General features: G+C 33.5%; 2 protein-coding genes and 4 long non-coding RNA genes across 7 annotated transcripts; all 6 read left to right on the plus strand.

Moving 5' to 3' along the window:
• Window positions 1-4,294: 4,294 nt before the first annotated feature.
• On the plus strand, window positions 4,295-6,642 carry LOC149076280 (uncharacterized). The gene is made up of 3 exons (XR_016194061.1): window positions 4,295-4,328; window positions 5,735-5,808; window positions 6,404-6,642. It is a non-coding gene; the product is annotated as an uncharacterized LOC149076280 (long non-coding RNA).
• A 4,703-nt stretch (window positions 6,643-11,345) lies between these two features.
• LOC149076281 (uncharacterized) lies at window positions 11,346-14,245 on the plus strand. The gene is made up of 3 exons (XR_016194060.1): window positions 11,346-11,383; window positions 12,523-12,596; window positions 13,884-14,245. It is a non-coding gene; the product is annotated as an uncharacterized LOC149076281 (long non-coding RNA).
• A 6,665-nt stretch (window positions 14,246-20,910) lies between these two features.
• On the plus strand, window positions 20,911-24,852 carry LOC149076282 (uncharacterized). The gene is made up of 4 exons (XR_016194062.1): window positions 20,911-21,046; window positions 22,218-22,279; window positions 23,003-23,146; window positions 24,641-24,852. It is a non-coding gene; the product is annotated as an uncharacterized LOC149076282 (long non-coding RNA).
• A 4,688-nt stretch (window positions 24,853-29,540) lies between these two features.
• Window positions 29,541-33,551, plus strand: LOC149076283 (uncharacterized). Of its 2 annotated transcripts, none has more exons than XR_016194063.1 (3): window positions 29,541-29,640; window positions 30,743-30,793; window positions 33,266-33,551. It is a non-coding gene; the product is annotated as an uncharacterized LOC149076283 (long non-coding RNA). The 2 variants fall into 2 exon arrangements; XR_016194064.1 differs by lacking the exon at window positions 29,541-29,640 and adding an exon at window positions 29,672-29,978.
• A 703-nt stretch (window positions 33,552-34,254) lies between these two features.
• On the plus strand, window positions 34,255-41,963 carry LOC149076284 (uncharacterized). The gene is made up of 5 exons (XM_089243840.1): window positions 34,255-34,301; window positions 35,694-35,773; window positions 37,209-37,258; window positions 39,737-39,788; window positions 41,564-41,963. The coding sequence occupies exons 1-5, from the start codon at window positions 34,270-34,272 to the stop codon at window positions 41,719-41,721; spliced, it is 372 nt and encodes a 123-aa protein (XP_089099966.1). The 5' UTR covers window positions 34,255-34,269; the 3' UTR covers window positions 41,722-41,963.
• A 6,239-nt stretch (window positions 41,964-48,202) lies between these two features.
• LOC149076285 (uncharacterized) lies at window positions 48,203-57,272 on the plus strand. The gene is made up of 7 exons (XM_089243842.1): window positions 48,203-48,674; window positions 48,958-49,100; window positions 51,293-51,457; window positions 51,784-51,903; window positions 52,375-52,524; window positions 56,782-56,835; window positions 57,048-57,272. Exons 2-5 carry the CDS (start codon window positions 49,055-49,057, stop codon window positions 52,515-52,517), a joined length of 474 nt encoding a protein of 157 aa, XP_089099968.1. The 5' UTR covers window positions 48,203-48,674; window positions 48,958-49,054; the 3' UTR covers window positions 52,518-52,524; window positions 56,782-56,835; window positions 57,048-57,272.
• Window positions 57,273-61,765: the final 4,493 nt, after the last annotated feature.

The following is a 61,765-nucleotide window of genomic DNA, read 5'->3' on the forward strand; positions in this document are numbered from 1 at the left end:
GAACAAACAGTTCAGTGTCATGGGTGTCCGTTAGCGAGAGCTTCTACTGTATAATGCGACTCTGATAGCGATTCTGAAAAAAAATGTCGCGTTTTGAAAAAAACACCAGTAGCTCCACCACTTTGTTATGTTCCCTTTTGAATTAAAAATACCAAATTGAATGAACAAGGTGGATATGTTCCCTTTTGGATATGAAACGACTTTATTCTTTAATTTTTGCCAAAACATTCCCGTTTGAATGAACCCTGTATAATCGAAGAGCCCACCCCCAAAGATTCAGAAACTACTAAAATAAAAAGTGAATTTCGAAGTGGACGTGTTCCGTTGTGAAGTCCGACTACCATAGAGATATAAACTGAACTAAAACCTAATTACTGTACTGTATTTCCCAAAATTTGACCCCCGGATTATACGTTTATAACATTGGAATTTCTCACTGATGGCCGCACGGTGTATGGAAGAAAATGAATATTTTCCAGAATACATTAATTTGTTTCATAAGTTATTAATGAAGTATAAAACAAGCATTCAATCTCGATGTGATTCGAACTCTCTTTATAAACCCTATATAAAGATCAACAAATATAGAGGAATGTGTAAAATTTCAAGTAAAATAGAAAAACTGTAATTGTGTTTTTGTCTTACGGTGTAGCGTCTCCAAGTTTTGAAGAACACTTCTGGTAGGATATGTGTTCATGCACATAACGGTCAAAGATATAGACATAAGCAAAACGTAAGCTATCGCAATAACAATTTGTTATGACTGTCAACATAACATTATATGATGGATGGCAGGTGATTCAACCAATTGCTTCTTATCATACGCTATCGTTCTATATTGTTTATCTCATTATTGTTCTTTGTTTGCTTATTGTTATTATTTTTATTCACATCGAGTACATAGAAACCGTTCAATATGATGATACGGCTTTTTCCGTGGAATAACGATGATGACGTTCAACTTCACGCCACCTTTAGGTTTTCAATATTTTGTGTGTGTGTGTGTGTGGCAGCATAAAAAAAAATCCTCATTATTAAGTAACCCGCTTGTGAATTAATTTTTTTTTAATATTATGAGTTCCCCTCCCCCCGTTATTCCCTACGATTCAGCCAAACAAATAACCGAGGATGACATCACTCTTCGCTATCCATGCAAACCTTTTTAACAGCTGGCTGATGCGAAGATATATTTTTGGAAAGAGAAAATTTTTTCAACTCCCCTGCGGGAAATCGAACTCGTGTCCTTTCACTTTCCGAGTAAACGCCCTAGAACAGTTTCTTAACCTTTTTCAGCTCATGGCCCCCTCATGGATAATTTTTTTCGTGCCTCCCCTCCCCTTCGCCCTACCCTAACCTCCTCTATCTTCATCCAAGAGTGAGATACTTTCTACTTACTGAATTTAGTCTAATCGAAACTAAATTTATTATGAATGGGATTTTAATAAATCAGATCATCTCCGGAATCTGTCTAGGCATGGATTCAAAAAGTGAATTATCGTATCTCCCAGGAGTCAAATTATATCATAAAAAACGGTCTGTGTAAAATACGGAACGAGCCAACGAACCTGCACGATAAATCGACCCGCCCAACACATCAACCGTTATTCTGGGGGTCCTTCATTCTTAGCTGGAAGTAACAGCTTGCATAAGTATGAAAATCTTAGGACCAAATCTCATATAGTGCAGTCCCCCTCCCTCCATTATAGACATGAAGACCTGGGTCATGACCACATAGACCAAGGGTTAACATGGCACTGATTCTATGGACGGATGTGATGGATTCTGAGAGTAGTAATATTTTTCAACGATCTTTCACTTTTAAAGTTATTTCTCTTCACAGCTCTCTATGACACCCTTCACCACCTGTCGCGGTTCACCTTCCTTCTGATTTTCTCTCGTGGCCCCCCCCCAGAATATCCCAGGACCGCAAGGGAGCCATATGGTCCCAGGTTGAGAACCACTGCACTAGACTACAGAGGTAACGAACATCTCAATCTTTCCTTGGAGCTGGTGTGCACTGAACGGGACCGTACATGGACGGTCAAACACAATTCAGCCCAAAGCTCACAATTGCTGATGATGCCACCAGATGGCGACTTATCCGAAGGTGACGTCACTCTCCGTTATCCATGCAAACGTTTTTAACAGCTGGCTGATGCGATGATATATTTTTGGAAATAAATAAAATTCAACTGCCCCTGCGGGGAATCGAGCCCACGTCCTCTAACTTTCCGGGTGAACGCCCTAGACCACTACACTACAGAGGCAACGAATATCTCATCTTTCCTTGGAGCTCGTGTGCCCTGAACTGAAAGGACGTGGGTTCGATTCCCCACGGGCAGTTGAATATTTTCTCTCTTTCCAAAAATATATCTTCGCATCAGCCCCAGCTGTTAAAAACTTTGCAAACAAATAAGCGCGTTAATATTCCGATGGGAGGTGATGTCATAATGATATACCACTGTAATACGCATTGAGATATCGAGATCTAAAATTCTTAACCTTGTCGTGTTCTTAAAAACCACTCTTCTTCTGGTTATAAATGTCAATCGGCTGTTATTGAAATCTATACATAAATTTAATTCACTTCCATTTTTCCCTTCTTCCGAATAATATATCAAAACAAGATCATTTTGATCACTCTTCTGACCTGTTTAGCTCTGAGCCTCCTACTTCACACATTATATACGCAATTCATATCATAGGCATAGACAAAATTTTAGATACTTAGATTTCACTTTCTGAACTAAACACAGCTCTAACAAATCTTAAAACTTACAAAGCGCTCGGAGTGGATCTCATAATAAATGAATTCCTGATCAATCTATTTCCCATTGGCAAAAACATTTTACTCAAAATTTTCAATTATTTTCTGGAAAAGTCACACCTTTCATATGCTTGAAGTCATAGTGCAGCCGAACTACAAAAAGAAAGGTGATCGCTCTGTACCATCCAATTACCACCCGATGTCATTGGTCAGTTTAAACTGTTCACGTCTATTTTGAATATTAGATTGAGAAAATTGTTAAAAATAAACAAGCTCATACCGATACAGGACAAACCAGTTTTAGGCAAAAATACAGCTCTGTCGACCAGATCTTTGCATTCAACAATAGAAGAGAAGCTATCTAGACCTCGCGGTAGATTCCATGTCCTGCACGTTGACTTCAAAAATGCATTTGACAGCATAGACCCTGGAATACTTTTTTACGTTATGAATAGATTTAGTTCTTAGACTGAGTTCTTCTTTCGTAAATTTGATCAAAAATATCTATCTTAAAGCTTCACTAACAGTAAGAACTGACTTAAGAACAGTAAGAACTGCGCTGAAGCAAAAATATACACATATACAACAAATTTTCAACAATTATTTAGTTGCAATAGTCATTCTGAGAAAATGCAGTCCAAACAACTCCCCTTTAACCCATTAATGACGACTTTGATTTTTTTTTTAAACAAAAAATAATGAGCGGAATCACTTCCACCATTTATTGGCAAAGAAAAAACTTAAAATTCAGAATGACGATTTTTTTATCAACCGACGTTAATGGGTTAACAATAACATTCTTCGTATTCTCAAATTATTTACTCATAAGTATATTTGGACTTTACGGAGCTTCTTTAACTTATATATATATATATATATTGTGTGTCATCTGAAGCTTTAAAGGGCATAAATTTAGGTATACGTGTAGTTTTTAATATTATAATGATAATTCCTTGCCTTCCATGCCGCAATTTGACGAACCCTATCATAAAATGTGGGAAACATCCGGTGGAGGAGAAGGAGTATTTGGATGAAATGCATGTTCATGAAGATATTATCCAAATAATTATTGTACAGGATCATTTTTTGATCACCGTAATTTCCGTAATAAAGCCATACCTTATGAAATTAATTGTTTTCAACTTTTCTTCTCGATTTTTTTTTGTTTTGGTTGGGATAACTAGAAAACATTTATGAAACATTTTTTTTTGTTTGTTTCATTTCCCCGTTTGGAAACATAAACATACACTCGAAATATAGAAATGTGGTATTTGCGAATCATTTTCCACTGTGTAACGAGCTTCTTTTATAAATTTTAAAAATTGAAAATATACAACAAACACAGACATTTGTTTTCCACAAATCCAATTTAAACAATATGTTTATAAGAACGCTGCTTCGTAACAGCTGCCCTAATTAATGTTTCAGAAGAAGATTTTTTACGTCTGACCTCTAATTTTACTTTTGTTTACGCCAATGAAAACATATTTAAGTCTTGGACTTTGCGATTTCAGCAACATTAGAAGTTCAGAGACACTTAGAAGAAATATTGAAGTCAGAGGTATGTGTGTTCTAAACTAACTTTTCACTGTTTTTATGCATATTATTTAGGCTTCACCCAATATCAGTCACTTTCAAAAACAATATTTGCATAGTGAATAATTGCAGAATTTTATGAGAATTAAGTTAATTTTTATGCCATTTTATCTCCATTAATTTGTCTGGAATGTGATTTATTTGTGATTACCGCGTTCTCATTCTCAAATCAGTTTATTTTAAAGGTTCAAACTAAGTTTTATCTTTGTAGGTAAAAATCATTTTCAAATAAGAAAAGTAATCCTCTGGCTGACAATCAATGACTCACTTTTCTAGAAAAGGATGTTATTTATTATGTCTGTGAGAATAAAACGCTAGTAACAGTCTTCTGGTAGTAATCATGGAATTAATGGTTTTGCTTCGAAAAGAAATTTGCACATTGTTTTTGGTGCAAACCAAACTTTCATCCAGTGTTATCCGAAAAAAAAACATTTTAAGAGTAGTTTTACCGATTAATATACCTTTACAAAATTTTTAGAGGTAGTTTTGTACAAACAGTGGTATTTTTTGATGAAAAACAGAGAAATAACTCCATTAAAAATAAATTTCTTAAAATTCGAAGTATTTTCACTTCTTTACGGAATTTTTTAGGATTAAAATTGGATTTTAATGCTTCAATCACTCATGTGGATATGCATTGGAGAGCAAAGCTCTCATCGCTCTCTACATTTATTTTTGATGTTTCAAAATTTTGGTGCCTCATTCAATGAAAACAGTTGAGGCTCTAAATTACCGATTTTAACCATTGCCTCCAGTGAAGGAGCAGGACTGAAGCAAGACATGATCCTTTTTTTTTTGTCATACATTATTATGAGTTAAGATTTAGATTTATGCTACCTTATTAATCATGAATTCTTCCCCTATCGGGATTTTAACTGGGATCCACGAATCTCTAAAGATGTAGTGTATTTCTTAGTCAAGTCTTAATTATATTATTCTCTGAAACATAATTTAGGTGATGTTGGTTCTGTTAAATGTATTACGCCAATCTAAACTTGTCTTAAACTGCAAAATTTAATCGATTGAGATCTAATCCATTGATTTAACTAAATGTTTTCATTACGCTCAAAAAGTAATTGATTTTTCCAGTCTAAGATAAGTTGAATTCTGAAAAAAACTGAATTAGATATTGGAATACATGATAAAAATGTTATTTTATTTCGCATTATTATAAAAAAAGAACAAAGTATAACTAGTGACACTATATGTAAGTATAATTATGTATGTATGATGAGTATAACTAGTTATAATTTATTCGTGATACGGTAAGTAATTAATGGATGAATGAAAGTTATTGTACACCTCTGTTCAAACACGAAAAGGAAAAAAAATAGTGTGACATTCTCTCGTTCTGTTATTTTGATATACCAGGTTGATTCTTTATTGGAGCACCATGAAGTTCACATATTTCTTCTTTCTCATCACAATGATCTTCGCAGTTCTGGGTAAGAAAATATCACAACTGTTTTATTTCCAATTAAGATCAGATTCATATGTGCTTAAAAATGTATCCATCATAATTAAATCACAAGTTATGAATGACCAATATTCATAATATAAAACAAACCGGAATTCTTCATATAAAATGAATTTTATAAATAACAAAGGTACTTTTATAATTTATAATACGATAGTTTTCCATCATATCTGCAGTTTAAAGATATTCCAGTTTTAACTCTTGAAACAAAAGTGAATTACCATCACTTTAACTCGTGTTTTAAATTCATTTCATTTTAATCAAATTATAACCGTTTATTCAAATTATGAATGATTTAATACAAAAAAGTAAAAACTAAAAATAACCCAAGTATGTGTGAAAATGATGGGAATTTATTATATCGACTTCATTTGCAAGTTAATGTGGACAGCGAATGCAATTTCGTTTTTTTCTATAAACTTTAACTTTATTATAATTTTTTTATGGTACAAGCTAATTTTTTTAGTGTATGATGGTTTTTAGGATAAGTTGCATATTAGTTAATTTTTTTTTAAATTTCATTCATAATTTTATGCAATTCAAGGTTTTTTTTTATCCAACAGGGAGTTCGTTTGTTCAATGTGATTGCGATGTAAATGATTGCGTTCAAAATTGCTACAAGAATGAAGGTAAGATGAGAGGAAAATGCAACACCGAAGATCAATGCGAATGCTTGGACTCATAAGAAGGATGAGATTCCAAGATTTCCAAGATGTTCAAGAAATATTACGTAAATCCGCGGATATTTCTCTCTCTGATATGAAAATCCTAATAAAGATCTCAAACTTCTATTGAAGTTCTATATTTTGTTTGATTAGTAATTTTTTTTGCACATTTTCTCACATTATTTCATACTGGAAGAAAATAACATTATTAATAACTAAATAGGAAGAAATTATTTTCGAATGTGAATCTCATTTCAAAAAATAAATAATTTTGTTTGTTATATAATCACTATGCATAAACAAATCATGAGTGTATTTCAACTTGCATCCACAATCTATAACAGAATTCCTTCAGTTTTTCCTTCAAGTGGTTATACGGATATTATTTAAAGGACACAATAAAAATTCTGGTACACTGGATAAAAATAGAAACCCATGTAATTAATGTTTGAAAGCTATTTCATTCTTCATCGATAAATTATGTTTTTTTAAATGCGTGTTATCTGCTTGCTCAACAGATCGTGTTCGACACAAATTTTCATTAGTATTGAATTATACTAATAGTATTTCCAGTAATCAAAATAAAAATTTTCAACCCCCCTCTCCAACATCTTGCCAATATCATGATAGAAATGTGAAAATTGAGGTTCTGTCTGATATATTATAATGAATATATATTTATTGATGAGATATTTTATCCCTTGTAAAACGTGTCAATCCATATATTAACGTTCTTTAACAGTTAGACAAATGATATATAATCGATAAAAAATAATTAATTTCAATGATTATATTGGTAATTAATTTTTGTCGAAACTCACCAATACCAGCGTTATAGGCAGCTGTTATATGCAGTGTAGTGTAAAAACATATTTTCATTATTTATGTATGTATGAAAAACTGAAAACAAAACAGATGATGGGAAAAATTGGTATTTGAAAGCAACACATGAAAACTGAAAGCAGTATATGAACTTGGAAAAATTTCAAAAAATGAAATTAATCGAAGAGTTCCAAACTGAAATTAACCGAAGAATTCCAAAAACTTTTAACATTAGAACCGCGGCACTTTCGGTATACCTAGAACCGCGGAATGGGTCAAATTGACCCAAACTTTGAAAAAACAGTGTTTCATAGCGAAAACAGGATATTTATTTTCAGTTTCTGGATTTCTCCCTACTCTTATTCAATGTTGTTTAATTGCGTATTCGTAATGGGAAATTATACTTGTTTATGAATATAAAATGGGCTTCAAAATTAGCTAAAAAAATCATGTAATTCAGTAAAAATAAGATTTAGTATACATTATTTACTCTATTCAGTCCAAAAACATTTTTCAGTAATCCCATACATAATATGACAAAGATGTAAAATAATCGTGTCCAATTGAGCATGAGAAAGTCTATAATATGATTCTGTCAAATAAGTATTGATTTCTTACTGATAAGTGGAATTGATGATGAGCAGTTGAGCAATTTTTTTTTTCAATATTCTTGCACATTCATCGCATGTTGAAGTTGCACAACCCATGTAAAAACTGACAGTTTTGTTTCCACATTTTTATGTTATCTGGCATATCAGACTCGTTTATTTTTATTTATTACTATTACTATTATTATTATTTTGATCGCTCACAAACAGATACATGATCAAAAGCTCACGAACGTTTCCTTTTGCGCAAGGGCAATGCGTATGATGAACACAAATGATGATCGCTTATGATGATCTCTTCAATAAGATTTTAGAAGAACTGCTTTGGAAAAATAGTTCTGGCCTTCTGTACTGCTCTATACAAAATCCATGAATATTTTTATTGTGAGATCCAGGATGTTGTAGAAAACGTGTGTGATGCCACCTTCCCCGAACATTTTCTGGGCATTTGATCGCTACAACTACGATCGTTACACTTTGTTGAATTGTAGTGTGAAACAGTTTCTGTGTGAGGAAGCTTTTTGGAACTAACTACTTCTCCAATATGCACTGCCAGATGAAGCGTGCTGAGTAATGAAAAACTAATATTGTTCTTTCCTTGATAAATTGTCATTGTGGCATCATTGTTCCATACAACTGTAGTTTCACTATCTTTATTGCGTGAGGTAATATTGCTCTTCGATTTCGTCTCATCGTCTCTACTAAGTTCGTGTATTTTTGGCTTTCAACATTTGCAACAACTTCAGTGTAGTGAAAAGAGGTGTCGGTTGAGGCATTTTTGCCCTTGTTCTCAAATGGCTTGATCAGTTGCATCACTATGTGCTCTGAAAGAGAGAGATTGGTTGGACGCTGATACTTCTCAAGATTTCGATATCCGTGCAAAACATATTTGGTGCAAGCCAGAAGTTTACTCTTTTTCTGTGACATCGTTTGCCTACAGACATTTCAACTACACGTTTTTTCTTGAGTTAAGCTTTTACTCTCCCAAAATCAGTATTGAGTCCGTCAGAATTCCAGGTATTCAAGTTTACAAAGGAAAAAAAAATATTTATAGTTCTACTTGCCATTACCCCATTGAGTAAAATATAATCTGCTCTGACAATGGATTGGCCTTGACCTTGAAAAACCTTTATCTTTCACTATCTTCATTTACAAAAAAATTTAGAAAGGGTAACCACTTTCAAGAAAATTCTACACCCCTTTTTTCCTATAGAATAGTACGTTGGGTCAAAATGACCCAAACCGCGGTTCTAGGTATAAGTGCTTATAACTCTGAAACACGAAATGCGAAGATGATAAAATTTTCGTGAATTAATATTCATATGATATCATGAAAAGTCACGAAATGTTTTTAACATCTGCGTGTAAGTTTTTGAGATAAATGAAAACGAAGTTTGATTTGGGTCAAATTGACCCACTCTGCGGTTCTAGTGTTAAAGTAGCCTATTGTTGAAGTCAGGTCCCGTTTGGTAAATATGCAAAATTCGTGTGTGGTGACGATAGATCTAAAATTATTAATCGAAGAATTCAAAAATTAAATTAATCGAAGAATTCAAAAATTGAATTAATCGAAGAATTCAAAAATTAAATTAATCTAAGAATTCAAAAATGAAATTAATCGAAGAATTCAAAAATGAAATTAATCGAAGAATTCAAAAATGAAATTAATCGAAGAATTCAAAAATTAAATTAATCTAAGAATTCAAAAATGAAATTAATCGAAGAATTCAAAAATGAAATTAATCGAAGAATTCAAAAATTAAATTAATCGTAGTCAATATCTAGGCATCTCATCGGGGTGAATACCCTGGCATTGGCTAAACACAGAACGTTTCTGAAAGCATCCCTGAGCCTAAGCCTAAATAGATGCTCGATCCCCCGACGTTCTGCTATTGTACCAATGAAGTCAATAATTATAAAAAAACAAAAAAATATATATTAAAGCCAAATAAAATGCTGTCCGGAAAATATCAATAGCAAGGATTGCAGTCAATCAAATAAAAATAATAAATATACAATTAAAAGTAGATACAGAAGTTGAAAGCACATACCATGTGACGAGAACCAGAGTTGGCTGTGAATTTGAAGTTAACAGTTATTGGTGTGAGGAAGAAGTAGGTCAAAGGTGTAAATTGTTGCCTATTAAGATTTTTTGAGATTAATTAATGCATTTTGAAAATCGTAATCATTATCACATACATGTTTGATGCGAAATAGTTGAGAAAATACTATATTCCCGAAAATCTTTATGCTGATATTAGAATAGTAATTGGTTAGAAAATTGACTTTGACAATAAAGTATTTTCTTTTGTCGTGCATACCAGTTAATCACCTATTTAGGCTTGGGCTAAGGGATGCTCTCAGAAAAATTCTGTTTAGACAATGTCAGGGTATTCCCTCCCGATGAGATATTAGCTGCGATTAATTTCATTTTTGAATTTTTCCAAGTTCCTATACTGCTTTCAAATTTCATGTATTGCATTTAAATTCCAATTCTTCCCATCATCAATTTTGTTTCCCGTTTTTCATACATAAATAATAAATGTTTACAATATACAGGGTGATTCAGAAAGATGGTGAAGAGATGGTAGTACGCACAGAAACGAAAAAAAATATATAAAATAAAAAAATAATAATATTATTATTATTTGTTTTTGTGTGCACTATTACCTCCTAAATGTTTTCCATTTTTTTCTGAATCACCCTGTATGATGTTTTTTTTATTTTTGTTATTATATTTTTAGTTGCTTTACAGTTTTTTTCGCTAATTTATATTTATTCGAGTCACTGTTTAAATTCTTGTCAAAAACTGAGATAATTTTTCAAAAAATGTTTTGAACCATTATCCTGGTGAGATCCCGTTTACATTGTCGCAACCCATTGCATGATTTTTGTATTATTTGTTATAAGCAATACAAATATTGTTTATTTTTCATATAATAATTACGCATTGTATCAAAGAGCACAAACCTGAAATAATATAATTTTACTCAGGTGAATCTTTAGAAAAATGTGATTTAACAATAAGTCAATATGTAATGGAATATATTTTAGCAACCCTGAAAATGCTAAACTTCAAATATATACGGCCTGGTTTAGGACCACTACTTTTGAATGTACGTATAAACATCGATATGTAAACTATAGAAACCTGCTGTTTGCGAACCATTTGCTTTAGTATTGGCTTATACATAATAAAGAATTCGAAGTATACAATAACTAGACAGCAATATTAGTTTTCTTTATTCACTTTCAAACAATTTCTTTGTATTCGAGGGGTCTGCTTCGTAGCAGCTGATATAGGCCAAACAATGTTGCGAAATCATTAAGGTCCACCTTTATTTTTATCGTTTTTTTAATGCCAATAGGGTATATATTCAAGTCTTCAATTACGTGAATGAAGCAGCATTAGAAGTAGAAAATTTATAAGGAATTTTTGAAGTCAGAGGTAAGCTTTCGAAATAGTATTTTTTTTTATGATATTATATAGATATATTTCTCTTTCAAAGGAATACTCGACCAGTTTTGAGATCTGGAAAAGGTGTGTAATTTTACACAATAAAATCATTGACTTAGTAATGATATTTTCGAATGAGAAAAATGTAATACTTACGAAAATTTTAGTGTCAATATCTGTTTAGAGGGGCGATTAAAGTTTAAAAAAAACTCACGGATACAGGCTAATCGCTGGGTATCAACATTTGGCTCCGGTTGTGTGAATGTAATTTTTTTTAACTAAGGTTTGACCGGTGATGTTGACATAAAAAAACATATTTTCGATGTATATGAACAGTAGAACTTTTCTCATAAAAAAGAGTTGGACGACTGAATCTATTTCGGGTGCGACTGAAAGATATATAATTGTTTATTCTTTTATTGAGAAACTTCAAGAGGGTGAAGGACTAAAAGAAATTGTAGTTTTTTTTTAATTCAAAGAATTTTACTAACAATTTTTGTTTGTGAATTATAACTCACAAATTATTTTAACCATTTCTTTGATTGCTCTCGAAACTGAGATCATCTGGACCTAAACCATATGCCCTCAGGAAGGAGTCGCCACATCACCTTTTATTTGGTCAATAACCTCGTTTTCATTCTCTCAGTACGCACATATCTTTAATATATTCACAATAAAAAATATATTTTATTTGGGAAATATATAGGAAGTGTTACTATGTATAAATTCTCTGATCTTATATTTTAAATAAAAGTATATGGTGATTTCACAGGCATATTCAAATTTCTCAGGTTGTTATGCATTCTTTTTATAATAGCTGTTGATCGGATTTACAGTGCAAGGGCATTGCATCGACGCATTGCATATGCCACTTTTTGAATGAAATTAGAAATATATCTTACTAAACATTGCGTAATCACGCCCACTGAAATATCATCTTATGATAAAAATTATATACAATATATTAGAATGTCTGTCGTTGTTTATGAATCAATATTTGTAACTCTAAAAGATTTGGTATCAATCATTATAGACATTGCTGTAGCATCCGATTTCATTCATAAATACTGTACTTCCATCACTCTTTTATTCGACTTTTTATCGAATTATTATTGTCTCAATTATACCAGGTTTATTCTTCACTGATATACCATGAAGTTCACTTATTTCTTCGTTTTCATCGCCTTGATCTTCACTGTTCTGGGTAAGTGGAACTAAAAAGTCATATTTCAATAACCTGTGACATAATAGATTTTATTAACGATTCCCTTTCCTTATCTATCAACCAATTGCTTCAAAATAACAATTCTGATAATCATTAATATCTTACAATGAAGTGATTATCTTTATATTTACATATATGTGGTGAAAAACTATTGCGATGCCCTCTATAATGGTGATCGCCTATATAATGGCACCTTTTATAACGGTGATCACCTATATAATGATGCTCCCTATAACTATAATCACCTGTATAACGATACCCGGTATAATTGTGATCACCGGCATAATCATATTTCTCTCCGGTCCATACACAAATCTCATAGAGCTGTTGCCTTTAACGATGAATCATGTATAACGATACTTTCTGGTCCTTCTATCATCGTTATTTGAGGGTTTGACTGTACTATGAATCCTTCTATCATCGTTATTTGAGGGTTTGACTGTACTATGAAACTGATCTAATCACGATTATTCAGAAGGTTCTGCAACAAGAAGGTAGTTTTACATAATTGACAAATAACATGGAAATTACTTATAATGCACTTTACCAGAGTAATTTTAATTAACACATACAACTTGAGAGTGAGCCGAGTTATAATTATTGTGATTAAATGAAATGATGAAAATCTGGGGTTTTGCACGGATTAACACTTTTTCACCCAGTGGGACGTATACCAACACTATTACTCTCATGAGGTCCGAATAGACAACCATGATGGGATCAATTTAAATGTAATTGTTGATTCCCTGTTTTCTTGTCATAATCTATGTATCTTTTTTTTTATATTTTTGCATTCATTTTGTATTTTTTTCTTCTTTTTTTGTATTTTGCATTTAGTATTCTTGTATTCTTTAGTATTCACCTTATTTTTTCTAGTAACATTTTGTACATATGCGTTCAAAATGTTATGTATATGCATTCTTTCTTATTGTATTCTCTTATAGTAATCCTTATGTATATATATGTATATATAATTGTTTAATAAAGTTTTCTCCAATCCGGTCCTACTTCGTGACAGGGCCGGCTACAATTGGCTAAAGTTGATAGTGTCTGGGCCGTATTCTGTTCAAAAGAAAGAAAGCGTCAGACTTTCGGAAAAAATGTAGTTGAAAAAATTGAAAATCAATGAACTGAGATTCGAGTAGTTTAGTTATTTCAAAGAAACGTTTGTGGTTGGATTCCTTGTTGTTTTTTACATGTTCATTTTCTGGGTGATTGCTACTATAGTCTATTTTACTTAATTCACGAAGATTATTATTTTTTCAGGGAGCTCATTTGTACAGGCCAGAGATTGTGATATGAATAGTTGCCTCAATGACTGCTACGAAAATAAAGGCAAGATGAAAGCAAGATGCACCACCGAAGACGAATGCGTATGCGAATAAGACTCCGGGATATCCGGGATGTTCGAAATGGAATTTGTAGATCAGTAAATGTTTCTCTGACATGAAGATCCTAATAAAGATTTCAAACTTCTACGAAAAGTTTGGGTTTTCTCGATAGAAATGTGCTTATACACATACACTTTCTATGTCAGTCTCCAATAAGAAAGAAACTGATTTCAAAGTAGTTTTGAAAAAAAAACATTTTCAGCGAAAAAGAAATAGATTTCATTTTTTATTATTGAATGAATAATTTCATTTCCTAGTTTTAAATCGTTTATATGTTTATTTATTCTTATCAGTAAAAAATATATTCCATACGGCATGACTATACTGAGATATACCTACGTTAGTAACCACAAATGTTGTATACCATTCTCATAAGAAGAAATGCGTGACAATAAGAAAAGTTTTTAACTGGTGAAAGATAGTTGTTCTTATTAATAGAAATACATAAATTATTAATGACTCGGAGAAATCTGTAATAACACTCTTAAGTGTAGCGTTTCTATACAGAAATTCCGTAAGTAATACACGGAGTGGTGATCAACAGCGGCAAATACAGAGTTTGAGGTGTTCCAAATTTTTTTTTATGTAGATACTCTTCGGATTTAGAAAATAGGTATTATACAAAAGATTTCGAAATGAGGAATTTCAAGGTGATAACTTTAGTATAAAATCTTGATCCTGTTAAGCGCAGAATACAAAGAGAAAAAAAAAGGGTGTGTGTGAGGCATCTTAGGGAATAGGTATTTCAATTACCTATAAGAATAAGCTTATAGGAATATCTACAGGGCCTGCGTATCCGGCAGGGCTGGACAAACCTATTGCCCGATTTGTCTGAAGCATGCAAAGTTGAATTTTTTAAAGTTTCATTTAAATTTTCTTCGACCAATTCGCCCGACAAAAGTGACCATCACTGATGAAACTCGGGGAAACAATTGTCCAAAATCTGTCCATGTGGGAAATTTCTTGGTGTTGCAGAAATTTTTGAGATTTCATCAACCAAAAGAATATTTTGTGTTTTTTTAATGTAGCTGTTAATAGATAGCAGCATATCCGTTTTGAATGAAAGAGAAAAAATTTCTCAAAAAGGGAAAATTTTGAGAAAAATTTTACTGACCGAGGTTACCATCATTGGAACTAGGTGGATAGGATTTGCGTCACTGAATGTGCTAATAAATATAATTGTAGGATAACTAATTTTTTCGTGTAATCGAAGTGCAACGAAAAATAGATACTAAACCGACAAGTGCAACCTCTCATATTTTTAATTGGCGCCCCCATAAGTTGACACCTCCCGTTAACGGATTTATTTTTTATTTTTAAATTATGCCGATGAGCCTCGATGTGTGTTTCACTATCTATTAACGGATACTCCTCGTCAGTGGAGATATTTTTCGGTTCCGTGGATGTCCGTTATCGAAAGGTCCCGCAGTATTATGATTAATATTCTAGTTTTGGCAACGTCGGAATCAGGAGACCAAAGCCAGAAGTTTCTATCATATCGTATCCTTCTGACTTTGGCAATTCTTACAAAATGGTAAGCCACTTTTAGGTATTTTCAGTTCTAATACTATTGTTCTTGAAAAAAGAAAAAAAAAATCACCCATTGTGTTTGTTTGTGGTGCATTTTCAGTCATTAACGTGCAGCAGACCCTATCAGTCACAAGTATCTAAACACGTGTGAGAAAACTTTACAGTTATTCTGGAGGTGGATATATTTACTGTAGTACCGTTCATCCAGAAATTCAACGCGTGTGAAACGCAAAATAATTTTATATATGTCATAGTCGATGCATAGGAACCTTGACATTTGCTCAATACGTTTTACAGATCTCATAGTTTCCTGATTTGTACTGTACTCAAAGTCAAAGTGAAACATGAAAACATAAATAGGGTTAAGATTTCTATGACTTTGCATATTTTTCCTCACGTATTTCACTATTTTTATGCGGTAGAGCCCATTTTGCATATTTCTACATTTTCAATGAGAAATAATTGTTTTTCCTTCCCATCCCATCTACTAAAATACGTTTGCAAGGCAGGAACAAAAAAAAAAGAGCTTAGTGCTCAAAACATGCCGTTCTGATGGTCGAGTGTCCATAGTGACGGATTCGCATCGCGATGAGCCGAAACCGACCATGACCCCAGCTGTGTCGTCATACGGGATATAAGCTGGTTACCTAGAGGGTTTGGCACATGGTGGAAGAGAGATACGACACTCGAATATGAAACTGATATTGCATTGGGTCATCGCGAGGACCCGGTTTCACCGTCACCACAGTGGCGGTCGGCTAAAGTTGGTTTTCTGTTTTTCGCACTTCGAAAAGCGAACTCGCTTTTGTATTAACCAACAAAACAGTAAATTGATTATGCTCAATGTGATTTTCAATTGTAATATTTTAATCGTATTAAACGAAAATTATATTGAGCAAGTTTGTCTTGAGGAGGTTCGACTATACTGGAATCTTAGCATTACGTTTACAAATAAATTTGTATTTTTTTGGATACGTTTTTACCCCGCTAAGTAAACTTTCAGTTTTGGCATAGTAACAAATAAAAAAGCTGTGTTGCTGTTTCTATTACAGGCCTATATATTTGGCAGTTGGAACTGATGATGGACCTACAACCGATGATTTAGAATTGTTTTAATTGAATTAATATTCCTCATTCATATATTACTTCACTGAAATTAATTTTAGCAGAAGTAGAAGAGAAAAACATTTTAGGTAATTCTTCTTGTTTTATCGGGCACATTTTCAGTTATAAATGCATGCAAACAGAAGACTCAACTTAGGAAAGAATGTCTAATTTTTCAACAAAGATATTTTGTTTAAATTTCAAGCCCTAAATTAGTAGAGTCCGTGCTTTCCATGATTATTTATTATCCGTGCCCGTTGCACTTTGACTTTAACTTGATTGATTTGATTCTTCGATTTACATAATTTTTGATTTCCTTGCACTATATGTTATCTTTGACATATTAATAAATTTTGGTTTTGCCGGGGATGCCCTCCGGGGGAGGGGGAGAAGTGCTTACGTCGCTTCTTGCGACAGAGCCTGCGTGTCTCGCGGTTTGTCCAGTTTCCCCAATGGAGCCCAGGCAGAAATTAGATCTAGCCTGAATAGTCCCCACCGTTCCAAAAACCTTATTCGGCAAATGAACTTCCCCAGCGTAACTTTCGTTACTTAGATTGTTCTGTTTAGGTATATAGGATTTTATGGTGACTTCTAAGCATATGGTAATGCTGTTAACAAGCTCTTTTTTAATGGGAGCCTTAAAAATAGTCTGTTCCTCTTTCTCAAACTTTTTCATAGTGACGAGTTAACCGAAATCAGCGACGAATAAACGAGGGTTTAATAACATTGTGGTCAATGAGAGCTGGAAGGGTCTGAAGAAAAATGACGACTTAACCGGAGTGACGACTTATCAGGGTGACAACTTAACGAGGTTTTACTGTATTTGTGGTCTTCCCTTTTTTCACGTCTTTTTAATCTTTTCGACGGCACGGTAGAAATCGCTAAAAATGGCGTATCTGTATCAGTGAAGTAGACTTTCTTCCGATTTATAGCAGGTGTAAACTAAGTGGCGTAGATAGATAGATAGATAGAACCGCTCACAACCCCGGACTGATGCAAAGCACCTTACTTCCGTTACCTCAAAAGAGCCAGAGTTGTGTCAGAAAAGTTAGCAAAGATTTACAGTGGTGGCTTCCCTTGCCCCGTGCTCGCAAGTATCGAATCACTTGCGTCGTTCTCCCCGTGAAGACAGCCATCAACTCGATGCAACGTACAAGACATTTGACTGAAATGGACAGCTGAACCAAATGACTAGGGAGAAAAATTGCACGTGCGCCTAGTGGCACATACGGGGCCGGAGACCGCAGCCTAGGATTTCGAAAGAAGTGGCGTAGAGAAACGTTGCCCGTTGAGAAATCAAAATGTTCAGTTCATACAGTAAAACCCCATTTAAGGGACACCCCCTCAAATGCGATCTCCGTCTTTTACGGCCAAATAATTTCCCCCAGTATAATACAACTATGCTTTTTTTAAACATCTGAAGGTCACCCATCGGTGTCCGCAAAAGAACGGTTTTACTGTATCTGGGCATACGAATGCTAAAATAAGAGGCTTTTGAGGAGGCGAATTATCTCGTCCTTCCCGGTTCGAGTATATTTTTGAGAAGATTATAATAGCACGTAAAATGTCGATCGCCGACATCTACGCAATTTTTTCTTTTTCAGTATAATAAAGGCACCTTATGACTATGGCGCTTAATAGATTGATTGTACATGATATCCTATGCCAGTACAAAATTTTGCATATGTTTAATACGTATTTTATTTTACAAATTTTCAAAAAAAAGGAAAAAAACAAACAAAAACCCCTTTAAATCAGCTTCCGTTCATGATGAAACATGACATCAATAAAGTTCAATAAAAATTGATTCAAAACAACGAAACCTGTACAATCCATAAAGTGGCGAAAAAGATTTGAGATACATTTATGATAATTTGGGATATAATTTTTGTTAATTTAAAATTTAATTTTGGATAAGATTGAAGTGATAAAATTTCAACCCTTTTCAACATTTCATAAACTGAACAGTTTCATTTATTTTAAATCATTTTTATTCAATGTCTTTGATTTCATGCAATTTTATCATGCGCGCAAACAAATTTAAAGGGATTTTTTTTGAAAATTTGTAGAAAATTAAGCACTGGAGAAATGCAAGGACAAATGCTGTCGATTGTTCGGAATCTAAATTTTGAATATAATCTCTTAGGCGAGATCGGTGGTTTCTAGCCTGTGGGTCGCGATCCAAACTTGGGTGACAGAGCTTTTGAGAGGGGTTCTACAAATCCCCTTATATGTTTTTTCCACCACTGATTTCCAGAAGGCATTAGATCGGGTCCAAAATGGTAAACTCTTGAAGCGTTTACATGAGATCGGGATTGGGGACAACTTGATGAATTGGATAGAATCTTGGTTAAGAGATAGGTCACAACGAGTTATGATGAACGGGCAATTCTCTGGTTGGACATGGTTGGACAGGTGTCCTCAAGGAAATATCGTTGGCCCCAAAATTTTTTTTCACTTTTTATCAGTAAACTCGATCAGGGTATCGATGGGATTACTAGCACCTTCGCAGATGACGTAAAGCTAATGGGGGGTAATCGGGAATCAAAGCGATAGGGAGTTGCTGCAGACCAACTTAAACAGGATTGCAGCATGGGCAAATGAATGGAGCATGACGTTTAGCGTTGACAAGTACATGGTCGCTTATTTTGGTTCAAACAACCCACGGTTCTCTCACGAGTTGAATGGTGTCACTATCCCGGATGCAACTTGGGTCACCGATTTGAGAATTCTCATTGACGAGCGGCTTTGATTTTCTGAACATTGTTCAGCGGTGGTCAAAAAATCGAATAGAATGCTTGGTCTAATTTTCGAAAAAGTCTCCTCGCGCTCTCCTAAAGTCATTCTTCCTTTTCCGAGGTTTAGTTCGTCTGGAGTATGCTGCGTTTTTAGAGACCATACCTACGGAAGGGCATAGGCTTGGTTGAAGGGGTGCAGAGAAGAGCTACGCGTGTCCTCTGAGAAGAGCTACGTTCGAGGAGATATGATCGAAGTGTTACAAATTTTTAGCGGAATGAATAGGATGGATCATGAACTTTTAGTACACCGCCAATCGACTGCTTTTACAAGGGGACACCAGTGTCAATTGGTAAAGGACAATGCGAGGTTATGGTGTCACAGGGAATATTTGTCTAATAGGGTTGTTAATAAATGGAATAGCCTACCCCCGGAAGTAGTAAATTGTAACACAATTGGGACGTTTCAAAAAGAAATACGATAAACATGTTGGGTAAATCAATAATCTATCCATACTTAGAATAAGACAACCCTAAGTATTCTCATGGGCATTGTATAATATCTCATCATGTATAAATATATTGTTTTTAATTTCATTTTTAATTTGGTTGCTGCATTTTTGAAATATATAACATCCATATCTGTTATGGACATCTTTTCTCAGCCACCTCGTTGGGTATTTTGCTTGTTGTGGCGTTGTATTTGTATTTGATTTCATAGACGTCTTTACGATTTTGGTGTTCTAGGACGAACACAAACATTTTTGAGGGTCATCTGAAGCTCTATGATCATAGATACAGAACTTTCGGAGGCGAGTCGGCATCCAAAACGCAAAATATTGTTGTAGAATGCTCAGGAATGTTGATCTGTATAAAATATGAACATGCTTAACACAAACATTATAAATGTAGACATGATGAGAATTCAAAATTAATGAAAGAACAACCTAATTTTCAGAATTAAGGAAAAAAACTCCAAAAATTCAATAATTGCAGAATCAAGGGAAATAATTTCAGAGTTAAGAAAAATCTTTACGATTCAAGAAAATATAATTCTATAAATAATGCAAAATTATGGGAGAAGTAATTGAGAATTTATGAACGAAATAATTTCAGAACACTTTCAATAATTCGAGTTTTTCTATTTGACTCGGGACCCTGAGCTCAGCGTTTTGAGTAATTATTTCCTATTTCATTACCTTCACATAAAATGAATTTCTTATTACTCACATAATCATTTCATTTTTTCATAATAAGATAGATAAAGGGTAAAAAGTATTGAACAGAAATATTTTCACATAATACGAGTGAAAGTTATCGATTGAAAGTAAACAGCTTTCATTGGAAGAACTCTCCGAGTTCGTTATAAACGATCGTTTAAATTGCGAATCTTTCAAAATAATTATCTTCAAACAAATGATGCAGTCGTGGATTCCACCAAATCATAACGTGGAAAAAGAGTTTCTCAATGCAATAACTATTCACCAGATAAGATAACACAGCTGTCTAAAGAGTATTCGCAATTTACATCATGTTCTCGAAAACGTTTTGCAACTATTTTGAATAATTTTCGATTCTGACATGGTTCGTTCCTTTTTATATGAGAAGCGTGAATGGGTCGTATCAATTTTAGTTTACATAAGCTGTCAATATAAAATCATAGGAAAAGGTAAGGTTTTAATTTGCATATATTATATGATATAGTAGTAAGTTTATAGAAAGCATCGTTCATAAATAAACAATCAATGTTCTCAGTAAAACATCTATAGAAAAATAATGCAGAAAAATGAATTAAAGAATTAAAAATGCGCTTGATTTCTATAATCTTAGAATAAATTTTAAAATTCATTAAAAATACTGAAATACAGAATGTGGATAAATTGAAGGTACCGTGTACTCTGGTCTAGCCGTGTTTTATGTTTTTGAAACACGTGATCTTAGAGGAATACAGTACCTAAATTAATTGCGCATCAAAAAAAAAAGAAGAAAATCTTAAGAAATTTATTGCCGCTATCGTATCAACAATCACATCGGAACCGCGCCTAATTTTGCATTTCGTAATCGGTTATGAGCACTTAACAAGCATTTTCCTGCAAATTTTTGTAAATAAACAAATATATTTTAACAGTAATGGCATAAAAGTATTTTTTTTTTCAAACGCGTGCTTTATTGTAAGTAAGAAGGTATATTAACAGGAAAAAAATAAAATCAACATGATGTATAATGATTTAATTTCACTTTTTGAAAACGATGAACACTTATATAATTTTACTTTCAATATATGTCCATAGCAGTCTTTAAAACGTAGTATCTATAATAAAATATTTGATAAACATTTGTTGCATAGAGACCAGGGGCGTACGCAGAATTGACCCTTATAGCACGCACGACGGGCACAATGAATTTCTTAAAGGTAATTCTCAGTAACCAACTTTCAAAAAACACTTTGATTCAACAGAAATTGATTAAGATAAAATATAAATGTATTTTATTTCGATCAATCAATCAGGTTAAAAATATATCTAAAAATATTTTTAACTTTTGGTCGTCTCGGACACCCCTGGGTCACTGATAACAATGACTATTAATCCAATGAAAATACTTGAATAATACCCGAAACACAACTTGCGCTATGCAATAAATTTCAGACATTAGGAAAAGCTCAGACGTACTGTATGTACGAATGTTATTTGTAAGTACTATAATCACGTTCACGGATAACTTTTTTTTTCATGTTCGCCTGCTACATATAGGTATTTATAACGGTAAAAAATATTTCATTTTGCATTAAATGTTTCTGTATCCTAAATGAAATGTTCTTTATTGTTTTTTCCATGCAGATACAACGATAAAATGAAGACCCTGTATCTGCTAGTACTTATTTCAACCTTATTTTTATCAGGTGAGCTGAGCAGATCAATTAATTTTTCAAGTAGTTGAACAACGATATATATATATATATATATATATATATATATAAGCATTTTGAACTTTTTAACAACAAAAATATTGATTTTCGACTAATTTTTTAGTGATGATGATGCCGGTTTCCTAGAAACTAGTAATGGTTATTTATCTTTTACGCAAAATTGTTATCTTCTGAAATTTCTGTATTATAATTTTTTTTAACCCAATTTTGAATGTTCTGAAATTATGGTAGAATCTATGCATTTAGCAATCTTTGCGTTTGACATGAACCAGATATTCATTTGAACGACATTTATATAAATTAAGTCCGATCACAAAATTTTGTATAGGAATTTGCCTTCAGCTTTAGGCCCTATTTTTTCCCCTATATAATTTTTCCTAGAAGAATCTTTTATATAATAACCTTCAATAAATTGTGACGAGACTGTCTGAAACTCATCAGATTGTTAGTGTAAGCATGCACTATATGATCTGAATATATGACATTTGCTCTTAAATATTTGGATGAAGCATACTGGAATAGAAGAAAAAATTAACAAAATAACGCGTGTGATACCCACGTCTAATTAAACAACGACCAGAACTATTCGGTAACATATGTACTTCAAACACACATGTGTTGGTTAAAAATAACTTACGAAATAAAAATGTATCTCTACTTTTTCTTTTAATATTTTACTTGAAAATATTCTTACAGCATTTGCTGAGAATGGTTGTCCAGTGAGTCTTTTGGCGTGTATTGACCACTGCACGAATGAAGGTTATTCGTATTCAAAATGTGATGGGAATGAATGTCTATGTCGGAACTAGACTTGAATCTTCGTAGCATAACTTCGTAACCGTAAGTATACGTAAATACATATAACAATTGTTTCACGACGAGTGACAGATATGAATGAAGAATTATGGTTGTATCTGAAATCACATTTTCTAGAAATATTATCGGCAGAAACAGGGAGTTTTCGAGCTGTGGAATATCCATGCCATAAGTAATAATTGGAATTATTTTCCATAAACTTTTTCACCACTTTTTACGCTTTAATATGACTCAATTAAGAGTAAATTAAATATTTATAAAAAAAATCCAAAATTTAATTACCGGTGACTAAACAAAATTTCATTCAAATGGGATTAATTTATTTGGAATTGTTATTTATTTTCGCTGAAGTAGAGGCTACTAATGCCTCTACTTCAGCGCCTCACGACACAGTGCGTGAAATTAGGAAGGCAGATTCATGTGTCTCCAGTGGTGTAGATGGTAGCATGCTTGCCCGGTATGCAAGAGGGCCTGGGTTCGAGTCCTGGCGGAGACGTGATGACTTTTCTCCGAGCTCACCTCAGCATAATATCCGCAAAATAACTGTTTCCTTGGTTTACTCTAAATGTTATATAACCCCTAATAAGTTTTTGTACGTATACTGAGTTCTGGACTATTTTATTGATCGTCGTTGTTGAATTTCGTAAGCCATTACGTCATTTTCGTATTAGTTATTTACCACAAATTACGTCGGTTTAGTCTCAAAAGTGTACGCTGAAGAAACGTGTCTTAAGCATTTTTGACACTTCAGCTTATTTTACTTTACTTTTTAGTTAATTTCTGTTCATTTCTAAATCTACATCAAATATTTCGCAGAAGATTTGTTGGGCACATGCTACAGTAGATGGAATACATCGGTTATTATACATAATAACCAGTTTTTATGCATACTTACCAATAATGTTGATGAGTGCAACAAATTGATCACTTTTACCGACGAAAAGACATAATACCCAAGTGGCGTCGGTAAATTTGATAAACACTGAAACCACCAATTTTACCGGTGATTATGCAAAATAATCAAGTATCTTTGACAAATTTGATAAATAATTGAAATTCATCTCTTTTATTTGTGACTATGCATAGTGAAATTGGGGAATGTAATAGATATGAAGTATATATGTATCGTACAGTACGATTTATCATGTTTACTAACAACGCGACGCTTGGGTATTATGCATAATTGCCGTTAAGACTGATAATTATTTCAGTACTTATTAAATATACCTACGACGCTTGCATAGGTACTACACATAATCATCTGAATCATCTGTAAAAATGATTAATTTAAGGAAACATCAAATTTACCAACGACGCTTGGGTACTATGCATAATCGACGGTAATAAATTGCTTAAATTTAGGGAAATCCACAAAACTTTCGAAAATGCTTGGCGATTATGCATAATAACTGGATTTATCACATTTACTGTATCATATACATTTGTTGTGTATGCACGCTCAAATATATGCATCTAGAATTCAAAACATCTTAATCTTTGAATCTTGTTTAATTTCAGAGTAATTTTTTCTTCATCAGAGAGATACAAGGGAATTTGCTGCAAATTTACAAATTACATAAACTAGAATCGCTGTGATTCCGAACGAATTGATCTCGATGAAAACATGACTTACTGTGACGGGGTTATACGTTGTTCCGACACCATTTACTACATTAATTTATTTCTCTTGAATCGAATAAAATGCAATAAATGAAGTTTCAAAAATATAATTGTCTATTTTTCATCTTATACTGTATGCAGTATGCATAGCAAACAGAGGATATGACATTTTACTGGCGAACCGTTGATGCTAGAGGTATACTTCCAAAAAGAGAGAATATTTAGAAAACGTTTGCAAATGGCGTGTAGTACTCAAATAATATGTCCTTCATGCTGTAAGGGGTAGTATATTTATTGAAATAAAAATGTCAACTTTTTATACGGACACCCTGTGCCGAAAACCCAATTATAAAGTTGTTTCCCTGCATATCACGATGACAATAAGAAAAATTCCACGTTTCTACGTGCAATATGCACTGGGATATTCGAATTCGAAAAATGGTGGAACGTTGGGAAAAAACAGCTGCAAATACCGAAGAACCGTTTTACGCTCATTCAGTGCTGTTTTTCTCCAACTTTAATTCCTCCGTTTCATTCGTTTGAATTCGAATATTTCAGTGGATATTGCACTTGAAAACGATTTTTTGGCGACATGAGAGACAGGGCAACTTTTTAATTTTGTTTTTGAGAGTGTCCGTATAAAAAGTTATTTTTAAATTTTTGATTGAAATTTTATCACTCCAATCTTATCCAAAATTAAAATTCGAATGAACAAAAATTATATCCCAAATTATCATAAATGTATCTCAAATTGTTTTCGTCACTTTATGGGCTGTACAGGTTTCGTTGTTTTGAATCAATTTTTATTCAACTTTATTGATGTCATGTTTCATCATGAACGCAAGCTGATTTAAAGGGTTTTTTGTTTGTTTGTTTTTTTTCCTTTTGAAAATTTGTAAAATAAAATACGTATTAAACATGCAAAATTTTGTACTGGCATAGGATATCATGCACAATCAATCTATTAAGCGCCATAGTCATAAGGATATATTTTTTGTGCCTTTATTATACTGAAGAAGAAAAAATTGCGTAGATGTCGGTGATCGACATTTTACATGCTATTATAATCTTCTCAAAAAAATACTTGAACCGGGAAGGACGAGATAAGTTTTTCTAAGTGGAAGTATACCACCTGGATCCACGGTTCACCAGTAAAATGCAATACCCACGTTAGTTATGTACCCTGTTTATGAACATAATGAAAATTCTACCATCGGATAATTGAATATTTAGAATATGAATGACCATATGCTGCCTAAGATTACTATAGAGGTATCTTGTTTTTGAAACATTTAGGAGATTATTTGACGTTCAAGTGCGAGCTTTGGTAATTGTCAATCTTACAGAGATTTTTACCGCAATTGATTTATATTATCTGTAAATCAAAGCGATAAGCAACTTGCAATGCACATAACTGCACTAGCTAAATCTAGTACTTCTTAAATTCTTCAGATCTATTTTTTAACACTCAATCTAAAGAATCAAGTTTTGATTCTGCTAAAGGACGTAAAAAGCTTCAGTTGGTATGGAAAACAGTAAAGTATTCTGTCCCGATTGAGTTTGTAAATGGGTTAATTGTGACTTTTTTTTAAAAATTTATTTTGAATTATTTCTTCTTTTTATTTGATTATCTTCTTTCTATGTTTCATCACGTTATAGCCGATAGTTATAACGTGAACAAAATGTGTGTAGAAAATCCCCCTGTACTAGTTTCGAGAGTGAAAATAATGTGTGTCACAAAATAAAAATAAAATCTAAATTTTTGTAATGGACACCCTGTCCTAACCTACCCAGTTAGAGAGCTCTTACCCTGTTTCTATGGAGGTGAAAAAAAAATCAAGTATTTTAAGTGCAATATGCGTTGAGATATTTGAAAATTTTAAAAATAAGCGTCCTCCATTATTTTGACCTGTTCTCTCCCAACTTTTCTCCAATTTTTAAATTAAAATATATCAGCAAACATTGCACTTAGGAACATGGAATTTTTGGTTTGCCTCAGAAGAGACAGGACTTTCTAATTGAATTTTTTGGGTCATGGTGTCCATATAAAAATTAAGATTATTATATGACAAACTCTCTGTATTTTCAGTCCCGAAAGATGATTTTTGAACATACCATGAACATTTTTTTAAATTGGAGTCATTCCTCTCTACGACGAACGGTTTATGGTTTAAAGGTCGAATTAGGACTTATAGGACACCCTGTATAACTGAAAAACCCATGCATTTGAATGCAGATGGCAGCACCACTAGAATACGGATCACGCATACCTGCAACAACATAAATACGTTACGGTCATACATACCCACACACAAACCGTTTCGGCATTTACTGATACGTGAAAAATTTCCCAGAGGAATTACGAGGTGTATATATAATCAAGTACAGTAGTAGTGATTGCTAGTGTAGAACTTTTGGATGATGCCGAGAGAGAAAAATATAGGGGTTGACACCACATACGTATTCGTCATTTTTCCAACATTACTAAAGTTTCCCTGGCAGGAGAACAACGCGATTTTGATCAAAGTTCAAACAGTCTGAGATATCAGCCACTGGTCAGAAATTTTTGAAATTTTATGCAATTTCTAGTAATATATTGTTGCAGATAATGTCGCGAAAGGGGAAAGAAGTTGAAGGAAAAAAAGTAGAAGAAAAGGAAAGAAAAAAAAAACAAATGTGTGTGAAAGCGGGAAAGAGTATATATACTAGATAAGTATAGATAAGAGAGAGAGAGTAGGTATACGAAGTAGATTTCTCTTTTCACCCTCACCCAGCCTATTCTATTTTGCTGTTATACAGTATATATATAGTAGTAGAGGAAGTCACTTATAATTGTATAGAATTAAAAGGAAGGTAAAAAGAACAATTGCGTAGGATTGCAACAAAGTCTCGCGATTATAAGGAGAGAAGGAAGAAACCACAGAGAGAGCTTGTTTCGGATTATTTCACATGCGTTTGGACATGGTGCGTTTAAGCTATGAAGAAAGACTTCATTTTTTGAAGATGTGTTAAAATTTTCAACGGAATTAATAAAATGAACCATGAGTTATATTAATACATATCCAATCAACTTCGACCAGGGGGGGACACCAGTATCGATTGGTAAGGGACAGGTTGTGGTGTTGCAGGTAGTTTTTCTCTAAAGGGTTGTGAATAAATTGACTAGCTCACAGCCGGTGTCGTGAACTCTAACACGATCTACTCGGGTAAAAAGAAATACGATAATACATAATGACATAAAACGAGAAGCTATCCATACTTAGATAAGACAATCATAATCTTTTTTATGGGTAGTATATTTATATTTTATCATAATTATTTGTTTGTTTTTAATATGTCTTTGAATAAAATTGCTCTTATACTTCAATTGCTCGGTTACTCTATTTTTATATAGTTTAGACATACATTCGACATCCATATTTTTTATCGGCATCTATTTTGAGCCAGCTCGTTTGACGGTTTGTATGTTGTTGCCTTTGTATTTGTGTATAAGACACACAGAGTGGCAATCAATATTATATACCGGGCTCATAAATTCCCTATTTTCTGAGCTGTCTGTCCCCACATACTTCATTTCCCATGAGAACGCTTTAAAACTTTGAGAATGTCTTTACCAAAGAATTGGGAAAAAATTGAGCTGCAAAGAAATCAGTTCCAACTTCTACCACTAGAGGCAGGATTTCCACTCTATGCAAAACTCAGTGATTACTCTAATTTTTTACGAACATGTGACTAAATCCTTCAAGCTTAATGGCTGGATATCGAAAAAAAAAACATTCATAGCAGAACCATTTTCGTTCTTATTTCATCAGAGAGAAGGGCGTTGCGTTTACAAGTAGGTTCTTTCATGATAAAGTTCTACGAACACAGTGATTTTGTTCCAAAACCTCTATAACGAGGTCATCGATTTTCAAGACGACTTCAGAAATTCTTTCCATACCTTAAGCTTCCTTCCTTTTGATGAATAATTAGGACTGTAGACATGAGACATCTCAGAACACGAGCATTTTGATTATTTACGCCCTGCATATTAATGAATATTTAATTATATGATATGAGAAAATTAGCTATAAAAATTTCGTATATTTTAAAATACCGTCATCATCATCCTTATCACATATTTATTGATTTAGGCAAAACGCCTCTCCAATAGGTGGCCAGAAAATGTGCAGTAAAGTAATGTAATAGAAGTTTTTCGTTATAAATCAAATATTTTTTTTTAATTTTTTCGTAAAAACAAAAACAAAAAATGCATTTGATTTTGTAGAAAACTGTCGAAAATACATACTTATTAAACATGTGAGGTGTATATTGCACATCGGGAAAATAATATTTAACAGGCCAATTGTACGTCTTACTACGTTTCGAGATCACTGGAGTTGAAGAACGAGTATGCGGAACCTGTAAATAACTATCCAGTATTTTCCCGATGATGATATATTAGCTCCAAAACGAATTGTAGTTTTGCTTTGAAGATGGATATTATATCTAGTACGGTAGCGCTTTCAAGACCAAAGTCATTTTCTAGGCATTCAAGATGAAATTAAAAAGTATAATTTTGGATATTTTCTATGCCAATTTGAGTGTTTCAAACATTAGTTGATTAGTAATAATTCATAATGCCCTCAGCCAATACGAAAATATGTGTAACTGAAGGATTATTTATGTCTTCAAACACAAATAAGAGACATTTTTCTATTATACCTATTAAGCCCATCATTATACTTTTTTCATGAACTGGAAAGAAAATGAAAATAAAGATCCACAATCAAAAGGAAATAAATATTTATGCAGCATGTCATTCTAAGGTAGCATGTAATGATGTAATGTATGTAGTACAGGTGTATATAAAGCGATATGTTCTTTAATATTCTTTACTTTAGGTCGACTTCAATCAGGTAATTTTTTTTACACTTTTTCATTGCATTAAAATTTACTTTTAGTAAACATCATAAATTCACGTGATTGCGTTAAAATTGAAAACAAAAAATGTGTGTATTAGATTAAGATCGCTCGTGCACTCCATGGGGCTCTTTGGAAATATTTAAGCCTTCCTGCTTTTGTCAAAAACTTGTCCAAGTTGAGATGAGTATGAGATAGAACAGAAGAAAATTTTTAGTTGATGCAGAGTATTTTGTAACAAAAATATATTCGTTTGCGGAATGCACGAAAACATATATTGCGTGAATGTTAAATATTTTTCCTTTAATAATGTGACGCATAAGTCGAGGTGCAGGTGCGTTTGAGACAACACAAATACATTTTTTTTTTAATTTTCTATTTCTTTACTGCATTACATATACGTCAATATTGTGCTTTAAAAAAATAAACTTTAAAGAGTCAAAACTTTACATTTCTTTTCGGATTCTGTGCACACGGATGGCAAATTATCATTAGTCACATTTCCTAAAAAATTGGGTTATTCGCATTCTGGAGTCTCATTCGTTAAGATTTTGGAAGATGGCAAAATTTCGTCTTTCTCCATTTTATGGGGAAACATCGGACTCGAATTGTAATAAATCAAAAAGCTACATCGCATGTTTGGCATAATATTATTTACAAATTTTCCATCAGGATAATTTAAGAATGTGACTTACATTTTCCATTTGAGCACGGAATTGCAATCGCTTCATAAAACGAACCCAAACATATATTACGTCTGCAAAAATTATCTCAGAACTTTTTTCTTGAATGAAATAAACAACGGGTTTATGTCCATGTGGTTTTGTTGAGTATCACTGAATTTGTTTGCGACAATTTTTACAAGTCCATTTTGTCGTAAAAATTCAAACAGGAATGAATGATTCCAGCAAAAGCCTATCTCGATACACTTCAAATAAATTTTATCTCACCAGCGAAAATATTTTATTCAAAAACCGTATATGCATCTTAAACATTTTTATTTTTACTAAAAAATACCTGCACATATAGTATTTGTCATATATATTAACGAAATAAAATAAGTTTATCCCCGTTAATCTTCTTTATTACCGTTTTCAGAAACGATGAATAAGATCATCATTCTTTTGGCCGTTCTGGTAGTGCTCTCAGGTAAGTGACTTTTATAGCAGTCATAAATATTATGGAAATGTATACGTGATGGAACCTTGATCTTCCACAGCTCAATTTCTAACTAACACTCTTTGAGTTTAATTTTTGAATGTGTATAGAGTGAAAAATGAAAACTTTACGCAACACAACTACAAAGACCACAACAAGCAAATAGCTCAACGAAGTGGCGGAAAAGGTTATGCCCATGAAACATATGGATGCTAAATATAACCAAAATACAGCAGCCCAATATAAAAGCATATATCAGCAAAATAATAATAATAAATAATACACTGCCTATAAAAAGGCTATGTTTGTTTTATCTAGGTATAGATGGCTTCTTGATTTATCTATCGTACTTCTTTTTTAACATGTCAATTGTGCGTTAGAATTTTCGACTCCCGGTGGTAAGCTATTTATTAACCACCGTATTAGTGGAAAATTCCCTGCAACACCACACCCTGGAATTGTCCTTTACTAAACGATACTAGTGTCTCTTGTCGAAGCATCGAAGCAGTCGATTGACGGTGTATTAATAACTCATGGTCCATCCCTTCGATCATATAAGACCTGCGTTCGGACCCTCGAAACCTGCGTTCTTCCGATATAAACATATTTAAAAAATCAAGTAAATTTTATATCAATAAGCTACAAATCAACATTTTAACATCTAAAAAATTATTACAGAAACATATTTCGAATTATTAAAAATATCAATCGATGTATCGATATTCAATATGAATATTGTTAGATATGCAATTAATTTCCCCAGTCAAGGCATATATGTATTGAAAATAAACTTTTTTATATATGAACCGTTTTACCTACAACTTATATGCAGAACACTCCGCCCTTTGTGTTGTTCCATGATTTCAAGCGAAATATTCGCCAAGATCTTGCACGATGCCACATCAAGCATGTTGTAAGAGGGCAAATTGTAGAAAATAAGATGTTAGGAAAATTTGAATATACATCTTTACTACTCATATACACCTCGTACATATTCACGTAATATATTCCCTCGTATATATGTAACTGTACGTAAATTCACGTTCGACTCTGGCATGGATGAACTGTATTAATCACTTGATTTAACCCTTTATTTACTGACGGTGCTTGAAAGTGCCAGGTTGCATAATTTTTATGTACTAAGCAATTGTTTAAAAAACAGGATTTTTCGTTTTAATTAGAACCAATATGATCAACAAAATAAGTTAAATAATATTTATTTATTATTATCATTATATTTACGTTTTTGTTCATATTTTTGTGACCATTTGAACTAATTTCACTTTTCATAATGACGTAGATAAAGTTTTGAAGTGTGTGGTTCAGGGTCTGAAATGGAAGGAATCTTTATCATATATTGTTCATCACATAGTCAGTGCCTCAAAATGCGAAATGATTTATCGAATTCACATGTGCTGAAAGTGTGGAGAAAACATTGAATTTAAATATTATTACTTCGACGAATAATATCATTTGGAGAAGAATGATTTTTTTTTTCTATTTTACACACTTAACGAAGGACAAATCCAGATATTGGGGAGTTATAGATTATAATTTAGGTATCATATAAAGTCCAGGTAAGGAAACCGTGTTAAAAAAAAACCACATTAATTTTGACACGGATACAGACCTATGTAAAATGAATAATTTATCAAAGAGAGATCCACACGTTATTTAAAAACTTTTTCTATTGTTTTGTTTATTTTATTATTATTTTAACATTGGGTTTGTTACAAAAATAATTATTATTGATATATATCATAGTTTTCCAACCTTTTTGTCCCACCATCCCCTTCTTCAGAAAATTTTTTCTCCCATCGCCCCCCAAAGCAATCTCACCAATAGAATCCTATGTTATATTCATATCTTCTACCGCGCCCCTGGAACATTCCATTGTTCCGCAAGGGGTGTTAACGCCCACGTTGGGAATCACTGATATATATCAATATATCAAGTAATATATCAGTTCTACAGTCGAATCCCGTTATCACGGACTCCAAGTGACCGGAGAAATAACTTCGTTATAACAAAATTTCGTTATAATGGAAATCCAAGTTTTTTCATTATTCCTATGTAAACTTATCTGGGATATTAGAAAAGTATTCATTAAAACGGGATTCGACTGTATTTCGTTTCGTGACATTTGCAAATATTGTGTGTCCAAACTCAAGGGAACTGGCATTTGAATGAAAATTAAATAGTGTATGTGTGTGTATAAAATGATTAGAGTTAGCTGAATTTTATACTAACTACAATCGTACAGTTATAAATAAGTAGTGATGAATTTAGAAAAAAAAACACTTTTTTTAAAAGTTTTCAGTCTCTTAAAATCAACAAATTTTCCAGTCCATGATTTTGGTATAATTGCGAGTGGCAAAATCTTTTGTATTAAAGTCTATGGTTTCTCATTATCAATACTCCATCTATCACTTTTACATACCTAACGCTATCCATTCAATATAGGATGTACTGCTCAGGAGAGAAAACTAAAAGATCCGGTGACAGAAGAAGGTCATGGATGTCCAAGGGACCCTGAAAAATGCTTCAATCATTGCATCTATGATCTGGAGTACAATAGCGCCAAGTGCTACAATATAGAATGCACGTGCTCTGACAAACCAAAGAAGAAGAAGAATTAGGTCAGAAGAAAAACATGACTACATTATCCGCCATTCATTGATTCATTGGCCGGACGACCATATGTTGTATAAATCGAGTACAAAAATTCGAATAAAGGAATTTAAACTCATTTTTTTTCATCAATTTTACTTTCAAGCAGTATATCAGCCTCGCCGAACGTCTCAACTGATATAAATATGTTCATTACTCTCCAATAGAAAAAAATAAAATAATTAAATGAAGCATCGTTTATTTTTGGAGTTGTTTTTCGGAACTTAGAAGATTGAGGTAGATTTTACAAATTTTCATGCTTTCAATATAATATCCAATAGTGACATCCAATAGCTTGCAAATATTAATGAAATATATTTTATGTGTTTTCCTCCATACATCTATAACACCATGAGTGTATTTTGAAAGTTTTTGCCTAATAAATAAAATGTAAGGAAGTGATCATATATGTAATATCAAACGGGTAAAAATGTATATTCTCTACCATTTTCCTACTACTGGTGTTCATATAATCACTTCAGGTAACTCTGGAATCTTGCAAAGATTATTTACAGATATTTAATTATGAAGGAATCTTCCAATATATACTCACAATGGATAATCCCCACTGTCAAGAAAGACAACTGAATGATTTCTTCGAATAAAATAAAAAGCTTTCGTTAATTTATCCAGTATGCACATCATTACGTTTTCTTTAGATCCGGTAAATAAAAGAAAATAAAAAAGATTCCGCTATAACATAACTAATAAATATTTATACAGCATTTGTAGTTGCAGAAAGGATAGAATGATGAGATGTTTTATACAGGTATATAAGATAACCGATCTACTCTTTAATGTACATTACATTTCTGCCGACTTCTCTCAGGTAATTTGTCTCTCTCATTTGCATAATACTTAAATATTAATTTCATTAGGTGGCGTAAATTGGCTCAACTTGTTTTTAATGATGTTTGTGTATCAAGATGAGTTTGAAATTAATGCCGATTCAACAATTAACTTTATCATAGATAACGTATCGTATTTTTATTTTAATGTACGCTAAAACGGATCGAATTGTGTCAAGTATGAGATATAAAAATTCAGAGAGGTATTTCTTCCAAAAAAAGCATACGTTTTTGAAATGTACAAAAGCAGATACCGTATTTCCCCGCATTAACCGGCATTCCGGGAAACTGCAAAGAAGACAAACGTGATGGAAAATTCGAATCACAGATTCCAGATAGTTCTATATCCCTGTACTCTAAGAATGTACTCTGTACTCTAATCTGCTGACTAAATCAGAAGATTCAAACATTGTCTTTTCTCTGCATTTTAGGATCCTTTATATTTTACGAACTACGTTGAGATAGTTCGAGCTTTATACAGTTGACGCTCGTTATTACGACCCCATGTTATAGCGATCATTCCATTAGAACGGTCTTTAGGATAAATCCCAAATGTTTAATATTACGAGTATCATGTATGATTTCCTTTCGATATAACGCCACCCTATAAAACATATGTTTCCGTCTGGATGATATTGGTCGTTATAATGGTGTCGGCTGTACTTGGCTTTGCTGACAGAAATCTTGGTTTTTATTAAATATGCCCGATGCTAAGCATATTCGTTCACGTAAATTGGACGAGTGAAATGGTGACATATAAATTGTATTCTAGATCGTATTTTTAAAATTCGAATAAGCAGAGTGTGGAAAGATAAAGAATTGCTCCGCAAAACATGTTGATGTAATACAAAAGTGTTTAAATATTTATGCAATCTTTGAACATGCAGAAGAAAAAGGAAAAAATTCAATATTTGTATTTGTCTCTCACATTAGATTGACGATAATTGAATTGGAGCAGTAAGTAAAAATAAAATGCACAATTTCATTATTGTTACACAATTCTTGGACAAAACATGCTTGCCAGAGTGAGAAACCATTGTTTTATTCTGATTCGCCCATTCATTCAGTACTTAATATAAATTTATATCGGATTTTTGGACTGTGATCGTCGCTTTTCTTGCCATGTCGGGAACGAACCAGGCTCTGACATTCAAAAAGATTATGTGTCTTGACGGTGTCCCTTGATGATCAGCATGCCGGTCAATTTGGTGGAATACGGTTATAGGCAAAAGTGAAATATAATTCTGTAAATATTCGGTAGAAACGTCGATGATGCATGTTCGTTAAGAAAAAAAAATTCTACTTCTTATAAGACATTGCGACACTTATTTCAAGTTTTGAAATAAGTTAGTGTTATTATGTTTCGATTTCAGAATTAGACAAAACCAACCAAACCAACCAAAGTTTGTTTTTTACCCGACTCATACCTGGCAGATCGTCAACCAACGTTCTGGTAAAAAGTTTTTCTTTTCCGTGCAAAACTTTAAGATGCCCCTCGTCGTGGAAAAGAATAAAATAAATAAAAATAAGAATTTATACAAACACTAGATACCCACGGGAACTGCTCAGAAGAAACCCACAGAAACTTTCCGGTTCACACTGGATCAATACGATAAGCGATACGACCGCGATATCAATGCGGATTGGTTAAAGATGTCGTGGTGATATTGCTTATCGTATCTGTCCACTATGAACTCGGGCTTAGGTACACATGCACACATTCAGCCAAACTCACTAGGTGGTAAGTTGTTGATGGTGATAAACCAGTGTCGTGCTTGTTTATCACCATTACCAACACTTGCTTGTTTATCACAAAAAAAAAACGGGTTCCCTATTCCCACAAAATAGTCTGTGAACTATTGATCTGATTTCTTTCATCGAGCAATTTTTTTTCTTGGAATATAACAATAGATTCTACCATGTTTAGTAATTTGCATGATTCGAAAGTAAATAATGCTCGTAAACGGTTTTTCGGATAAATGAGAACTTTATCATAGCTTCATAATCAATCGAATCCAATTTTGGTTTTTCCGCGAACTCTTACGGCCGTATTCACCTACACAGTTTCAACTGCAATCGCAGGTGGAAGGATTGAAGATCGAAACGGATTGGTTAAATTAAGGATTTTAACCAATCCGTGTCGATCGCTGATCGTTTAACCTGCGCTTGCAGTTGAAACTGTGTTGGTGAATACGGCCGTTAAGGTCTATGCAGACACGCATCACAGTCACGGCTCGTCTCCGTCCCGTATCGTGTCAGTTCAAAAACGCATTCTACTTCCCTCTGCTGCTATCAGTATACGAGCTATACAACCCGTACTTTTTTTTATTATTATTCATTATTCATACATCATTTATATTTCGGAAAACAAATAAAATCACCAAGGGATCATGCGATTCAAACTGGTGATCATAGATAAAAATTCATTTCATATATATATAATACTATCACAAGTACATAAATACAATTCACCATGTAGGAATAAAACGGTTTCAAATAATACTATTATAATTTATTGGATTTATGATGACAATTTTTGAAAAAAAAGCCAAATAAATAAATAAATGAATATAGTATAGAATGATAGTATCATTATGCGGTAAACAGGAGTGTCAGTTTTAATAAAATATTACATGAGTCTTTATACTGTTATCTCAGAATTAGAGTGGAAAAATAGATGACAAATATCGGCACAAGACGTCAGATACGATATTTTAAAAATATTATTCAATATTAGTAATGGAAAGTACGAATTTTTGAAAGCAATTTTTTCTTGAAGGAGTATTCATTTTTTTTTTTTTCATTTTGGATCTCGATAGGTAGTGTATTGCATTGTTTCGGAGCTAAGTAAATGAGGTTTTTACATAGAATATTTTTATTCCGTTTAGGAACTTCCAGGGACAGTTCTTTTTGTTTTTATGGTCGTTCCGACATTTTGGTAAGAGTATCCCGGTTTTTTTCGATTTTTACACGAAGCCTAATTGAATTTTTATTCTTTATTTCGGAGTCAAAAATTGAAATCATTTTTAAACTCACAAATTATATTATGATAATTACAACTGCAAATAAGAATAACAATCTCCCACATTTGTCCGATGAACGTTTTTATTTCTTGGAATTCATTTTTATCCAATGCAATTTAAAGTAATGCGTAATTTCCTGCCTTTGTGATTTTCTCTAATTTCAGCAATGTTTGGCAACTTTGTTTACTTTTGACGAAATTTTTGGCGATGATTGGTGATGGCCCTTTTTTTTCCATATTTGAAATCCCAATTTCCCGTATTTATCTCGAGAAAATATGGTCAGCCTACTATTATGTGTAGTAGACGAAAATAGCAGAGTAAGAAGAATACTATTTCGAACTGACACCAGACTGAGACGCGCCGTAACGGATGTGTATGAATAGACATTTTTGTTTTGTATTCGACATGAATATTCACATAGGGCAATGAAACGAACAAAATGGAAAAAACAATCCTTCCAGGTGGCTAAAAATGTTTAATACTTGACATTGACATTCGCTGCTACCGTTTTATAGATCAAGTGCGTAACATACTTGCATATTATACATGTATGATAATTATCAGTTCTATAACTTTGCCTTACAAACATATGAAAAAAGAAAATTTGCTCATAATATGTATACACATGTATACAGTGCGATGCAAATATATCATATACAAAAACCATTTAATTTTGTATAACGAGTGAACACATACATCATACGCATGCACATAGATTATGTTAATGTGTTTTCAAGATTTAAAATATTTTTTTTTCATAATTATACACGTGAATTTCATTGAAGGGATTGTTTGTCATCTGGTGTTTTAATTGAAGTTTATTCAGTAATATAGGAGTAGCGAAGGGAAAACTCTTTTGAAATGGATATTTATTCGTTTACAGCACTTCAAAAACAGGAGTTCTTACAAGTGTTCAAATACACACAAGAGTTTTCTAATAGTTCATGACTTTCCTTGGTCTCCTATGTTCCTCCAATCATTTAACCCTGGCTGGTGGTAGAGTTTAGTCCCACATTTTTACAATGTTTTTCTTCCCGTACAGTACGAATACAGAGCTTTTGGAATGCCATTTAGAGGCGTCTTGGTCTCTGTACCATCATTCAGAATTGCAAAATAGAAGCAATAGACGTCGGGTAAAATGTCAAAACGTGTAAATTTTCAGTTTCTACAACTGTCTTTGATGTTATTCCTCACATGACAATTTTCTCACCCCCGTTGAAATTTCCTGCGTGAAGAAGGCATATGTAGTCCATTCCTGCTACTCTACATTCATACATATTTATGGTACATTTCTGCCTAAATCAAAATGATCTTCCAGAATTTTTAACATCAGTGAGATAGAGCATGAATTCCTTTTTTACCCTCAGTACATGTATTTTTTCATGGCTCTACTGTACTTCCAGATCTGTGTATAAGATTACAGCGGGGACTTCTCACTTGAAGTGGATATCCTTGAAGAATCAAAGTACCCTCATAACTATTAGCAGACTGACAGCATTCAAATAACGCAAAAAATTAAAACTGACGCGAGATGTTAGTTTCTCATTTTAAAGCTAAAAGTTAGATGGAAGCACCATCTAAACATATAACTTGAGTACATACGCGCATGGAAATATCAAGTTTCCAAAAATAAATCTGCCCAGATCTTCGCAGTAAAGCGATAGATAGTCTCTACGACAGTGGTTTTTAATCAGGAATCTATGGTATTCTTCGAGGGTCCTTGTACAGATTTCAGAGATCCTTAGGCTTGGCGGAAAAAATCGTTGCCATTTTGTAAAGGTGATCGTGGCCTTCATTACAATAGCACAGTGGGTTCTTATTGGCACATGGAGTCATGGATAAAAAAAGATTAAAAAAATATTGTGTTATGGTCATAGACCGGTGTTGTAGACGGTAAATAGAAGGCCTTATACGAAGGTTTTTAACAGCTGGCTGATGGGAAGACATATTTTGGAAAGAGAGAAAACTCAACTGCCTTTGCGGGGAATGGAACTCACGTCTTTTCACTTAGGTCCGACCGTCCATGTTCGGTCCCGTTCAGTGCACACGAAATATTCGTTGCCTTTGTAATCTAGTGCGTTCGCCCGGAAAGTGAAAGGACGTGGGTTCGATTCCCCGCAAAGGCAGTTGAGTTTTCTCTCTTTCCAAAATATATCTTCGCATCAGCTAGCTGTTAAAAAACCTTTGTATGGATAGCGGAGAGTTGGCATCATCTTCGGAAAACACCTTATCTCTATAATTGGAATCATTTTTCTGATTAGCGAAAATTTGATCTGAAAAAAAAAAAAAAAATATCATCAAATGTATTTCAGTTTACAGAGAATTTATTTAAAACAAAAAAATCAGTGTTCAATTAACTTCTTCTTCGTTAATTTTGTTTTATAACATTTCAGCAAACGATGAATAAGGTTGTTCTATTTCTCGGGGTACTGGTCGTGCTGATGGGTAAGTGACTCTTCTCTTGTACTTTTGAAATATTTTGAAAAATTATGTTCATGGTGGAAGGGTCATCAAGGACTCTATCATATTGTAAAATATTTTAAAGATAACTTTCAATTCTTTGCTTGTTTGAATTCAATGACAAATGTGTTGGCTCATTATTGATGGGATACTTCGAAGTTTCTTTTCAATTCAGTATAAGCATCGCGAATATGTGTTACTGATTCTGAAATTTGTCTTCGATATGATACAAATTTACGGGCCATTATTTAACGTGAACACATCATTTAAATCACCGGACGATACTGGATGCATTCAGAAGAAGTTGGTTAATGAAATAATTTAAACGCTCATATCTTAGGAAGTATTCATAATATAGCAGAATTTCTGTATGTCTGCGTTTAGATCTCGTTAAGACGAATCCAATGATGGATTCAATACCCCTTCCAGTCTGGGCACCAGGCTCGCGGCCCTCTTTGATAACGAAATTGTTTTACGTTATTTCTCGAGAAGTTCACAACGCAAATAAAATCCAATGCTATTGTCTGATAGATATTTTTGATACAAATCAAATGACATCACTGTGATTTTAATACTTTTTCCGGACTTGGCTACATATCCGTGGCCCGTATTCGTAACGAAATTATTTTCCGCTAAATCTCAGCAGGTTCCCAACGCAAATAAACGACAATGATACTGTCTGATGGATATTATAAACACAAATCCGATGATATCGTGTGGATTTTAATACGTCTTATTGTTTGGATACCGGGCACGCTTCCTGCAATTTGTAACGAAATTGTTTTAAGCTATATGTCAAAAAGTTCGCAACACAAATAGGCAACATTATTGTCTATATTCGAAGCCAATTCATATGGATGATACCAATTTCAATATGTCAGTACCTACCAGCAAAGGTAAGCCCAAAGAATATATTCACACCAAAACGTGTGGCCGTGTCTATGACACCACCTACTCCTAATTTTAACATTTGAATAAAACCTGTTTGAATTTAACCACTCGAATTGTATAGCATTTCAACCCATTTTTAACTCTTTCTATCAAATAAAAATGTAACTGTTATTAGAGCTGTTTAAAAAAAAACAATATGAAATTATTGTTAGAGCTGTTATAATAATTAAAATTATTATAACAGCTTTACCACAAAAAATAACACTGACAATAAATAAACTTTTTCAAGATAAAAATGTATTGCACATATGTAGCTGCATTTTGTACTGAAATGACACTAAAAGATGTACTTCCTAAAATAGTAAATAAATTCAGAAAAAAAACTGGTACAATATTATGGGTTTCTGACCTGTAATTACCGTGTATATTCAAACATACACCAGGCTACTGAGAGCTAACGTTATCTGCAGTATTGTAAATTCTGTGATCGACAATCTCTTTGTGCAAAAGGGAATCAAATAACCATCTTTTACTTACTAGTCTAAACATACATGTTTGCACGCATTATTTGAGAATAAACCAATATATTCACTCCACTAAAAAACATATGGTATAAGACCAATTTCGTATTTTCTAGTTCACGACACATGCTTTATTTAATGATATTATTTTTTTCCAGACAGATTATTTTGAAATTTATTAGCTGTTTTTTATCCTTTTCACTTGATTTTATTGGTGATATTGGGTTTATTTATAAGACATTGATAGTGGATTTTGACGACATTAAGAAAATGTAGTCACTGAAAATTGCACAACACTTTTTTAATATATATATATTATTTGATATTATTGATGATTATTTCATGCAGGATGTACTGCGGCGGAAAGAGAACCAGTTGTCGAAGAAGGTCATGGGTGCCCCAGTAATATGAACCAATGCTTCAATTTCTGCGTCTATAAAAAGCAGTTCAGTCATGCCGCCTGCAAGGATACACAATGCACGTGTGATGACAAGCATAAACATTGAAGTTACTAACACCGACCAGTAGCTCCAAATGGAAGGGAAGAGCCAATTACCCATTCGATCCCGGATGACCATATGCCGTTGAATCAGAAAAAAATAAAATAAAGTAAAAAAAATAGAATGATGCTCATTATCTGTATGTTTCTTTCGATTTTATCTGCAAATATAGCATAATATAAACCAAGTCTTAGCTGATATAACTATATTTATTCCACAATAAAAAATACGAAATGATGGAAAATCTATTTCTTGTTTGGAGAGCCGTTTCAATGAACTGTGTGTGTGTCATACCGATATATTTCCATACGTTTTCGGGTAGTTTGAAACTGCTCATAGTTTTTTTATATGCATCATAACAAAACCTCAGCGAAAACGCTCTTTGAGATCTATTTTTTCCTTAAATAAGTTTTAAATATTTAAAATGTTTTTTTTAAATTCAAAATTTAGTGAAAGATAGAAATAATAATCGTGGAAAGAGGATCGAAAAATATAACCGGTGTTATAAATTCCATTTGAGTGGGTATTTCACAATGCAGTGAAACCTCGATACAACGATATTCTGCGGATCAAGAAAAAATATTGTTAGATACTGCTTATATCGAGAGGCAACATTATCAACCTGTGTCATCAAATTTATGCTGCTGTTGGGGCATATTTTCTAAATCGGTGATGTTAGTGCTATTAAGAATTGGGCTTTTCAGTATTTATTCAGCACAGAAACTCGTTACTGATCAGTTGATAAACAAAATTCTGTTGTTTACGAAAATGCATACTGTTTCATACAAAAAAGCGATACTGAAAACTTCATCACAACTTTCGGTGATCAGGTGATACCAAATACTGATTTTATTAGAAGTCCGTGGAAAAACTAAAGTATTAGACGAATTTGGAAATCTATTGGAGGATATTTCGAACACAGTATTAAAAAAATATCGTTTTTGTGGTTTCGAAATCTACTCAGACAATATCGTCATAAAGAGGTTTATCGAAGTAAAAGTAATTAAAGAATTAAACATGTATAGAATGAAAATTGTAATACAATATTTCTTCTAACATTACCAAAAGAATGAACACGTTTTATATCATCCAAACGTTTTTAAAATTGGGTGCATAAAAGGAGGTGATTTCGAACATTTTTCGAACTTGGATATGTTTCAATATTAAGAGGATAATGTCATTTTCACCCGTTTCATTCACACCTAATAGTAAAGTTAACTGTTTACTTCTTTTTTAAATCAATAGTTTTTTCCTGCATCAGTCCTATTTGTAAAAGCTCAGTATAAGCTTTATAAAACATAGCAGCTTCATTGCAACTGAAAATGCCCAACTGATTTTACTCTGTGGACATCGAATCTTTCTGTGAATCCATTCATCAAAAACTGTGGCGTCCACCAGGGTTGAACTATTGTTCAACATTTCGAGCCGTATAAAATTTTTAACCGGACATGCATGTTCTTTCAATCATATGCCCGATGATAACATCCAAAAAAAAAAAAAGAATTTGAGCATCTTAATGTTTTCATCGACGATGATACAAGTTTTCTTACAACGAATGAGTGGAAATTTTCATTACGTAAAATGCTTCCTTTGGTAGTCATGACGCAAATGTGTCGCCCACGTATGTTGATCTATTTTCACGGCCCTAGTACTCTGCAGCCGATGGGCTGCTCCATGGGCTCTCATTTAATGCAACCGGATTCAAAGTCGAATCACATACATCAGCGAGACTGTTCAAGAAAACGCAAAACCTTACTTCCAGCGAAATAGTATATCTTAATGGGTATATGAAATGAAAATACACGGAAGAACTGATAAATTCTGTAGGCATAGAAAGATAAAAAAAAATTTATATTTTTCCCAAAGAATATGATTTATGTATCATATGGTCCTATTACACAATATATATAAAGTATCTGAAAGAGAAAAAAATTCTGCAACTCATTCTAAAATTTATAGAAAATATTCATGGTACATTTTTAGTTTACAGAAAATTATCGGAGAAAATATCCATCAATCGAGAATATGGAACTTTGCTGTCATCTATCAAATAAAAGCTAAACTATCAGTTATAATTTTCAAAGTATAATTAGTTGTTGATTTCAAACCAGTGCGCAGCATGAGAACGAACGAAATGTGTTATGGTATCTTTCACCAAACCAACTCTGGCCATATCGCTATATTACAATTTACTGCCATTAATGAGATGGGTTGGAAATGAAGGCGCTGTCTATCGGTGGTCGCCTCAAGTTCACTAGGGAAAATATCCTATCTATATCCTCCTCCCTTGGGTTCGAACCCGGTACAGCAACCTTCACGGCAGTAGACGAGCATCTTACCACCACTAAACTGGGGCAGCGGTATAGTACTATAAATTATTTGTTTTTATGCCGCATTCCAGTATAAATTTCATGCGCCAAAATACCAGTCAATATGTTTTTATTATGCCACCTAATCACATTTTTCTAGCATTAAAAAACATAATTAACAGTAATGTTCTAACAACTGACATAGTAGGTAGACTTTCTACTGCGAACATTCTACAACTAACATAGTAGTTCTCAGCGTGAACTCTCGTTCTACCGTTCAAGATTTCAAGAAAACATAGTAATCAATATTTTGGATAAAATTTTACACAGGCATGCAGAATAAATAAATGCAGTTTCATATAACATGTTCATTTCCCTTTTGCACATGGGTTTAAAACGAACAGCCATTTTATTTGAGAAATATAGCAGATAGTTTTGAGCAAGAGACATAACCAAAAGCGGTTTCTCGTTTTATCAAACTATAAAAATGTGATTTTTTAAATATATTTTAGCAAAATAAAAATATTTCAGAACATTAGTAAATCCCCTTCCCCCTTTTATTTTCACTCATTTCAGCCGTGTACAATGAGAAAAACGTTGAATAACATTGAACTAAACAGTACAAGGCCCAGTGTTCTAGTCCTAATAGGTGATTTTATCCATTGCCTTACAATTCGTCGCTTTAATGCCTTTTTTTGTATTATTTTCCAAGGTTCCCGGTTTCTATCGGTGAATGTTTTGTCACTGCCTCGGTTTTTCTCAGACGTATGCATGACCTGACCACTTCATCCTAGGCTATCGTCTGCCGTCCGGTCCCGTACCATTAATCAGCTATGGTTCTATAAACGATGTGAATTGCAACTTGGTGACTTCTTTTCGATGTCAACAGCGCCGAAAATAGTTATTAGCGGATTGACTAGTTGTTGATTTTCATCTTTCGGGAACGCTTTGATATCTCCTTGAGATGGGAAGCGGGGTGTGTCCGGTCCTTCAATGTTCAATGTTGATTTTCAATTAGTGATCACATTCCCCTTGAATTATAGTATTTATTTCAAAATGTTTATTTAAAAACTATATCGCTTCAATATTTTTTGATGCAAATGATCAATTTTTGTTTTTAAAATCTTTTGAAGTACGTAAATCCAGTGACATTATTTTCGGGAATGTAAAATATTGATTTGAGCAACTATAAGTTCAAGTTTTATGTCCGAATGGGCATGTAACCTTTTGGAGATTTTTCCAGCCCTGGCGTCCACCGAACCTTGTTCTATAAAATGTTCTGAAAAAAAAAATCCAGCTATTTTTTTCCTCTGGCTGTCATTTCAATACACGTTTGCTTCTGAAGTATAACAATTTTCAATTTCCAAAATTTTTCCCGAATTTTACCAATTTTTCTTCATTATGTCACCATTGAAGAATGCGAATATGGAGAGTAATAACATTCTAGTACACTTCAATCGACCTTAATATCTCATACAGTTTCTTGTCCGAGCTCTCATTTTTTAAATGTATATCCATTTTATTTATTACGTGATGCTTGAGTTTGAGAAATCTCCTGTATTTATGCAATTTCTAATTGAGCTTTACCATTTTTATTGTATTACTAACTTGAATTTGTTGCACAAACTCAAATATTTTGTATTTGGGTTCATTCTTGGGACATATCATTACAAAGCGATTAAAGCTTTCATTGAGTTGTCTGGGAAAAGTTGCTGAAATTATTCCAATAAGAGAGAACTAAAACTTTTTGTCACTATGAAAATAATTTTGGTTTCAGAGATTTTATTCGTAAAAGCGGCGGTATCCGTAACCCGATCAAGCTTGACCGACTATATGTTGACTTCAACAATCACAAATGGATAAAGGGCAATGCAGTTTTGGTGGAAAATAAAGATCTCAGAGGAATTCAGTGAGGTTGACCGAAACATGTGCGTTTTATACATGGATTTTGTATTAATATTATGCTCATGGGGGGAAACATAGTGATCCTAAGAAACAACCTTACTCTGGTAACCATATGAAAATGTCAGTTTCTTATTTGAACAGCTATAATCTCATGAATAAAATAATAGCGAAGCTGTATCTGGCCGAAGAACTACAATGAATATGAATGCACCAGTTTATCTCAAAATAAAATGCATATCTACTAGACACTATAATGGGCCAAGTGTCATTTCATCACATTTTAGTGATGAAAGTCGGGGGGGGGGGGGTCACTGAAATGCGCATTTCAATGTTTTCTTATTTCTACAAGAGTGATCCAACAATACAATACAATACGTTAAGAAACCAGTAAAGATCAAGAGACATTTTTAAAGAAATATGATGAAATATATTATTCTGGGCAAGAAAAATCGAAAAATTACCCATTTGATTTACTTAGATTAAAGATGATCACTTAAATCATTTTGGACTAAAATTAATTATCATGAACTTTATTGGGTAACATATATTAAAAAAAAGGTTCTTTTCTAGCGCGCGAATATATAGCTAACTGCAGCTCTTTCAGGAACGGAAACTTGCTTCATTGGCATGCTATTGTTTCATTAGATACATATAATTATAAACATTATAAACATACAGGGTGCATTGGTAACAGAGTCAATGACATTTTAATGGCGAACCAATCATCCTAGAATCATACTATCCAATTGACATGTAGTACTCAGATATGCCATTCATGTTCGAAGTGGTTGTATAATCATTAAAATAAAAAAGGACCTTTTTATATGGACACCCTGTACTCAAAAACCCAATTAGAGAAAGTTGTTGCCTTGTCTCACCTGACCAAAAAAAAAAAAAATCAAGTAAATAAAGTTTCTAAGTCCAATATACGATGAGATATTCGAATTCCAAAAAGGAAGGAAAGTTGGACGAAACGCGGGTAAAACGGTCTACCCGCATTGTGTGTAATGCTGTTTCTTCCCAACTTCCCTCCTTTTTTTTCGAATTCGAATATCTCAGTGAATATTTCACTAGAAAACGTGTATTTTTTATTTTATTTTTTTCGACAGGAGAGACAGGGCGACAACTTCTTAATTGAGTTTTTGAGGACAGGGTGCCCGTATGAAAATTATATATTTTCTCTATACAACCCTTCAAACATGAATGACATATCTGAGTACAACACGCCATTTGGATATTTTTTCTAATTCGAAGGATACCCCTAAGATCATCCGTTCGGCAGTAAAATGCCATGGGCATTGTTATCTATGGAACCTGTAAACTCTACTTAAACGTACATGCACCTCGCAGATATTTCTGAGGAATTTCTAAGGGCTCGGTACATGCCGGAACGTTGTTGTGGGAGTGTACGTATGTATATGCATGGTCTTAACGTATTTATGTCGCCAGAGTTGCGCTTGTTTCGTTTCTTGCTGGCGCTACCATATGTCTCCCATGATTTCAAGTAAAGTTGGTAAATGCTGGAATTTTCATGTATATATATATATATATATATATATATTATGTGATTATTATGTGTTCAAGGTTTACATGCTCTCTGAAGAAAACTTTTCGAATAGGACACCATGCACACACATCTTGCATTCGCGCCTCGAAGTTGAAAAACCGCAGAAAACCAGCATCAGTCGACTTCACTGTGCCCCCTCCCTCAACGAGATTCGAAAATGGATCCTCACGATAAGATAGTGCTTTCACTACAAGATATCACATTCTGAACAAGATATCCTTTCAAACGTCCGCGAACAAAAGTAAGAATAAAAACAATGTTGTTTTATAAATAGACAGCTATTTTGAATGTTATGCCATTTGCATATTTGTTTCTTACAGAGAAGTGCAAACTTTCAGGGAAAATTTGAACTGAGTGTACTTGTTGCGATATAAAACCGAACATTATTGACGCAAAATTTAGTGCATTCCTCATACCGACAATTTTTTTTTCAATTGTCATGAATTCTTACTTAATAGGGACTCTATTGGTCACTCTATACTAATAAAATAGTAGATTATTTTTTGTATTTTTTTTTGCCTAGATCGATACGTAAATCATTTCAAAAATATGCACACACATCCACATGCAGGTTTTAGTTTCACTTTCATCATTATAAGTTTTATGGTCGCATACTATCAAATCGCAAATACAAAATGATCCAAAACAAATCGCGTCGCCATATTTCCAAACTGTCTGGTTTTATAAATGAAGCCATGCGTCATTTGCTACTTTTTTGTTCGCATGCGGTCCGCGTATCTTGCGTGTACTTAAATTGTAATTTTAATTGTTTGGATATGGCACGCTGTTTCAAGTGGTACATAACGGATGATCGTTGTTCTATCTTATGAGTAGATTGTAATCCCGAATGCATTTGCGGAAAGGATGTTCCCACTAAGTACACAAGTTAAGAAACTTTCGGGTGTACTCAAATATTCAGTTGAGTAAACTAATTATAAGTCTCCTGTGTCAAAAGTTTTGGTGGACAAGGGGTTTTAAGCAGATCCGACGCTGTGTGTGTCCCTCACATTTTATCACTCTAGATTGCTCGTTAATTTTATTTTATAATTTTCAGAATAGATTTAGAGAATTAAATAAGTTGGAAAATAACCTGCCGCAAAAGAACTAAAACAAGCCTACACAACAGCTGCTTTAGAATAAATATTTTTCTCGAGCTAAACCTTAGCCACTCCAATAAGGTGAGTTATATGTTTTTATTATTATTTTTTTTATAATTCAGAGTATTCTAAGGGGGTTGATAAAATATTATGAAGATTGACTATTGTTCATTTCACATTTAGTATTTCTGATTCATTTTCTTCTCGAAGTGAAACTCTTTAAATTCATTATCCTGTTATTGAAATTATCTAAAAGTGTATTTTTCGATACGAGTGATTTCCGCTAACATGCACTACATCACGGATGATTTGTGTGGAATCAGAATTTGAACGAAGAATATCACTTATTTTCCATTTAACACAGGAAACGCCAGATTTTAGCGAGATCTTCTGCTGATAAGTTGTTTTTGACACCTCGGTGATTCAATTTAGTACATTACGAGAAAAAAATCACAAACACTATGAAGACTACATTGGCTTTTACGCTATTTTTTGTCGCAATATCAAGTAAGATTCACTGTTATTATGATTATCATTTGACTACCATTTGTTCAATATGAATATTTCGTCTTATTCAAAATGATATTTATATCTTTTTTTACTTTATATTGACTATTATTCTAGCGATTGCTTCGGTGAATCGTGTCTCGAAAAAACTTAGTCGAATTCATAAAAATGATATGATATTTGAACGTATATCTCACACTGATTTTGACACATGTGATCTATCATCTGATTCTGCAAATTTTTTTTCAATCTAACAATCTGTTTAAAGTGAAATATCTCACATTCCTACCAGGTAGGGTGAATGTACTCATAACATTCGTGCACTACATCAAAATTTCAAAATTTTCTTCCTCGTGTAATTAAAACAGTAATTAATCAATGCATCATAAAATTCATAATTTGTTTGATATTATTACTTTAAGTCTTCTTTTAGTCTTTCGCGGTCAATAGGGATTGTGAAAGTTTTCTCTATACAATACGTTATATGAAAAATATCTGCTCCAAGAGCTGGAATTTACTTGGCGTATCACATACAAAAGAGTGATTACTGCATCTGCTCTTATATACTCTTTCATCAGAAATTTATTTAATCCAAATACAAATTACACAACACGTAAAAGGGCCAACGAGGTGGCTGAATGAAGATGCCCATAAACAATATGGATATCGAATATATCTAACGTACAACATAAAAAGCAAGAGTAATTATCACGAAAAAAAACAATAATTATGATAAAACATAATATGCTGCCCATAGAAAAGATTATGGGTGCCTTATACAAGTATGGATAGCTCCTCGATTTATCCCACTATGTTTATCGAACTTGTCAATTGTGTTAGAATTCACGATCCCCGGGGGGAGTGAGCCATTTCATTTATTTGCAACCCTATTAGAGAAAAATTCCTCGCAACACCACAACCTGGAATTGTCCCTTACTAAACGATATATACTGGTGTCTTCTTTTCAATGCAGTGCCTTGATTGCGTATTGAAAATTTATGGTCCATCCTGTTCATTCCGTTGAAAATTTTGAACACTTCCATTATGTCCACGGACTCCTGTGTTCTTCCAATGTAAACATATTCAAAAAATGAAGTTACGCTTCTCAACTCAAGCGCCGCGTGCCAACAAGGCCACACGTAGGTCTTCTCTGCACAACTTCAATCAAGTCTATGTCCCTCGGTATATATGTGACCTCCAAAACCTAACTGCATTCTACAATGAAGACGAACGGAGCCAAACTAAAAGGGGAAGCATCACTTTTGGAAGCGGTCTTCAACCTTTCAGACACGGTGGGCCAAACTGAAACTTCCCACGAAGCCCCAGCGGGGTACCAACTCATGTAATGCAGTGACATCTCCATATAGAATCGGAAATTGTTTCTTTTATGAACCATAAATTTTGATTAACTCTGAAATGATTTTTTTCCACTGATTCTGAATATTTCTGGATTAATTACTGATTATATTAATTAATTCTGAGATAATTTTGATCTGAAATAACTTTAAATTATTCTTTCATTAATTATTTCGGTAATTATGAAATTGTTTTTTCCTTCCCAATGTATCTTGAAATCATTTCTTTCAATAATTCAGCAATTCGAAATTATCATTTATTCTAGAGTTATTTCTTTCATTTATTCCAGAATTACTGCTTCACTATTTTATTTTATTCACTAATTATGTTTTCAACCATTTTCTGAAACTGATTTTCGGGCCACGACAAAATTCCGAGGGCCAAATGTGGTGCGCATGTCATGCATTGAAGACCACAGTTCTTGTTAGAGACCCTTTTTAAGAATGAAAGCAAGCATTGCGTTTGCCTCAAATTTATTACGGCTTTGCGACTGATGTCAAACTTATTTTAAAATGTCACGTTCTGTCACTTTCTCAATGTTTTGAGGTGGTTTAGAAATAAAGATACACACCATATCGAAACAGTCACACATTGTGCCCAAATGTGTGCTGAAATTTTGTGCAAGAATCGTGCCCCCCCCCCCCCCCGAAGACTCCAATTGCAGCATATTTAAAAACAGAATAGGTTTTCCGATCATAAAAATGAAAACATTTTGATCATAAAACCTCAAACCTCTACTGTTTATTGCATTTGATATCATTCACAACAAAGAATAGTAATTCCTGCTTGAAATGGGGTAAGAGGTTTACACACACAGATTCATTTAACTTTTCCAGGTGCTCTAGAGGAAGTTCCGGCACCAAATTATTCTGGTAATTGCCGTAGTGATCCCATCGGATGTGCAGAGTATTGCATCGACGAACTAGGCTATGTCTCTGCAAAATGTAGAAATGAACAGTGCACGTGCTTATCCAGAGCGTCAAAAAAGCAAACGCAAAACGGTGAGTTTAATCTTCTTTTTTTTTTCCTGAATTTGTCCTTCTTTTTTTTTTATTTCTTGGACACAAACGAATTCAATTGTAATTGTTCAATTCTCAATTGTAATTTGATGAGATGAAATATGACTTGTTTAATCACGCAAATAAATGAATTCTTAAATTTCAAATTTAATCATACCGAATATACAAAATTTGTATTTTTTTTTGTTGTATTGCATTAAATGTGAACGTATAACTTATGCATTGTTGTTTTCATTGCCAATTGAAGTTCATTTATTGAATTATATGATATACCGAAAGTAATTTATTTATTTTTTCGAATTTCCAAGTTAATTCGGAATCTGAGTGTCAGGAATACTGCACAAAATTTGGTTATGTTTTCACGGGACTCAACAAGGATGGTAGATGCAATTGTGAAAAGGTAGACAAGGGTAATTCTGATCGAAAAAGTAAGCATGTTTTTGAATTGCAATATTCTTTTATTCTGTATGCAACTAACCCAGCAGACGGAATAGTTATGACGTCGTTTACAGCAAGTTTTACCTTATATATATTTTAAAATTAACTGAAACTAAATATATTTTTAAATATTGTACTTCAAGTAACGGAATGCTGATATTGTTGCATTTCTGTTCGATGCGATATTTCATTTTGAATGATTGAAATGGTTTTCCCGATAATTTTTGACAAATGCACATCAAATTTGACGGCAATTAGTTTTCCAGAGCAACCAGTACAGTTAACGAATCTTTTTGTCGAATTTACTTTTCTAAACTGCTTTCTGTAATCACGAATCTTTTAAAAGACTGCTACCATATTGTAAAACACTCATAAACATACTAGGCATATTGAAACAGTTTTCGATTATTTTAATAAAGTGATGGAAGCACTTATTTTTTGTTTTTTTCTATAATTTCAAGCGACGTCACAAACCATGACGACAGACAACCCGAATGGTTGCCCTAAAGACGTAGATACTTGTAAGAAGTATTGTGCAACATACGATTACTCTTCAGCGGAATGCAAAGGAGAAAAATGCGTCTGCATAAAACCTGTGAATTAGCGAAAGGGTGAGTAAGATTTCTGAAATTCAATTCTATACATAATACTCAGTTTTGTAAAAACCTGACGAAAATAATACATATAGGTTGGTAAGTATCAACCGTCCAACAATTATATACACGTGATTCCTTTTGAAAAAAGTATTACAGAAAAGTGTTTTCCGTTTTAGGATCCAGACGCATGTTTAATGAGGTGAAACGTTTTGAATTTTTGTGACGTGTCATTTTTGTAGTGGCCAGTTACGCGTCAATCAACTAACGAAAGTAAAATCCTTCCTCAGCAGAGGGTTGCAGGCTTTTGAAAATGAATTGAAATATCCCGTCGCGCCGAAGCCAAGATCAATTACTTTTTTTTCACGATTGGCGCCTATAGAGTGATGCTAACCTTGATATTACGTGTTACATTCGCCCGACCATATTAGCTAATTTATCACCAGATTCGCAAAGCGTTATTCAAACGAGATCTATTGGAATTATTTCAGCCCAGATGATTCACGCAGAAATTGATAATTTTTCAGTTGAAGTTTCATTCGGTTCCGTATTTATAAAGAAGCGAACTTAGCAGAGGTGGATTTCAGTTACTCGCCATTGTAGGTATTTCTAATGTCGCCGCCATATGAGACGCTCATGTTTCGTTTCTTAATTTTTTCCCGAAAAATTGTGTCCTCCCCCAACCCAGCTTTAAATTTTGCAAATGAAGCCATCTCTTTACTGTGTGTTCTCTAAATATGGTGTTGAGTATTGCTTCTCATACACACTCATAACACAAATACGATGCCGTAACAATTTTAAATTATAACTGTAAGACTTCATCATGACAATTTGTAATTGTGATCGATATTATTCAACAAGCTCAATGTAGTAATGTAGTGATCGAGTTAACTGTGTTGCAGAGCCCTAGACTGGGATCTCTGAAGGGACCCTAAGCCAGACTTTTTATGGGTCCTTCTATAGTGAATTTATAGCATAAATAAAAAAGGATGATAACTGTCCTGGGCCCTATTAGTCCCATCCGTGTGAGAGTGATTTGCCGGAGGGCCGTCTTAAGAGCACCCAAGCCTCCCGGTCCATGATATTTTTCTGAAGACTTGCTGGCAAATTTACATGTATGCTCCGACTTTTCCGAAAATTTCAACTGTATCTCATTTTTATGCGGTACTTCTTCTCTTCACGGGTCCACCCGTACACGGCCGATCTGCCGGGCCATGTCCGAGTGGACCCATGATTTAAGACGGCACTGCATGGATGCAATATTCGGAAACATCTTAGTTGGAAGTGGGAAAAAAAGTTATCATCTCGGAGTTGTTAGTGATACTCAATTCATTGACAAATCCTGAGACAAATTAAATGAACAGACGTTACCCAAAGCAAAAACATTTTTTTTTTAAATTTTGGGTATAACGATCGCACACACACACGCACAAGAGAAGAAAACAACTGGTTTGCTTTCACTCGATTTATCTTTAGGGTTATACCATTATGTAATCTATTTCATAAACACCAAGTTGTTCGTTAAATGTACGGTAGATGAATATGGCAGGATTTAGAAGTGACGTCATCAATTTTTAAAGCGTTATAACTCCTTAACCGCTTCGCATACAAGGTTTCGGTGAGTAATTTGGATGATCTACATTTGCGAATGGGTGAAGAATATGGTAACCTCGTCCTAACCCAACCACACGTTAGACAAAGGTAAAGAAGCTGTTGGAAAGAAAAAGCAATTCGAAGGAAAATAATATAATACATAACTGCATATAACAGATAAGTGGATGTATATATACGAAGTCAATTTCTCTTTTCACCCTCACCCAGCCAAATCTCTTGCTCTTATACGACATAGTAGAAGGATGTATTATATGTGGGGGAAAAATTACTAATAATTGTATAGAAATAAAAGAAAGGTAAAAAGAACAACTTCGTAGGGTTACAACAAAGCCTGACGATGATAAGAGATGAAAGAAAAGAGAGCTTGTTTGACTTTATTCCAAAGGCATTTGGATGCGTCCTTGATCATAAAGTGGTTAATCATAGGTCAAATGCAAAAAAAAAAAAAAAAAAAAAAAAAACAACCTGAAAACACTTTTCCGTATTAGTTTTTCACATGGAATCATGGTATGCAATTATTGGGCGGTGGATAGTTACCGCCCTGTATATCGACTTATATATATTTGTGGTAATAAAATTCCTAAAACCCGTAGGAAAACACTGCAGGGGTAAAAATATTTCATTCAATTGCACATCAAATGCAAACAATTCCGTGTCAATCGGTTAATTTTTTTTTCCAAAGTAATAAATTGTATTGTTAATGCATACAAGGAAAAAATACTTTAAACGAGATTTTCTCCCAAATGAACCTTCGATTTAGCAACTGACCAATAAGGTTTTTTATGTTGAATTCAGATTTTTGAAATTATATATTTTTCAACTTTTTTTAAATTCATAAAATTCTAATGAATAGTCAGGTATCCAAGTTCGAAAATTGTTTTACTAATCTGAATTCTTTGCCGACTAGCAGTCCAGTGGTTAGAGTAGCCAGATTCTGACTGCAGGTCTGGGTTAGAATCCCGGTTCGGGCATGGATGTCTACTAACACTAACAAATTCCCTGGACAGATCGTAATGTTCTCGTGGGAATACGTGATGGCCGCGTTATTATTAAAATAAATAAATAAATAAAAATTTCTACAAAATTTCAAAAGTGTTGATGTAGTTTTTTAAATTTCATATATGAGCTCACAAAAACTGCAATCTGAGAATATCGCATTTAAAGTGTTATTTCTTGTATATATTTATACCACGTCTAATTACTTCTTCCTTTTATTTCGAAAAGGAAGTAATTAATTTACATGAAAAAGATACTCCTGAAGTACTAAAAGATGTTTAGAAGTGTCGCGAGTTTGATACCCGGTTCGTCTTTGTCAGAAACTTTCCCGACACGGGGTACAACAGAAACGGCGACAGGACCACAGAAAATTGTTCCTATCGCGGGAAGTCCCACACCGAGGGGTCACCTCGGTGTGGGACCTCTCGGTGAGTATAAAAAAGGCTGCCTTTCGTAACCAACAATAAATTTCGTAACCAACAATGTAGGTCCCGGTCTAATTAGCCCTCGTGTGCAGAGAATGACCGTGGCACGACAAAAATGAGCAAATGACATGAACCAATGTGCAATTGAATAAAAAATTTTAAAGCCATTTTTGAAAAATCGACTTCAAGAGTCGTGCCATCCCTTAAAAATCACATTTAAAATGATTTTCAATAGTGGAAATGTTTTAATTATTTTGTTTGTGGAAATCACACAGCAGCGCGGAGAAATCATGTGCAGGCGAGATTTGTGAAATTCTTTGAAATTCAAATTAATTCTCGTATCATATGTGCTTTGTGACATATTCGTAATGTTATAACTTTGCATATTTACATATGCGCCAATAATACACAACTTTTTTGATTCAAATACCGTAGTATGCCAATTTATATTTGCACCACATGCTGTCAATACAGCGAATAGTCTGATTTGAATGGAACATATACTGTAGACATGATGTCCCATGAATTCGTAAATAGTTCAAAAAAAAACATAATCTGAAGAAATTGGTATATTCGCATGCGGATTGCAATATATATATATATATATATATATATAACGAAGGGAGGTACAGAGTACAAAGTGAGAAATGATTAGAGACCTTCCTTCAATCTCCTTAAGTTAAAACTCTTTTTTCTTGTGCAAAAGGAAAGAAAAACCTCCCTTTCAGCACGGAAAAAGATCAAATAAAAAATTCATTGTGGAGAGCGTTGTACGAAAGCAAACAACTGAATATATGCAAATCAGAGTTCTGTGAAATGCAGGGTGTACGATTCAGTAGCTAATTTCTGAATTTCCCGTTGCTGTAGTTTACAAAAAATTTTTATTGTTATGTTGACATTATTGGATAAAGCACTGTTAATAAAGTTGTTTTACCTCATCCACGAATTGTTGGATGAAGCTGTATGAACGTTTCGGAAATAGAAGAGATTGAGGAAAGTTCCTTGTGCAATCGCTCATCAATTTATATTCGTGTGCCCTTTTTCGACAAAAATTTGACCTTTATTTTTTTTTTCGATTTGCCAGAAAATTCCATTTTGTGAGAATAGCTTTTCTGCAACCCGTAGTCGAATATACTGATTCCATCAATTTTCATGATTTTTGAAACTGCTTAAGAATTCATGGCAAACCTGTGGTATATATATATTTCCATGTTTTCTCTCATCTTTAAATTTCTTATAGAATGAAGCGTAACATGCAAAGAAGTTCATAAACACACCAAATGTAGTACAAAATGTGAGTTGATAATTACAGTATATTTTCGAGATTACTTTTCTGTTTCCAAAAATATATATGATTATACGGATAATTTTAATTTTTTTAACTCCGTTAAGGTTATTTTAGACCTGAATTTGAATGAATTTCTTTTGACTTGTAACTCGATACTGAAACATCCAATAATCTATGTTGTGAACATCTCTGACAAAGTTCATTCCATATTATTTCAGAATATGCAGTTTCTTGAAAATTGAAAGAATTGAATCGCAGATTATGACATGACATAAAGAATTATTGAATATTATATGAACGAAGGGTTAAATAATATGCCTTTCGATAGCGAGAATCATTTTGTTGACTTATCCCTGCGCAAAACAAACTCATGTCTTTTTATTTGTGTGTCAATTTTGATTACCTCATACTGTCTCCGAACTAATAAACATTTTTGAAACTGATTCACAGGATATTATTGTCATTTTTGTTTCTTGCCTCTAGACATCATTTTAACTTATTTTTTGACGTTTTTATTTTTTCAAGAAAGAACAAAAATAATTTAATAAATTTCTGATCCTGGAAATGGTGTCTTACGAAGATACCAATTTTTTTTTCGCCATAAATCCTATACAGGTATATTGTAGTTTTTTTCATTTAATATAATGTATATATTTGAATAATGTAGATATTTTTTAATTTAATTTCATCCCAAATGTGCATTCACGAGTAAGAGATCAAGCCACTGAATTATACTGGAAGAGTGATACTCAATAATGGATAAAAAAACTTGTTTATAAACGCCGGGTATGCAAAATAACATGTCCATAAAGGTGTTCATTGGACACCTTTTTGGAAATACTTGAATTTTATTTAGCGTCTTGAACGCATGAAAAAGATTAGATGATATGTTGATATGTTCTGTTTTACAAAAGGCGCAAAGACTTACCGCATTTTAAATTGAATTTAAAACTTTTTCCACTATAAAAACAGATTCCATAAAATATCAAAAACTTGAACGTTTTGAATGATGATCACAAATTTGACGCGGGAACATCCATCTACAGCCGTGATACCCAACGTGGGACCATATGACTTTTAAGAGGGGCAATCAGGATTTATGAAAATTCATATTTGATGAAAAAATAATTTCAGAACTTTTTCATTTTTCAGGGGTTGTAAGCAGGACCTACATTTGGAAGAGGGAGCAGACGTAATCATTTAATGTTTGTGGGAGGGGGGCTCGAAAAATCTTTTCAAGGGAATTTTGAGTTTTACCTTTCAAAAAGAATTTCTGAAGAAGAAATTCACAGAAAATGTTTTGATCAAAACGTGATTTATTTTTTTTCTCAATTTTTAAACTTAAAGTTACATTTTTTTTTAAATTTTCGATCGGGGAGGGGATGTATGGGCTGCTCCCCCATCCCTTCGAGTGTGTGTCCCTTAAAAAGGGCACATCAGCATTTCGCAAGATGCTGTGGGTGATGGTGGGTTGGGGCATGGCGAAAATGGTGTTTGGGGCCGCTGATCTACAGGGATTTGAAAGACATGGCTTAGCCATAGAGTCGGAAATAGTAAAGTTGATAGACATTCGCTCCTTCTCCGTTCACTGAAAGAAAAACCTCAATGATTCACCTCCCTCCCCCCATTCGATGAGCCTGTATCCGCTTATGAGCTTTGCTGGTCCATTTAGAAATTGGAATACCTATTTTTAATATAACTTAGTGCCGCGATCTCTTCTCTTCATTGAAATTAATTTTAAATGTGATATAAACCGTGTAAAAGTTTTAATACATCTTTTGACTGAATAAGAGCCAGGCTGAGTGCCCAATACACGACACATATCTGAGGAAAAGCAACCTTGGGATGACTCACGATTATTCATAACATTTCAGAACAACAAAAATACGTTCAGAGATCAACAAATGAAAATAAAAAGTCAGTATTGCAATACCAACATTTTCATTTGAAATCTCATCTCACCCTACTCTTTTTTGCAGCGAAATCTGGTACAAAAATGTAATACAGTTACATCGCGGCTAACGAAGGTAATTCGTTCCGGAATCACGTTTGTTTGGAGAAACGTGATTTCTCGTAGGTTTCTGGGAAAAATCGTTTAATTAGTTCCAGAAACGGCAAAAAATTTGAATATAAGTTTAATAAAACACCAAACATGGATATAGAAAAAATTTCAAATACTGACCGAAGGCTTAACTGAACAGCTTCAAAATCGGATACATGAAAATTTATGAGAAGATTAGGTACTGAAGGTATTTTTATTTATACACATGTATACAACCACCAACGAGATTTTTAGTAGACTAAAGCTGGTGCTAACATAACCCAGTTGAGGTGGAGTTCGTAGGTGTCTCCCACCCGTTTGTGATTTGATCAGCTCATTTCTGTGTCTTACACATGCAGGTAGAAAATAAGTCAAGATATACAGAAAAACTGGCTAATTTTGTAGAGATACTAATATTGGAAAAAAAAAATGCATATCTTGTATTAACAAGTGGAGAGTACATATTTCTCTAAACATATGTCGCCATCTGATCTGGTGGTCTGATGTCAACTACGAGCCGTAGCTGATTGCTGTCGCCTACCATGCACGGTACCATTCTGCATATACATATATGAGCTAACTATTCGATCTATAGTTTACATGGTAGAGCACTCGACCGACATTTGAGGGACAAGGGCAGAGGTGAAATTTTTCCAAAAATCAGTATCTGTACAGAATTAACCAGTTTTTCTGTATATCTTGTACTAATTAGTGGAGGGTACATCGTTCTCTAAATAGACTAAAACTTTTAGAGAATTTCCAGAATCTTCAGTTTGATGCCAAGAATCTTGCACTTAAAGAATGCGTGCTCGGGAAAAATAGGCTCATTTTCTTAATGCATATTCTAATAGCAGAATTACATGAATTTTTGTACCCACACATTTTGTTGCAGTAACAATTGTGAAAGTGTTTAACAATTGTTAAAATTGTAAACTTTGCCTAAATGTGTAAATCCTTAATAAAACGCCCTCTGAGGGTGACATTAGCAACTAATCTTATTCCCCCTGAAACAAATTTCCATCATACTTCATGAAGTCCTCCACAAAATTTCACAATTTTCTGATGACTGGTTTCGCTACTGAGTAGGCTACTTTAGAATAGGGTCTTTTAATTATGGACACCCCTGCACCTATATTGTGATTTTACCACAATTTAAGCAATATTTGGCAATTTTGTTTCGTTATGGCGTCATTTTTGGCAATATTTAGCGATGTCCCATATTTTACCGTACTTGGAATCCCATTTCTGAAAGAGAATTGTTGGTACATCTGAAAAATAATTACGAAGTGGACATGAATTAATCGGGCTTTCCCCTTTAGGAGATATATCTGTGTGTATAATATATCTCCCAATGCATTTTATATTTCTGTTAGCTTAGGGTGACCATACATCCCGTATTTCTCGGGACAGTCCGGGATTTTTTGTTTTTCTGGCCGTCCCGACTTTTTTTAGCAAAAAAGCGTCTCGTTTTTTACAAATCCTACTGAATTTTTATTCTTTATTGAAGTCAAAGATTAAAATTATTTTTTAACTCCTGAATTATATTATGATAATTCCAACTATAAATAAGAATATTAATCTCCCACTTTTGTCTTGGTGAACGTTTTTTTTTTCTTCGTTGAATTGATTTTTATCCATTGCGATTTGCAGTGATGCTTCATTTCCCGCCATTGTAATTTTACCACAATTTCAGCTATATTTGGCAACTTTGTTTCGTTATGGCGTCATTTTCGGCAATATTTAGCTATGTCCCGTATTTTGCCGTACTTGGAATCTCATTTCAGAAAGAGAATTCTTGGTACATCTGAGAAATAATTACGAAGTGGACATGAATTAATCGGGCTCTAGTGACAGTAATTCTGATATGATTGGCCGGAACTTCAGCTCACGATGCTGCTACTTTATGTAGCGCGTGCATCCATATCAACGACATAATAGCCTAAATATCATTGTATTGGTGCAGATAAATGTAAAGACAATGTTTTACAGCACAAATGGAGCTTGTCCATTTCTATTTGCGTAAATTATAGCCCGAAATTTTTGGGTAAATTAAAACACAAATTTTACACAATGTCAGAAGTTTATAACGTTTTTGTTCAACATGGACTTAAGATCTCCTAATAATGAATGGACAATGTTGGTGACCGCAACATTAGCCAAAGTGGTTTTTCTCATAAGGAGGCATTATGTTAGAAATGTATAGCAGTTTATAAAACGATTCAATATTTAATTTACTTTGTTGGACGCTTTTACATAAAAACGACTGATCTCAAGATGGTGTCTCAATCTGCTATTTATAGGAAGGCTTGGCTAAATGCGAAGATGAGTCCGGGAAAGAAAATTCAGTTGTGTCCTGGTGGAATTGAACCATCATCCTATCGTATGGTGGGCAATTGCAACAGACCACAATACTAAAAAAGCAACAGACGTCTTTCCTTAGAGCGTATATTATGCTGAACGGAAGCGTACATAGTCAGACCTAGCCTCGGTAGTAAACTGCCCATAACGATAGAACCGGAATTGTGCTTGGTTTCAAAAAAAAATTCAGGCCTACAACTCAGCTGATAGCTCACATATACAGACATTTTCACCACCAGATGGCGACTTATCTGAAGATGTCACTCTCCGCTATTGATACGGATGTTTTAACAGCTGACTGATGCGAAAATTAATTCAATATGGATAAAATTTCCAAAAATGTTCATTTTTGAATTCACCTTCAGTATCAATAGGTAAAAAAGTATTTCCTGGAGCCCATAGCACACCCCCTCTATTAACACACCCCCTCCCTAGTACCACCTAATTCCATTTATATCAGAGTGATGGTGAAAATTACAATTTATATTCATACAGGTGAATATTAAAGGGTGAGCCAATTTTATACAAGGCCCACGC

Source organism: Pholcus phalangioides, unplaced genomic scaffold (assembly GCF_987345545.1).
Source record: "Pholcus phalangioides strain wild (caught in Gottingen) unplaced genomic scaffold, Ppha-v1.0 ptg000015l_1, whole genome shotgun sequence".
NCBI classification, from domain to species: domain Eukaryota; kingdom Metazoa; phylum Arthropoda; class Arachnida; order Araneae; family Pholcidae; genus Pholcus; species Pholcus phalangioides.

Excerpts from the sequence above, each read along its gene's own strand:
- LOC149076284 (XM_089243840.1), top strand. The coding sequence starts at position 34,270 with ATGTACATTACATTTCTGCCGACTTCTCTCAG. Across the intron at positions 35,774-37,208 it reads GATCGTCAACCAACGTTCTG|GAACTTCCAGGGACAGTTCT; the intron begins GTAAAAAGTTTT and ends TATTCCGTTTAG. Across the intron at positions 39,789-41,563 it reads GGTACTGGTCGTGCTGATGG|GATGTACTGCGGCGGAAAGA; the intron begins GTAAGTGACTCT and ends TATTTCATGCAG.
- LOC149076285 (XM_089243842.1), top strand. The coding sequence starts at position 49,055 with ATGAAGACTACATTGGCTTTTACGCTATTTTTTGTCGCAATATCAA. Across the intron at positions 51,458-51,783 it reads AAAAAAGCAAACGCAAAACG|TTAATTCGGAATCTGAGTGT; the intron begins GTGAGTTTAATC and ends CGAATTTCCAAG. Across the intron at positions 51,904-52,374 it reads GGGTAATTCTGATCGAAAAA|CGACGTCACAAACCATGACG; the intron begins GTAAGCATGTTT and ends TATAATTTCAAG.